Source organism: Psittacula echo, assembly GCF_963264785.1.
Source record: "Psittacula echo genome assembly, chromosome: 14".
NCBI lineage: Eukaryota > Metazoa > Chordata > Aves > Psittaciformes > Psittacidae > Psittacula > Psittacula echo.
This window is the reverse complement of record NC_137750.1, coordinates 11,099,816-11,170,312: the sequence shown is the minus strand read 5'-3', so window position 1 is coordinate 11,170,312 and position 70,497 is coordinate 11,099,816. Positions and strand designations below refer to the sequence as shown.

Sequence of the window (70,497 nt, the reverse complement as noted above, 5' to 3'; positions counted from 1 at the left end):
GAGGCCATGGGTATGAAGGGTCCCTGATGTTCTCCAGGCTCGTACTGAGGAACTGGAGGAAGAAATTGAGGCAGAGCGAACCTCTCGAGCAAAAGCAGAGAAGCATCGGTCTGACCTCTCGAGGGAGCTGGAGGAGATCAGCGAGCGCCTGGAAGAAGCAGGAGGGGCTACCGCATCTCAGATCGATATAAACAAGAAGCGTGAGGCCGAGTTCCAGAAGATGCGTCGTGACCTCGAAGAGGCCACGCTGCAGCACGAAGCCACGGCTGCTGCCCTGCGCAAGAAGCACGCGGACAGCACCGCTGAGCTTGGGGAGCAGATCGACAACCTGCAGCGAGTGAAGCAGAAGCTGGAGAAGGAGAAGAGTGAGCTGAAGATGGAGATCGATGACTTGTCCAGTAACATGCAGTCTGTCTCTAAGGCCAAGGTACAGAGCATCTGTCAGGTTACTGCCCTAAGGTACATGTCCTGATAGATGATTTTGAAACTTCCGATTACATTTTTCTTTCACACACAGTTGTGTTGTTTTCATCATGAGAACAGATTTGGGAACTTATTGACAGTCCTCCTTCATTAAATGTATTTGACTTATAGGCAAACCTGGAGAAGACATGTCGCACTCTGGAAGACCAGCTAAGTGAGATTAAGTCAAAAGAAGAAGAGCATCAGCGCATGATCAATGACCTCAGTAGTCAAAGAGCTCGCCTTCAGACAGAAGCAGGTAACACCCCTCCCTCTCCCTGGAATGGGAGAACCTGTAATTGATGATGACAAGAAAAAGAGTGGTGTTTTATTCAAATTGGTGTATACTTTGTAAGCTGGTATACAGTATTTGAAGACACATATGTTTAGAATTGCTTTTTAAATTACAGTCTCTCTGTAAAATTTGTCAGGTGAATATTCACGCAAAATAGAAGAAAAAGATGGTTTGATATCTCAGCTATCCCGAAGCAAACAGGCATTTACTCAACAGATCGAGGAACTAAAGAGACATTTAGATGAAGAAGTAAAGGTAAGAAATATGTTCATATTTCCTGTAGGGGGACTGACTTTGGATTCAGATTCCATTTTCTTTCTGGATATTTCCTACACTCACATAAAATCAGAATATCTTAGCCATGTGGTTTTAATATGTGAGCTTTCAAACTAGACTAACAATATTGCCACTTTCGTCTCTCATGTGAGAAGAAAAGTTGAGGGTAGCATCACCTCTAACCTGGTTACTGAGACAGGAAAGGACAACATTACGTATTTATTCATATTGCAAATGGCATGTAAAAAAGGTTGAGACATATCTAAAAAACTTTGCTTCTTATTCTGCTTTTGTAATGGAAGCTGAACTTTAGGACATATCTAAAAGGATTCAGCAATTCCCAGCTTTAAAATTGCAATTTACGTTTTGCCCATAATCTCTCCTGAGGTAACATTCTAGATTCTGATGAATGAAGCAAAAAGAAGCTTCTTAGAATATGGAATAGTGTACTTCTCTTCCTCGGACTTTAACTGTCAGATCCAAAACGTTTTCAACGGTGTTCCCTAAGTTGCCGTTTTATTATCTCACAAGCAATTAGTTCTCCTAATCCCTCTGTCTCTCTACTCAGGCCAAGAACGCGCTGGCCCATGCCTTGCAGTCTGCTCGCCACGACTGTGACTTGCTCCGGGAACAATATGAGGAGGAGCAGGAAGCCAAGGGGGAGCTGCAGCGTGCCCTGTCCAAGGCCAACAGCGAAGTGGCTCAGTGGAGAACCAAATATGAGACGGACGCTATTCAGCGCACGGAGGAGCTGGAGGAGGCAAAGTATGTTGTGGTAGGATGTGAGGAAGCCAATGGGGGGCTGAAAATATAAAGAAAACATTGGAAAGAGGCACACCAAGATATTCCGAGGAATAAGTCACAGATTTGCTTTGGGGAAGGGTAACAGAGAGCAGGAATCTTTATCCTGTAGAAAGCCTAGTGTTTCAGTAAAGGCAAAGGGTAAGAACAGCATATATGAAGCCCTTCCTTCTGTTTGACAGCAGATTGCAAAATAATTAAGCAAGCTCTTTTGAAAAGCACACTGGTTTCTCTGTGCTAAGTAAGGAAATTTTCTCAGGAAGAAGCTGGCACAGCGCCTGCAGGATGCAGAGGAACATGTTGAAGTTGTCAATGCCAAATGTGCCTCCCTGGAAAAGACAAAGCAGAGGCTGCAGAATGAAGTGGAGGACCTGATGATTGATGTGGAGAGATCAAATGCTGCCTGTGCAGCTCTGGATAAGAAGCAGAAGAACTTTGACAAGGTTTTTTGGGCTCCAGACTGGGGAATCATGGACAGAGCATCCTGTCCTGATTGTCACATCCATACTGACACCCCGTTTCTCTTCAGATCCTGGCAGAATGGAAGCAGAAGTATGAGGAAACACAGGCTGAGCTGGAAGCCTCCCAGAAGGAGGCCCGCTCTCTCAGCACGGAGCTGTTTAAGATGAAGAATGCCTATGAGGAGTCCTTGGACCACCTGGAAACGCTGAAGCGCGAGAACAAGAACTTGCAGCGTAAGTCCCTGGCCCTCTGCTCCTGGCAGGGCTTTCTCAGTACCCACCAGTACCTGCTGCTTCACATGGGTCTGTGCCTGCAGGTGGGCAAAGATGCCTGTCACGTTGGTGTGTGAGGGCCCTTCCCATTCTGCTCTGTGGCCAACCATGCCATTGGTCCTTGTTCCTACAGAGGAGATTTCTGACCTCACGGAGCAGATTGCCGAGGGAGGAAAAGCAATTCATGAGCTGGAGAAAATCAAGAAGCAGATTGAGCAGGAGAAATGTGACCTCCAGACCTCACTGGAGGAAGCTGAGGTACACACAGAGCTAATAATCATGTCCAGATTAAACAAATGATAACAGTTATCTGCAGAGATGGCAGGAAAGCAAGCCTACAAGTGAGGCTTGCTCACTTCACTTTTTAAACTACTACATAAAAGATTACTTCGAAAAGAAGCAGTAGTTTAAGGCACTGTTCCTGCTTGTCCAGGCCTCCCTAGAACATGAAGAGGGAAAGATCTTGCGCCTCCAGCTTGAGCTCAACCAGGTCAAGTCTGAGATTGACAGGAAGATAGCAGAGAAAGATGAGGAAATTGACCAGATGAAGAGAAACCACCTCCGAATTGTGGAGTCCTTGCAGAGCAGCCTGGATGCTGAGATCAGGAGCAGGAATGAAGCCCTGCGTCTGAAGAAGAAGATGGAGGGAGACCTGAATGAAATGGAGATCCAGCTCAGCCATGCCAACCGTGTGGCTGCTGAGGCACAAAAGCACCTGAGAAACACACAGGCAGCACTCAAGGTTCGTTCATCAAAGCTACAGGAGGAGATACGACATCTCTGACATTTTTAACACCCAAGCTTGCACTTCCACCTTGTAATTTCTGTTGCCTCTTTTACAGGATACACAGATTCAATTGGACGATTCTCTGAGGACACAGGAGGACCTGAAGGAGCAGGTGGCCATGGTGGAGCGCAGAGCAAACCTGTTGCAGGCTGAAATTGAGGAGCTGCGGGCAGCCTTGGAGCAAACAGAACGATCCAGGAAAATAGCTGAGCAGGAGCTTCTGGATGCCACTGAACGTGTGCAGCTCCTCCATACCCAGGTCAGGGCGTGGTGCAAAACCAGTTGTGTTGACAGTTACCAAACACAGAGTGCTGCTATATACCAGAGGATAGGGAGAACTGGAATGAGCTATCTACTGTTGTCCACAAGGGCATGCTCAGTGCCCATCATTTAAGGCCACCACTGGCATTTTGTAAACAAACATTTTTACAAAGTTTCTGAATTGCAGGCTTGAAGACCAAAGAGTTGGTTGCTGCTGTGGGTTTGGAATTGCAGACCTCAGATTACAAGTCTTGCCATATTTCTTTGCACAGAACACCAGTTTGATCAACACCAAGAAGAAGCTGGAAACAGACATTGCCCAAATTCAGGGTGAGATGGAGGATACCATCCAGGAAGCCCGCAATGCTGAAGAGAAGGCCAAGAAGGCCATCACGGATGTGAGTTGGGGGTTCCTTTCATTGCTCAAAAATAAGTGCTACTCCCCAGAATGTCTCCAAACTCAAAATGCCATTGGCCCATTGCTCTCCTCAGGCGGCCATGATGGCAGAAGAGCTGAAGAAGGAGCAGGACACCAGTGCCCACCTGGAGAGGATGAAGAAGAACCTGGACCAGACGGTGAAGGACCTGCAGCTCCGTCTGGATGAGGCTGAGCAGTTGGCACTGAAGGGAGGCAAGAAGCAAATCCAGAAGCTGGAGGCCAGAGTGCGTAGGCCTGGTGTTTGTGCAAGTGTGAGCATGTCCCTTGGAGAGATAGCAGGGAAGCTCCAAAGATGGGCTTGTGATTGCAGGTGCGGGAGCTGGAAGGGGAGGTTGATGCTGAGCAGAAGCGCAGCGCTGAAGCCGTGAAGGGTGTGCGCAAGTATGAGAGGAGGGTGAAGGAGCTGACCTACCAGGTAAGGCAGGAGGTGTCCTTGGGCTCATGCACACTCTCTCTGACAAGGGTAATTGCTAACACGTGTGGGGAAACCAATTCACTCCCCTGTTTTCCAAACCTTTTAGTCTGAGGAAGACCGGAAGAATATTCTCAGGCTCCAGGATCTGGTGGACAAGCTTCAAACGAAGGTGAAATCCTACAAGAGACAAGCTGAAGAGGCTGTAAGTATTGTTTGTGGTGGTAACCGGCATCTCTTTGTGAGGAGAAACACAAATATAAGATATGAATATGTGTTTTTTTGGAAAGCATAGAATCTGGTGAACAATGATGAACTGCAAGTGCATGGAAAGAAATGTCAGTCATCACAGAATAGTTCAGTATATGCCTACAAGAAATTCCTCCTTGTAAAGCTTGTAAGGAGTGGTTACCCGTGAGAAATTTAATGATCCTAGGAACAGAATCCTGAGTATGGTTGACATTGCTTTCTTTTGGTCACTCTCCTGTCAGGGATGAGCTAAAGGGGTGTCTTGCAATCTTTTGTACAAGAGAACAGATTGGGAGATGCAGCTCACAATCAGCCTCTCAACTGATAAATTTTTGCAGGTTCTTTCCTGCATTGCCCAGTATAGACAGGTTCTGCTATTTAATGATAAGTGAATGATTTGTGAGAGGGACATGGCTGGGTTCTGACTCATCTCCTCTAAGTTCTTCACCTTATTTCAGAGAGTGCAGACCTAGAACACTGAGCCAGAACATGAGACAGATATGTTTAGCTCATCTGATGAACTGGAAATAAGTTTCTATTTCTTTTGCAATGCAACTATCTTCATAAGAGAGAGCAATGATATCTGTGACTGGAGACAATGTCTAGAAGAGGAGAGTTGATTGTGCATAGTATTGTATCGGTTTGGAAGAAGAAAGAGGCAGTTACCTGACAGTGCTGTCATAGCAGGCATGGAGAAAGAATGAGAAGCTACACTTACCTAGTGGGGAGTAGCAGGAGGGAGCAGGTGCTTTCTCTCTGAGGACATGATATAAACTCCCCTCTGGGGAGAATGCATGTTGTTTTCTGGTGCTGCTGCTCTTTCTTAGCCCTCGTGTTTGAGTGCGAAGGGTAACAAACTGCAACCCAAACAGGTTTTCTTGGCAGCTAAAATCAGAAACTGCTGTGCTGTCCACCCCACTTTGCACATTCCAAAAGACAGAACTGGCACAATTCAAAAGCTGTTTTGGTTGGTTTGGATGGAATAATTTAAGCAAGGGAGGATGAGGAAGTCTGTGTGAGGCTTACGTGTAAGCAGTGTGGGTGGGGAATGGAGATTTGTGCCTTCCCTCAGCAAAGACCCGCAGTCCCGCAAGGCTGAGGGGTAGAAGGAGTAAAACCCCTGCCCTGGGCTCCTGACCACCAACTCCCTCTCCCTGCACAGGAGGAGCTGTCCAATGTCAACCTTTCCAAGTTCCGCAAGATCCAGCATGAGCTGGAGGAAGCTGAGGAGCGGGCTGACATTGCAGAGTCCCAGGTCAACAAGCTCCGAGTGAAGACCCGGGAGGTATTTCACATCAAGAAGATAGGAGAGGAAGAGTGAGGCTGTCATGAGGCAGCAAAGTGACCTGAGGGCTGCACAAAATGTGAACCTCTCGGTTGCTTTCTTCTGCAATGAGTCTTTGTACCCCCCCTAATGTCTAGAGAATAAAGACCGTAGATTCCTCTGCATGCACACTATAAATGGTGCCGCCTTTGTTTTCATTTCTGTTTTTCTGATCAAGCTTGGGATACTGCATTGCAGAACAAGTTTTCTCACTTTTCCTGGATTGGGGAAGGGAGAAGGTAATGCAAACTCTGCGTTAAGAACCCACAAACTTAGAGGCTGTCCATTCCTGTGAAGGCTGCTGGTAGTCCAGCCTGTTCCATCTCCACCAGCTCCTTGCCCTGCTCCTGCCCTCACGTACCTGTAATGCTTCTCCCATTGTCCTTTCATCACAGCTTACTTCCTATGTGAGAGGCAAGAGAGGCTGGGCCCTTTCCTTTTTCCTTTCCCTGCTATTGTCTGTGATCCTGGCAGTCCCAAACCCTAAACATCAGTTATCAGGAGTTAAGTGCAGTGCACCATGAACAACCGACATTTCCTTGGCAGACAGGATTTTTGGCACACAGAGCACTGTCAGGAAACACTGCTAGTGCCACTCTCTTACCTGAAGATCCTGTCAGCTGCTTCCACCCCTGCTCCTGGTGGAAAGACTGTCCCTTCAGGCACTGCACGGCACCAGCATCCTCCTCAACACATCACGACTCTTCCTTTCTTACCTACCGTACCTTGCTTCTGGCCTACCTACTGGCTAAAGAGACAATATATTCTGGAGAAGAAAGGGAGGAGGGAATTGTTAAACACTTTTTCCTTCATTCAGACCATGGTCTGACCAGCAGAGGCACAGTGGGCACGTGCAGCTGTTGTGGTGTCTCATGCGCTCTATCAGCCATCTCAACTGGATTATTCTGATGCATTAAGCCTCGCCTCTAGTTTGGGTGAAGGACACACGCACAATGTCAAGTTATGTTGTAGACAAGCCCACCAAATGTCTGCCTAAGACGATGTGTTCATAGAACTCACAGCTCTTGGCTTCCAAACAACTTCTGTCCCTTCTTTTCAGGGAGACCACACTGCCTTGGAGGATTTTCTCAGGAGCCTCACAGCCTTCACAGCTGTGTCTACAGTGCATCAACCACAGGTTAGCCGCAACTGAGGGCTGTTTAGTTAATTTGGAAATCCTTTTGGCCATATCAACTTACAGATTTGCATCCACTGCTGCAGGTCTGCTTGTCTGATGTGTTCACTGCCAGGCATCCCGGCTGACTCCAGGCTGCAGGAGCTCTTGATGCAGATCAGTGTGGAGGGAATGAGCAACACTTTAACAGCAACTGAGGAGCAGAGTGCAGCTGGCACTAAAAGGAAAGAAGAAGCAGCCTCAGGAGCAAAGGCCAAGGTACGTATTGATGTTGAAAGCTTGTGACAGTCCACAGCTTTGCACCTCTTCTACAACCATACAAAGTACTAGTGTTCAGAGCAGAGGTGGATCCTTCATGAGGCATTATATCCTAGCAGGGCCACAAGGATGGGAGTGGGGCTGATGGTGCGTGCTGAAGGAACGCAGGTCATGCAGAAAATGATTGTGCCCAAGCCTGAGGCAGGTAGCCGCTGAATGCCTTCCACCTTAATTCACCTACAGTGTTTTCAAGGTAGAGCTTGCCAGTGGATCCTTGGGGTTATCCTTAGGGCTGGCACTGTCTGCTTAGCCTAAGTGCCAAAGGCCTGGTCTTCAAATAGGTGCTTACAGTGCTGGGAAGTTGTAACTGACAGCTTCATGGCTGTACATCTATGACACAATATGCAAAGAGCTCTCACCTTCCTGTCTCCCAAGTGCAGCTACATCAGCACACCAGCTGTCGAAAGGAAGTCCAGTCTGCTTCCGTTATCACTGTTGAGCATTGGAGAGCAGATCCTGTGTCAGTGCTGTCACTGACATAGAGAGCAATAGGAAATGGTTCTTTAGGAGCAGACCTCAGTTTTTAAACAGAAGGACCTTAAGAAAGCAACCCAGGACCTTGCAGAGACTCCAGACTAGTTGTCCCTTCTCATGACACTGCACAACATTTCTCCATGGGTCCCTAGCAGATGCCCAACCTTGTTCTCCACTCCTCAACCCCTGCAGCCTTTCTTTGCCTGTCAGAGTGCTTTGGTCTGTGTCCACAGCCAGGGTCTCTCGTGGGAGCCTTGCCTGCTAAGCCCACCTATGAGCTAACTGCTCCTCTTGGACGTCTCGAGAATCTCTAGCCCCACCTGCAGGCACCTCCAAAATGTGATGCCCGGATATAGCTTCTCTGATGGCTTGTAAAAAAGCACTGTCACAAAGAACGTTGATGGGAAAGGACAGGCAAGTCACTGAAGAAGCAGCTCTTGCATGACGGGTATGACTGTCTCTTTTGACCTACCATAGCATTTCTCAGACTCTGTTTTGAAAAGTCAACTGTTTCTTCACTTGCATGTAGTTACACAGCCACTGGTTTTGTGTAGCTTTCATGGATGTGGTTGAAAATGAAGCAGGCAGCCACGTGCCCTAAGCTCAGGGACAGGTACACATCTTCAAACAGGACTTGCCATAAACATGGCTGGGCAGTGCTGACGGGCTAAAGCTTGGCCTGGTATCCCCAGCAACTTCCCAGCTTCCCCCTGGACCCCTCCTCCTGGGCTCTCAAGTCCCACAAATCCACCCGTCAGCCTTCCCAAGAGTCATTCCCAGGGGAGGAGGCAGGGCTGCAGAGAGCTCCGGAGGTGGCCCATGCCAGGAGGACCAGCCTGTCCTGTGTCTCCCTTCATCCTCAGTGTCAGGAGCTCAGAATAGCTCTGCTCTTGCAAGACTCCTGCACGGGGTCATGCCTGTTTGTGGAGATGATCCGTTTCCACTAATAGCGCTCGAAGACATTCCTTGGCGGGTAGGTTGCCTTCTATATCTCAGCACAACGTGCTGCCATGCAGGAGCTGGACAACTGTGTTGTGTCCTAAGATGGCAGATGCTATTCTTACCCCAGAGAGTCTTGCTCTGGCACGGCTCCTTCCTCAGCTGAAAGGTTAAAAACATGCTGTCCCATGGGGAACACAGCAGCTGCCCAGGTACTTCCAGCAGTCAGCTCACTTTGGGGTGGATGGGGCCATCCTTCTCTTGCAAACAAAAAATTGAATAGGTGGGCTGAGCTGTAGCTCTCAACATACAGAATTTTACAGCTGCCTCCCCTTGAGCCCCTGTCTGGGTGAGGATGAAGGTGTTCCTGCTGTACACCAGAGATCCCTCAAGGGCCACTGGAGTACCAGGGCTGCAGAAGAAGCCCTGGCCAGACCGGTGTCTGTCACAGGGTGGTTATGGAGACCCAGCTCTGCCTGCAGCCTGACTCCACAAGTCCTTGGGAGAGCTCGGTAAAGCCGGAGTCACTGCCTGGTGCGGTCGCCACAAGCAATCAGGCTGAGGAAATGGAGGCCCAGAGACACCAGCTGGGCCGAAGGCTGTGCCTTTCGCCTCAGCACTTGGACTGTGTTTCAGAGGACGCGGGCCCCTCCAGCTTTATTCTCAGCTTGGTCTTGTCAGCTGACACTGAAGGGACAGACAAGTTCTTCTAGGGATCCTTGGCAGAAACACGGTGGCTTCATTCCCAGAGGGCACCGGTGGCAGGACTGCAGCAGCTCCTGTCAGTCGCACGGAGCTCAGCCGGGCCCGCGGCCGCGTTGCCGGGGGGTGGCACCATGGAGCCGCCGAGGTGGAGCCTCCTCTGGGCGCCTGGTCGCTGCAGACCAGCAGTCACAGCAGCCGGGTTAAACCCCAGCCTGCTGGGTCAGCCGGTCTCATGTGTTCTCCACTGGGACAGGACCAAAACAGGTGGAATGGGCCCAGGAAGGCCTGGAGATGCTAGACATAGTGCTGAGCAAAAAGACCTGAACTGACAGAAGCAGCCACAGGTCAGTGTGAAGGGGCTCATTTGCACTGGGCACTCTCCTGAGTACCTCTTAGGTGCTTGGAAGCGTGTGGCTATGGAAAGGACAACATGAGGAATGGCCCTGTCAACTCCACTACGCACGTGTAGGGCAGCCTAAGGACAGCGACTGCAGCAGCTGCTTTGACAGCCATGACCTGCCTGTCCGAGCTTCACAGTGCAGGTACAAGGAGAGGCCCAGAGCTCTGGATCACCTTTGCTCGTCTTAGGATGACCATGAGATCCAGCCTCCACAGATGAGGACCTCCTAGGCAATGAGGTCAGCAAGGGTGACAGAGAAAGCTTTTTGCAGCCTAAAGTGTAGACAAGCCATTCCCGTAGTCTACCTTTGTGCTATCTCAAAACACACAAGTAATCACAACTTTCTTTCTTGTGAAGCGTATGCGAAAATGGCACTGTGACCCAAGGTAAGCTCTCCTAGACCTTCACTGCTTAAACAGGAAAGCAGAGTAGGACTACAGTGGGAAGAAGAAATCCTGCCTCTCACCTGTCTCTCCTATCCTGAGGTTTCCTCTTGTAGAGGAAGCCTGGGGCTGGGGTGAGAGCAATCCTCTTTCCCCCAGAAGGACCATCTCCCTGGGAGAGAGGGCTCCTGTGACAGGCACGATAAGTCACTAACACACAGTTGAAATACAGGCTGTCTCCCTTAGCGAGTAGAGTGGCAGGATAGGTGATCAGTGGGGCAGAACAGCAAGTGCTGAGGATTTGGCATCTAGACTAAATGGCCTTTGGGGGGAAAGAGTGGCAGTGACAAGAACTGAATGCCAGTTGGAGATGGATGCCCACCAGATGTGCTCTTGGAGGCAGATTGGAAAGAGATTTGCTTCAATAGCATTTTCCTGTTTGAAACTAAGCACTAATGACTCCCCATGCAATTAATGGTGATTGCACCACGGCATGCATGTATGGTCCCCAGGTGAGGCAGGGGCTGGGTGACACCTACCCCAAGACCCTGCCCCAAAGGAAATGGTCCAGTCTGGGAGTCTCTGTGCAGCTGAGGCTGCAATTACAGAAATGCCCTCCAGCTGCACTGCCTTAAAACCTTCTCCTGCCTCTTGTTGACAGGGGTGAAGTCTTTCCTCTACTTCTACCCTGCTATGTGTCAGGGAGTTAGCAATGACTGCAGGAGGAGAAGGCTTTGGAAGGCCAAGTACTCGTCTTATTTAGGTAAGCTGCGCTTCATGCCCCCAGCTCTGTGGATCGCCTCTCAAGGAGGAGCTTGTGGCAAGAATGTGACATTTCCTTCATGATGCAAGTACTGAGACGGTAACAGGGTGTTCCAGCATGAGCCTGCCTGAGACCTGGACCTTTAGGGCCAAGAGTCTTTGGGATAAAATACACAATGTCTGGTAAAGAACACTTGGGCATCCTGTCCTGGGATTTCTGTTGGCTTTTAAAGCAGGGGTATTCAGTGCTACACTTGAGAACCACAACATATAGCTTCAAACTTCAGCAGCCATTTTAACACCACCATGGTTACCATGACTGCCTGATGCAGTTACCTCATGTTGTTATGTGAAAGTTTGTGAAGGGCCTGAGAGTCTATAGGAGAGGGGCATCTAGGCACTTCTTCAGGGAGAAATGGCACCAGAATTAAAAGTAGCTATGGGAAATTGGAGAAATTTTCTCAGATTTTCAGAAGGAAATATAATGAAGAGAAACAATGTACTTTGGGGAAGATGCAGACAATGCATGGTTTATGGCTGTTGAACTAAGAAGGAAAGGAAGTGGGGATTGTAACATAACAGAAGTTAACACTGGGGGAAAAGAGGACATTTTGATAGTTTTGAAAGCTTCTAGGCAAGTTTTTGGTCTGTACTGGTGTTTGGATGTATTGTTGAAGATCTAGAAAGTGTCTATAGTGGGAAACAATTCACATTTGAATGGGTTTGATTGGTAATTATGTGACTAGGAAAAACACTACCTTTTCTGTGGAAAATATAGTTTGAACAAATAAGGTAATGAAAACATTTAGTGTAAATTAGAAATACCTTAAATATATTATTTGCCTTACTTGAAAAGTATCATATTCTTTAGGATTTTAAACTCATATCACTTTTATAAGGTGTTTTATTGTGCAGGGATTTTTTTGGATCCCTGCAACTTGCTGCATTTTTCAGTCTGAATTGATGACCTCAGTCAAGTTGTGCTCTTCCTAAAGCCATCTTTAGGTGGATTATTCTAGCCCTACATATTGTTCTGTGCTTGAATTACAGTGCAGTTTTATTGAGGATGTGATATATTATGTTATTAGAAGGCATGTAGAACACCAGTGAGAAATGGAAGTTTTCTTTTTGTTGACTTGCGATTATCTTCTATATGTGGACCTCTCAGAGAAAAGTTTAAAATAAATGCAGATGATGGGCTCAAATTGAGCTTGTGGCCCATATGGTCAGTAGGGGACTGACAGGGAATATCTGGAGCACAAAAGCAGTGGTCTAGTAACAGTAGCACAAATGGCTGAAGATATTTCCCATCTAACACTGTTTGTCAATAAAGTAAAATTCAATAGTTCACACTGTGAGCTCCCCATCACACTCCAGGCAAAGAGGAGGATATCACCTAGCACCTCAGCTTTGCTACTCAGGGCTTATGACAGTGCTCTTGCACCTTCCACACAATAGGTATCTCCCCAGCCCCACCATGCCAGCAGCACAGCCCCAGCACCAGCACTACTGGGAGAAATACCGTTCAACACACATGAAGGCTTTGGAAGCCTAAGGAGGTAAATTTCACATTTAGCTAACATGTGAATCAGACAGCAGTGTGGGATCATGGGATGGCTCTGTTTTGAGAACTTACAAGGCACCCTGCTTCAGGAATATATGGCCAACTGAAGGGATTTGTCAAGGAGCTGAAGAGACTAATCTGTGCTGCCAAAAATGGCAGTGACCAAAAGAAGTGGTTGTTGCACATTTGGCTATTAGTCTAATATTAGAAATGGGTAATTTTGTGTGAATACCAGTGTGTATCCTGTCCTCCAGTGAGAGGTGTTATCCTACTATTCTCCAAACTGAAAGCAAGTTTTGAGAATCCTTTTTTTTCAGTGTAAATAATGAATATGGGAATTACCAGTAGAAGACATCTCACATGGTATCAATACTGCAAACTCTTCCTTCAGTTGAGAATGCCTTGTGTAATCTAAATAGTTTTAATGTTCAAAAGACTTTCTTGTTTTATGACAAGTGGGCAAAAAGTTTGGATGTAATTGTAACATCTGCTTACAGCAACAAAAAGGTAGTTGTGAAAATGTAGGCAAATCTGTCTCCATAGTGTAGCCTCTCCCTGCTTCTCTCACTGGTGCATTGTCAACAGAGAAATAAGCCAATTCATTAAGTGTCTGGTAATTTTAGTTTGTATTGCTGTCGTTGTTTCTTCTCCTTTCATGCCATTCTCCAACTCATTTTACCTTTTCCTTCCCCTTCCATGCCCTACTCACCTGTTCTGTAACTGAAGCTGTTCAGCTGCTTTGTCATGTGATGGAAAGGGCATCCTAAATGTCACCTCCTCGGCCAGGACCTACTGCTCACGTATCTTCTCTGACATTTGCTGTGGAGATAGGAGGAATTTGAGTAACCACAAAAATCTCATGCACGCTCAAGAGCTGCTCCTCTTAAGATCTCCAAGAGCTGTATATTAACTGTCTTCAGCTGATTTTGCCCTCTCTCTTCATTCTTCTTTGCATGACTGTTGCTTTTATTCAGTGGGCAGCTACTTAAGTTTCATCAGAACAAAGTAAAGATATTCCTGGGTTTAAAAACTATTGTTGAAACTTCTGAAGTAGTAGTCACTTCTTTTTTCCCTGCTGTGAGGTCAAATAACTTTATCAAGCATTGCAGAAATTAGTCTCCAAACAAAGTAACAGGATCAGAAGACAGCAAAGGCCATATCAGTCCATTCATAATTAGCCTGAGGTATAAGGATGTTCTGAACAGCAACAGACACAAAAGTTAACTCACTTGCACTTTGTCTTTGCAGTAGCCAAATCAATAACTGTCCCAACATTCCTTATCTATCACCAGGTTAGTTAGTCTTCTGTTTCTTAGGCTTATCACTGGCTTTTCCCTAGAAATAATTCCAAACTTATTTTCTACTCCATCTTTTCTAACACTGCTCATCTGGAATAATAGCTCAAATCCATAAAAGACATGTCTTACCATAAACAATTTCCCAGACTATGTATGACATGGCAGGAACAGAGAAAAGACTCACCATATTCCCTTTAATTCAAGCTCTAGTTCAAGATGTCCCTACTCATTGCAGGGGGGTTGGACTAGATGGCCTTTGAAAGGTCCCTTCAAACCCAAACTATTCTATGTTTCCATGATTCCAATTCAGCATAATAACTACCTTTCAGTAGAATAAAAAGAACTTTTCATGTGAAAATTGTCCTTACCATCTCCAGGATCCAGAGCCTAGCCACATCTTAGCAGAAGTGTCAGAATGAAAAGCTTTGAGCCACAGAATTAGTGTTCTGGCATTTCTCCTTGTCTCAAGCCAGCATTCCTGAGAGGTCTTATTTTACCCAGGGATCTTCAGTATGAGGCAACACATTCCTTATCAGTCTGTTCATTAAGGATCCACAGGCACAAAGGTTCCTCTTGGCATGTTTTATAAATATTAACAGCATAGCTGAGATCAGTGCTTGCAAGCTGCAAATACCATCGGGAATCTTCTTCAAGATTAGTTTAAAAACTAACACTAAACAATAAAAATTTTTGAACATCTTTCATTTTCAACAAGAAACATGGGTGCCTGCAGTTTGTCAGCAATTCAGATTATGAGACAACTTACTTCGTTTCATGTTGATCATTTGACTCCTTTAGCTAAAAGCTTGTCATGTCCTACCACTCTCATTCCCAAGATTAAGTATTCTTGTAAACTTGTGGGTGTTAAGTCCATTTCCTAAATCCATGTGAAACGTGCATGTGTTCCAGCCGTAGCATTTGAATTAGTTGTTTGTTTTGGCTTCCTGGGTTCAGTCTACTGAAACTGAGCTGTTTCAATAACCAGTATGAAGAGAGTTATTTAAAACATTCAAATCTTGAGAGTTTTTGCTTTACAGGCTTTAGATCTGAAAATGCTTTGGGACACAAAGGGCTTGTATTGAAAGTTTTAAGAAGGGGTATTTTGTGCTATGAAGTGTGGATTTCTCAAGGAAACACCTCATACATCTCACCTTGATCTATTTACACATCACCTGGAAATCACTTTCTGAACAGGTGGCCAGTAGCTTGTCAAGAACCAGTGACTGAACCCTGTGGTTTACCCACTTTGCACAAGAGAATGAAGCATTGGTTGATATGTGGAGAATTCCTGGGCTATCCACCCTTAGAGAAAGTTTGATCCAAAGTAAAGTGATATGGATGTGTAAAATTTAATTCCAGGATCTCTGTTCAAAATAGAAGCAGATCATCCCTCTGTGTAGAACAAAACAGTACTGTATGCTTTTGTCTTGCTATTTATTAAAAACATTTTGTGGTTAATGTCCTAATCTGGATTCTAGGCCTCTATTTTCCTTCGATAGAAATCAAACAACCTTGTCAAGTGGTAAGTTTTTGCCTAACAGGGCCACAGTGCAGGATGGCCATTTTGAGGTCTGAAAATAACCATCGGATAAGACGAAGAATGAACAGATGATGTTTCAGTTAGAAGTCTATGAAAGTTCTCACAGAGAGTGAATAGCCTTAAGATTTTAGTTATAAAGTCTGATTGTAATGCCCATGGTTTTGTTTGATTTCTGGAGGCTACAGACTGTATGTAACTGAAACGCATTGCCAAAAACTTGGAAATGAAGAAATATCAGAATGCCCATTAAAAGAAACGCGGGCGCAGAGGGCACAAGGTGGAGAACGGACTGTGTGTGTACATCAAATGAAACTACCTCAAGGCAAGGTATTCAAACTCACAAACACACATAGGTTCTTCCCCTTTTCCCTGCTGCAAGGTCAGGAAAGATCTGCAGAAACTGGTCCCTGAGCAGAGAAGCAGCATGAGGAGATGGCTAAAGGCCATCCTGGTCTCTTCATGGCTATCCTGAGATGGGATGCATCTCAACCAGAAAACCCACACCTAAGTGGAGTAGGCATAGTACACTAGGTGTGGAGAAAGCACTCCTCATGTTTAATTCCATGAATCAATGCCTATCAGCAGAAAAGACTGGCTTTTTAATGAAGCAAGTGTGTGTGTACCATATGTAGGCTCCAGCACTTGGCTGTGTCTTAGCAGAGGATCAGGGAAGAGGAGTTTCTCTCCAAAGGATCAGGGTGCTGGCATTTCTGTTCAGCCAGGGCTAGCATTCCTGGGAGGAGTTCTTTTACACAGAGGACTGCTGTCTGAAGAAACACTGCTGGAGTGGAGGCTGGGCATTCCTTGTCAGACTGCCTGTTGGGTCTGGTGACATTTCCCTCAGCATGCTTAACAAATAACTGCAACGTAAGCGACAACATGATTTGAAAGCTGCACTTCTTACAGTGTATGTTTTCTAACATGCTTTGTCTCTGACCATGTGCGAAATGCTTTTGCTTTACCCCTAAAAGCCTTGGGTTCAGCACTGAACTTGGGAGCTCGCTAGCTCAGCTACCTTTCCGTACTGGAATTCACTGCTGCCAAGGTTATAATTTACACCACATGTACTGAGCCCCAGGAAGATGCCTTTCTGAACTTTGCTGTTTGATTCCCACATGGTTCAGCTGGGTTTGCTCTAGTTGATTCTCTCTGAGCAGAAAAGAACAATGAGCTTGAAAATGGAGGCTAGAGGCTTGCAATCATGCTTCTTTTCCTGATATTGCAACTGCCAGGAGGTCCTGGTCACCTAGGTCCAGGGTGGAAGGAGGGGAGGACCTAAGCAGGAGGCCTGAAGGTGGTTTTCTGACAATGACATGGAGCCACTTGACACTGCAATGTTCTTCTAACTAGATAGGTTACAAGGCTGCTCCAAGAATAATTATCATTAATTTTCAACAGGACATGTTACAGCTTATGGTTATGAATAGTGGGCATGCTAAATGGGTAGCATGACACAGAATGGGAATTCTCCAGTGTTCTTTTTACTTTGTTTCTTTTTACTTTGTATTACAGTTGAATGTTTAAAGCTGAGCCTGGAACAGTGTAATACTCAACCCTATCACCACCAACACTGGGCCTGACCTACTGAGCTTGTGCCATTTTTGCACTACAAGACAACTGACAGAAGGATAAAAAGACACACCTGATGCCACTTGCAGAAGTCACACAATGGTGATGATATCACTGTTTGATGGAGAGATCTGGTGTTTTTTTAGCTGAACTTACTAGCAGAAGTATTCTCAGTGTAACGGCTGAACCTGTGTATGTAGCAGTTAGGAGAATTTTTCCTTCATTCAACAATCCTCCTGACTCTTTCTTGATTAATAGCAATCACCTTTCAAGTTTTGCTCCATCATACCAAAGACAGCCTTCACAGCGGTGTGCCTCAAGGGTTTGTACTGGAATCAATATAATTTAGTATCTCCATTAATAACATACTAAACTCGATTTAGTGAAGGAAAGGGATGGAGTTCTAAGCACCTGAGAAGAGCCAGGGGCTGCTGAGGCTTTAGGAAAGAACAGGGAAATGCATGTGAATTTATGTAAGGGAATTAGGGCAAACTCCTCTACAAAGTGGACATGGCCAATAGCCCAGCTAAAGTGCCTCTATTTCAGTGCATGCACCATAGGAAATAAACAGGAGGACCTGATATCTGCTGCCCAGATGGAAAACTATGACTTGATTGCTATCGCAGGCTCTGATCCTGACAGGAAACTTTAATCACCCAAACATATGCTGGAAAAGAAGCACAAGAAGCTGCACAGAGTCCAGGAAAGTACCAGAGTACATTGAGGACAGATTCCTAGCACAGGTGATGGAGAGCCCAATTTTGAAAGTCCTTTTTAAGGCTCCTTCCAACCCAAATAATTCTATGACTCTGTCCTCTAACTTCTGCATGCCCATAGGAGTCAGTGGTTGCTCAGAGACTTCAGGTGTACCCCTGTGCTCACTGTTTCCCATTGGTTGTTTCTGGGCTTCACCTGGGCAGGGCAAAGGGTGCTTCCATCAGCTTCCCCATGCCCTCTGCAGGGAGCCCATGGATGAGCTCTTTGAGTTTGAACTACAGAAAAGTGGGTGCTGCAGTGCTAGAGCCCTCTTTGGAACAAGCTCTTCATGCACAGGCTGGTGCTTGATGCTGGATACTACCTTGGATCACAGGCATCATTTTTCTGACCTTGGTGCTCTTCCCCAAGCCTTATCCACTGAGCTCTTTTAGTAACCAAAATGCCAATGACCAGGAGAAGGGTGTGTTTTGAACTGACAGTGTTTAAAGCAGCTCAAGTGACAGTGCCTTTTTCCTACAACTAGGTCAGTCATCCTATAAAGAATACTGGCAATTCCCCCCTTTTTCAGTGTATCAGCATTGTTACAGGACTGCTTGCCACCTCTAATGCCTTGATATAGGCAGCAATGTGTTGATAGCTTTTGTTGCTAGAACTGTGTGATTGTGTGTGTGATGGGATGGGAGTGCTGGACTGAGAGTGTCGGAGTGCAGAAGATCTTGGAGTGTATGCTGGGTGCATGATTGTGTGTAGAGTTGTGTCTAGGTAGATGGGTGTTTTGTGGGGGAGTTGTAGGTAGTGAAAGGGAAGAGGGACCTCCTGCTTTCTGAGTCTGTCCTCAAGGACATTGCTTGATATATGTTAATAACGGGTACATAGATGAGGCTTAAGCTGTTTAGCACATTACTTTGCACTTTTCACTCTATCATGTTCATAAAAAACTGTAGTAAATGTGGAAGTACGGTATAAACTTTGTTACTTTAGTGCTAGTCACCAAAAATTACACATTTCTTCTTACTCAGCTGTGTATATAATGCATTATTGCATTTAATCTATCTTTAAGAGAAATGTTTAGAAAAAGAATGTAATTGTTTCTTTGTCATGGCCTGCATTTCTGTTCCAAATAATGTTTTATGCAGGAATTTGGACTGTAATACATTTTGTTTCTCTCATTTCAAATATTAGACAAACATAAGCGTTAAATTTATATAACAAGTACATCTTAGCGCTTTTTTTTTTCCACATAGTTTGTCTACTGTCCTTAATTCATTTCCTCATTAGTCTCATTATGTAGAAAACAATGTTATCTGCACAGTGCTACTGAGAGAGTTGCAGCACAGACATGCAATGAAAACCTGCCTGGAGTCCAGGAGGAAATCACTGGAAATGCAGCAATAGAATCCTTAAGTCATACATCCAAGTTCTCTAAGTGCCTTGACTAATTCAGATTCTCTCCTTAAGTCTCTTGTTAAATTATTTATAGTCAATACATTCACTTCATAGGTAAGATACAAAATATTTCTAAATATATCTGGTCAAATCAAATGACAATTATGCCCTTGGTTAAGTTTGCCAGACAATGCTTTGCCAAAGAATGTTTGCCAAAAAATATTTTGACCGAAGAAAGAGGAGGAATCCAAAGCATCTGCCAAACAGACTCTATAAAAGAGTCTTTGCAACTCTCTGCACTGTCTCCAAGAAAAGTGTCACGGTAAGTGTGCTGGGTCTAGAGATTTTTTGAAATTAGGTATCCACCTTTATTGCATATTATGAAGCATATTTTTTTGCTCGGAAACTGGTTTCCAAATAAGTTTTTCCGTTTTCTTTTAAGGCATTTCTATATTTTTTATCTGTACTTTTTTTTTTTTTTTTGATTTTGCATAAGAGTAAGAAGGTTCCTTTCACATAACTCATATTCTCAAATGTGACACTCTACACTGTGTAAAGTCAAAGTACAATGTGTACAGTGTCACAAGATACAAATAACAACTCTTGAAAGGTTAGTCTGTATTCAAGCACAGAAACAAGATTTTTCTCTCCTGTGTTTAAATCATTAAATAGGAGGAAGGCTAGTTTTGCTAGTTTTAGCAGTTCTAGTACATGCTTAATTTTAAGACATTGGAAAAGGTCTCTTCACAAGCGGGGTACATTAATGATCTACTGATGTTACATTTCTTTCGTCCCACAGGGTTCTCTTCTGGCGTATCCTCAATAAGGTGCAGCCATGACGTCTCCGGACTCCGAGATGGCCGCCTTTGGGGAGGCGGCTCCTTACCTCCGAAAATCAGAAAAAGAGAGAATCGAGGCCCAGAACAGGCCTTTTGATGCCAAAACATCGGTCTTTGTGGTGCATCCTAAGGAATCCTTTGTGAAAGGGACAGTCCAGAGCAAAGAATCAGGGAAGGTCACTGTCAAGTCTGAAGCTGGAGAGGTGAGGAAAGATCTAAGCTTAAAAACTGTATGTAATTCCCACTGTCAGCTCTTAGCTGACATACATGCATCTCTTTCTCCATCTGACAGACCCTGACCGTGAAGGATGACCAAATCTTTCCCATGAACCCTCCCAAGTATGATAAAATTGAGGACATGGCCATGATGACCCACCTCCATGAACCCGCTGTGCTGTACAACCTCAAAGAGCGTTATGCAGCCTGGATGATCTACGTAAGTACCAGCAGCAGTCTTCCTCTGGGTAGCTGGGAGGAACTGCTCTGCCAGGCTAAGTGGAAGCCAACGTGCTGTCTCCCTTCCCCATAGACCTACTCGGGTCTCTTCTGTGTCACCGTCAACCCCTACAAGTGGCTGCCGGTGTACAACCCGGAGGTGGTGTTGGCTTACCGAGGCAAGAAGCGCCAGGAGGCCCCTCCACACATCTTCTCCATCTCTGATAATGCCTATCAGTTCATGCTGACTGGTGAGTGCTTTGTTTTCTTTAAAATTCTTTGTCTCTGAAGACTCACAGAAGCGAAAAAAGTATTTTCACTGCAAATTATTTTAGTTTAATGGTGTTGAGAGGGTGGATGTCCTCTTTATCATTGGAAATACTTTCTTTACTGGCCACCATCAGTGAGATCACGTTTCTAACAATTAACTTTAGAATTTACTGTCCAAGATATTTCTGAGGATATGTTTTAACGCTGAATACACATCAGTTTTTCCTTCAAAGGAACTTTTCATATTCTGTTTTTTTCTTTGTTGGGAGGTTTGTTTTTTGAATGATTTGCTTTGCAGGACTGAAAAGCACTAGGGTGGAGTTTTGTAAATAAGATTAGGTCTAGAGGGAAAGGAGACTCAACACTGAAGCCAATGCTAAATACGGTGGCTTTACGAAAACCCAGGAAGCAGACTTAATCAGACATCACAGTGAAACCTGCTCGGAAAATTTGTACTTCCTCCCTCCATCTCAGAAACAATTTCTTCTTTTCCATTCATTACTATTAAGGGAAGCAACAAGAAAGAAGGGTAGTGAAAACTTTTCTAGCACAGTCTGAATCTCCAGACTTTCAAGAAAGATCAGATAAGTCAGAAAAATATTAAACGAAGAGCTATATGATTTAATTTGTTAAAATAAATCTTGTTCCCCCCTTCATCCCCATTTACTATGCACTTCAGTCTTTAGCATTCAGAGTGGTAAGAAGGTTAACTGGAAGAGGATACCATGAAAATGGAACACAATAAGTTGATGTTTGGTTAGTGTCTCATGATGGCAGTATTTATGTAAGTCATCATGCATGTACTCTTGATGGATCTTCAAGAGATATGCAGGAACTTGATGAATGCAAACCTGGACTTTTCCACAAGGAATTAGTTACCTATTGCCTTAGTCTCTTCTGGCTGCATGTAGATTATTGGAAAACATCATCCTAGAGGCATAAAATAAACATAAATTACCCGGCAAAAAGTATTTTCTTTGAAAGCCAGTCCAGTTACACAGCCTATTAGAGCAGGTTATTAAACACACATAAACTTTCTGCAAAATATAACTCTGGCTGGTTAGCTGTGAGAACACAAGAAGGCATGCAGAATTAAAGGTTTGAGAACAACTTGCAGCACACATGAAAACTTATACCTCTTTCTTTATTAAACATATAAGAAGCAGAAAGGTTTAAAAGAAGTCTGTAGGGTCTGTACTGTCACAGTCAAAATTTAAAAAGAAAACTTGAAAAATGTAAGGTCATATCAGAACAACTAAGTGAGATTTTTTTTTTTGGAAGTACCCATTTCTGAAATTTCTCCTTACAGTGAGATTCATCAGAGGAACTTCTTCAGATTGAAGTGTCCTCAAAATACCCAACAATAAAAAATCCACTAGCACATTTACAAGGCAGAATTCAACCAGGCATTCCAGTGGAACTCTACAGATCAAAACTGAAAATTGCCTGGAAAATGACGACTGTTACACTAACTTTTAAAAAGAGTTGTGAGGGTGTTGTAAGGAGCTGCCAGTAAGCTTGATGTCAGCAATTTCTAAATAAGGCAGTTACTAGGCATGTGGATGTATGAGACTTATCAATAGAAAAAGATCCATTTTTGTTAATGTGAAGTTTTCCTTAGGAAGCAACTATTTTTATTTATTTATATTTTAAACAAAGGAGAGCTGGTCAAGGTAATCTGTCTGAATTCAACAAAGATCTTCAGTATGGATGATAGAGAAGCTATTCTTAGCATAATTTATCATGCTTACATTCACTGCTAATTGAAAAGGTTCAAAAAGAGCTGGTTAAGAAAAAGGACGTGGTAGAAATGCATTTTCTTTTTTCAGTTATCTTGGAAGATTTTATCAATGAAGACGCACTGGAATCTATTCTGTCACTTCTGCTGTTTAATTTTTTTTTTTAATTATCTGGAAATGCTGACAAGCTTTCTGATTTGACTAAGTCCTTCAGGCCAATAGAGATAAAGTCTAACACTAAAGGATCTAAAAGGGACGTGATGATATTAAATGATTGAATTATTCAGTGATGTGCAACAAAGTTTGGTTGAAAAGATCGCAAGCCAGTGGACATAATCAGAAAAAACAAACCCAAAAGATGAGCTCATTGCTAAAAACTACTAGTTCTATTATAGGTATTTCTAAATTCAGCTTCAAAAATTTTGGCTCAGTGATAAGAAATCTATAAAATAACAAGTTGAAAGCAAGAAATAGAAGCCAAACCAGAAGAAGTCATTATATCAGTGTGGTTACCCAAGGAATGTTTGCACTTTGTGTACTGTATGCATTTTCTTTTTCAAAAAAGAATATAGTAGAAATGGAACAGGTAAAGACAGAGATGAAAGTGTTTCATAATGATATCTGCTCGGTAGCTCTAGTCAAATGATTTGTGCTACTTTATAAAATCATGCCTACCTTGGAGAAGATGAATAGGCAGAGTACATGAAAAACCAAGTTCAAAACCAAACACATTTTTTTTGTTCACACAGTAAGGGTTCAAAAATAGTGCAGACTGGATGATAAAAGTCAAAACAACACAAAAAGAACTGAGTATGGGTTAAAGAAGCAGTCAGACAAAATTCTGGAAAGCAAACTGTGCCCAGGTTATTACACACAGAAACATCAAATCTAACTCTGGAAAAAAAAGCAAAATTTCAATGTTGTAGAGTATTGGAGAGCATTCTGGTAAAATACTTATTATGTTTTTGTGATTTTTCTATAGGCAACAATCCATTTGCCATAGACAGAGAAAGACACTGAGGAGCCTGTGGAGTGATCAGGAGTGGTTGTTGTTATGACACTTATGAGAAGCACCTGCTAGAGTTCACTTTAGCTTACAGACAGTACAATTAATCATTAACTCCTTAGTTGGAATCCTTTCCATAAAAAAGATTAACAGCTCGACTCGAAAAGAATATCTAGAACAGAAGTGTGTATACTACACCTAACAACATCCACATCTGTGTTGACATGTCTGCTTACCAGCCACAGCTAGGAACTTTAAAATGGTCAAAAGATTTAGGGGTAAAGACACACAGGTTTATGAAAGGAGTTAGGTACTAGTGCATGTTTTAAAAGTCACAGGAATATTTTATCCAGGATATTCGTGATACGTATTAATAATGTATTTGTTTCTGCCTCCTTCACAGATCGCGAGAACCAGTCGATCCTGATCACGTATGTACATTCTCAGCCCTGGTCCCTCTGGGGCTGCCTGGTGCCAGGGACCTCCTGCCTGACCACACGCTCTCTGCTTCTCTCTTTGGCTGCACAGCGGAGAATCCGGAGCAGGGAAGACTGTGAACACAAAGCGTGTCATCCAGTACTTTGCAACAATTGCAGCGAGTGGGGAGAAGAAGAAAGAAGAGCAGACATCAGGCAAAATGCAGGTGAGTCAGGAAGAAGAGACCCAACACTTGGCATGTGACTGTGATGCCAACTAGATACTGTAACTGAATGATTGTCATCCTGTAGGGATTGCTTGAGAATGAAATTATTAATTAATATATACCAGCTTGAATCAACACTTTCCTTTGTTCCTGACATGATTTTTGGAAGGATAACCAGAAACAATTATCATTCTTCAGGGAACGCTTGAGGATCAAATCATCAGTGCCAACCCGCTGCTGGAGGCCTTTGGAAATGCCAAGACCGTGAGGAACGACAACTCCTCACGCTTTGTAAGTTGTTGCTTTAGACAAAATCTCTCCCTCTTAGTACATGACATGTGATGGCCCTACCAGTATTCTCCATAAAGGATACATGAAAAAAACCCTTCCATGCTGAAACGCTGCTGCTTCTCCTTACAGGGCAAGTTCATCAGAATCCACTTTGGGGCCACAGGCAAACTGGCTTCTGCTGACATTGAAACTTGTAAGACACTATCCTGGCCTTATCCCTAGCCTTCCTGAATTCCTACCTCTGTGTGCCTTCCTGTGCCTGAATCTTTCTCCCTTCCTTGCAGATCTGCTGGAGAAGTCCAGAGTCACTTTTCAGCTCAAGGCAGAAAGAAGCTACCACATATTCTACCAGGTCACGTCCAACAAGAAGCCAGAGCTAATTGGTAGGAAGGATCATTATGACTTTGTAAGGATGATTGCTGAGAAACAGTTCCCTCTCTTACGTGGTTGACAAAACTAAGCCTGTGTCTTGCTTCTTCCTGTTTTCAGACATGCTCCTCATTACCACCAACCCTTATGATTTCCACTTCGTGAGTCAAGGTGAGGTCACTGTTCCCAGTATTGATGACCAGGAGGAGCTTATGGCTACAGATGTAAGTACTATGAAGAAAACATTTTTATTGAGATTGCTAAAGAGATTATGTAATGTTTTTACTGCATTTTTTCAACTGCAGAGTGCCATTGACATCCTGGGCTTCACTGCTGATGAGAAGACAGCCATCTACAAACTGACAGGGGCTGTCATGCACTATGGGAACCTGAAATTCAAGCAGAAACAACGAGAGGAGCAGGCAGAGCCTGATGGCACTGAAGGTAACAGTAGATTCAGCAACTGATTTGTTCAAAGAAATTCTCTGTTTACAGAAAGGACATGTTAGCCTCCAAAGACAAGCCTTTCTTGGCCAGAGTCAACACATAAAAAACTGAGGAAAAGCATTTTTGTTCATTGTTTATATAATGCTGATATTCTTCCCTGATCATGGGGAATATGAGACAGACCATTACTTTTCCATTACTAGAACATGAACAGCAGAGTTGTTCCCACTGTGAAATTCTGGCTATTTTCCAAAGATAAATGCTTATCTCTCTCTCACCCTCTGCAGTGGCTGACAAGGCTGCCTACTTAATGGGCCTTAACTCAGCTGATCTGCTTAAAGCCCTGTGTTACCCCAGAGTCAAGGTTGGGAACGAATATGTGACCAAAGGTCAAACTGTTGAGCAGGTAAATAGAGGATAGTTTGAAAATGGCTTCAAAAGTACTTAAGTACTCTTCCTTGATCGTAGGGGGTAATTCCTGTTCTTTCTTTTCTGCTGTAGGTGAACAATGCTGTTGGTGCCCTGGCAAAAGCCGTCTATGAGAAGATGTTCTTGTGGATGGTTATTCGTATCAACCAACAGCTGGATACCAAGCAGCCCAGACAGTACTTCATTGGTGTCCTGGACATTGCTGGCTTTGAAATCTTTGATGTAAGAAACAAGGATTTGGCATCATAGTCAAGGGAGGAGCCATGAGGACTCAGAAACACACTTCTTTTTAAAAGGAATCAGAAGGTTATTCTCCTCATCTGCAGTTTTCTAGAAACCCTTCCCACTTCATTGTCACAGTAGTACCCTCAAATGGATTTACCCACCAACACTTGGATTCTAATGTTGCCATCAGATAGAAGAAAGCTCTGCTTTCTGACCTCAGATCTGAGCTTTCTGATTTCAGAGGCCCTTGAGCTTGCAAAGGTTTTTGGCTCTGCAAACAGAGACAGCTCTAGGACTCAGGCTCACACAGATGTGGGCCAAAAGTGTGGAAAAGCTAAGGAAAGGGTAGTGCTCTGGGAAAGTTCACAGCATGTTTCCTCTGCTGTGAAAGCAGTGATGGTGTTAGGATGTCTGTGCCACAGCAGAGAAATCTCCAATTTGATGATGCAGCTAAGGTTACTGAAGGAAACACATGCTGTAACAGTTAGGAGTGGTGTTTCAGCTGGGGAACTTCAGACATCACTAGGATTGTGCTAGCAAATATTTTTGGTGTTTGCCACATGTTGAGAACCTGTGTTCCTCTCCTTGCTTTGGGCAGTTCAACAGCTTTGAGCAGCTGTGCATCAACTTCACCAATGAGAAACTGCAACAGTTCTTCAACCACCACATGTTTGTGCTGGAGCAAGAGGAGTACAAGAAAGAAGGAATTGAATGGGAGTTCATTGACTTTGGGATGGACCTGGCTGCCTGCATTGAGCTCATTGAGAAGGTACCTTTTCCATACAAGTGTGCAATGTGTATTGGAATTCTGTGGTTTCTCTGAGCCAGATGCAGCTCAGAAAGACCTCACAGTCAGACATGCAGTGTCAGGTAAACAGAATAGTTTGCACTGAAATGTATTTTCATCTGGGGAATAGAAATTAGGAAACGCAAACCTTTGCCATGAATTTGCCTGGTTTTCAGGCATGGAAAGGGTAGCCTCGATTCCCACTAACAGACTTTCTTAAAACAAACTGGGATTGCTCCGCTTTCCTTTCTCCTCTGAAGACTCAAATCAGAACTCCTCCACAAACAAATTAGGCACCTCTTGTAGCTATTGCCCCGATAGTTTTTCTGTATACCAGTTCTCCCTCCATTTCTACTCAGAGTTCTAACCTGAACTGAACAGATGTTCTTACCAGTTCCATGAAGATAGGCTGCAGGAAGGCAAGGGAAGGCAGAAATAAGCTTCCTGGATGAGAACAACTCCTAATAATCATAGGCCCTTATCCAGGCTGAGATGCTACCAGCAACATGCTCCTACCTTTGATGTTCATAGAATATGCTTCACATCATTACGATTTTCCTCTGTCACTGCTTGTGGTACTTTCCAGCCCATGGGCATCTTCTCCATCCTGGAAGAGGAGTGCATGTTCCCCAAGGCAACTGACACCTCTTTCAAGAACAAGCTCTATGACCAGCACCTGGGCAAGTCCAGCAACTTCCAGAAGCCAAAGCCTACCAAAGGCAAGGCTGAGGCTCACTTTTCCCTGGTGCACTATGCTGGCACAGTGGACTACAACATCACTGGCTGGCTTGAGAAGAACAAAGACCCTCTGAATGAAACTGTCATTGGGTTGTACCAGAAATCATCTGTGAAGACACTGGCCTTACTCTTTGCCAACTATGGTGGAGCAGATGCAGGTCAGCTTTGTGAAAATTGTACTTTCAGTATGAGACAATGTTGTCATGGAATTAAGGCAGTGAACACTGAACATTCAATGCTGTTTTGCATTCTGTAGTTTCCAATTTGCACCAATCATATTTTAATGTTGTTTTATTTTCTGTTCTTCCATTTGCAGATGCTGGTGGTAAGAAGGGTGGCAAGAAGAAGGGTTCTTCTTTTCAGACTGTCTCAGCTCTTTTCCGGGTATGTACTGATTTCATCCATTTTTGTCTTTTTACTTGAATAAAGCAAAATTAAAATGTGCATGGTGGCATTAGAAGTCCTATTGCAATAGGATGAAGATCATGTACTATAGGTAATTTTCTATTTTAATGATGGAGTAGGTTCTTATTTTTGTCTGCATGGAATGATGTTCTTTCAGTAATACAGCTAAACAGAAACTCCTAAATGTTTAAGGATCTTGTCATTCACATCTTTTTTCATGCATCTCTATTTTTTAAGCTAAGTGCAACATTGAAATAGTTTAGTTTCTTTCAGATGTAACACAGGGTTCAGAAAGTTTAACCAAATAGTGACTGTGGGCTTCTGGATGCTTTCAAGCCTACTGCCATGCGTGATTCATAAGTAATGCAGCATTTTTAAAAAAACAGTCTTTCTTTAAGATAATCACCTAGAAAAGTCTAATTTTACGGATTGAGGAGAGAAGCATATGAAATTTCTCATGACTTTCAAAGCCATGAGTGTCAGGGTATCAAAAAATTTCTATCCCAGTTTTTGTAACTTACAAATTAAAATGGCACAGAAATCACTACATTTCCATGGATGACTGCATAAGCTTTTGTACAGTACTTCGGAAATTTTGCTATCACATTTAAATCTGACAAGTTATAAACTCCTTTCTGGGTTTAAACACATGCAGGTGCAGGGAAGCAAATCTCTCACTTGTTGATCTAAACTTTACATTATAATCTCACAGGAGAATTTAAACAAGCTGATGACAAATCTACGGAGCACTCACCCTCATTTTGTGCGATGCATCATCCCAAATGAAACAAAAACACCTGGTAAGGGGATTCAATAGAAAGAAAACACAAGCCACAGAAACATTCCTCCTGAGTGTCAAGCAGCATAGTAGTCACTAATTGTGGTCTTTATTAGGTGCCATGGAACATGAGCTGGTGCTGCATCAACTGCGCTGTAATGGTGTGCTGGAAGGCATCAGAATTTGCAGGAAAGGATTTCCCAGCAGAGTCCTATATGCTGACTTCAAACAGAGGTAAGAGTGCTCCACCTTTCTGCCCATTCAGACCACGATGAAGATTCTGAGTATCATGATATACTTGAAAGTATATATTCTTTATATATTCGAAGTATATTATACTTCTAACATACGTAGAAAAGAAGATGTTTTATTGTGAGTTTATGATTTTATCTTGAAGGCGAGCATTCTCCTGACTTAACCAAGTTAACATTATGAAAAGTTCAGTTACACTGTCTTCAAAGAATGCACCCTCAGACATGGCTTTATTGAGACAGACGTTGCTGAGAAGACTGTGGGGTTCAGACGCAGTGTTGATGTCATCATGTTCTGCTTTCCCCTACAGATATAGAGTGCTTAATGCAAGTGCTATTCCAGATGGTCAGTTCATGGACAGCAAGAAGGCTTCAGAGAAGCTTCTTGGTTCCATTGATGTGGACCACACCCAGTACAGATTTGGTCACACCAAGGTAGGAACAAGGCTTGCATTCAAATGGATTGTGCCTGTGTTATGCACCACCTAAGCCTAACGTACTACAATATTCCCTTTCTTAAGGTGTTCTTCAAAGCTGGGCTAATAGGTCTGCTTGAGGAAATGAGAGATGAGAAACTAGCAGAAATTATGACCATGACACAGGCCAGGTGCAGGGGCTTCCTCATGAGGGTGGAGTACCGGAAAATGGTGGAGAGGAGGTAGACATTTCTCAGCCACTTGTCATGTTTTCATAGTACATGGCTAATTGAGACTAAATTCACTATCCACAGAGTATGTAATAGCCGTGTGAATTTTATTTCAGGGACTCAATCTTCTGTATCCAGTACAATGTTCGTGCATTCATGAATGTGAAGCACTGGCCCTGGATGAAGCTGTTCTTTAAGATCAAGCCCTTGCTGAAGAGTGCAGAATCTGAGAAAGAGATGGCCAACATGAAACAAGAGTTTGAGAAAACCAAGGAAGAACTTGCAAAGTCTGAGGCAAAGAGGAAGGAGCTGGAAGAGAAAATGGTGACCCTGCTGCAGGAGAAAAATGACCTGCAGCTCCAAGTACAGGCGGTGAGTATCACTGTTCACTTGTCCCAAGGAAAATAATGACATATGCTGAGAATGCTGCTGACCCTAAGCAGAGGCTTGCAGAGAGCTGACTAATGTGTAGTTGGAAACAGTCTGAATCACACACTGTAAGGCACTCTGATGCGGAGTAAACTGGAGCTGACAGGGGCATGTTGAGACTCATGGCAGCCTGTCTGAAGACAAGGTCATATAACTCTTTCCAGCATGTAATCCAGAGCAGAAATCTCTCAATTGGAAGAGAAGTATCTTCTCCATCTACTAAATGTTCAAGACAGTGTATCTGTCTAATAGTGTCAAAACAAGCCTGAGAAGGACCCAATTTTCCTACTTAGAGCTACACCACAAAGCCATGATTGCTTTCAGAAACATCAATACTATCATGCAGACTCAGGAAATGAGAGGTCCTTGGCAATAAACAAAACACCACTTTCTGCACTAAATTATTCTCACAAAGCCTATACTCACCAAATGTTAAAACATTCTTGATTACTTTGTCAGCTCCACTTTATGTGAGGCATTTTTCAGAGACACAAAAGATTTGGAATCAATGTTGTTACCAGATGACAAGGTTTCCCAGTGGACTCCAGGAAAGATCTTCCACTTGCTGAAATTGAAGGCCAGGTCCAGCCCCCATTTTAACACATGCTTACTTAGCAATAGAAAAGACAAAAGGGTGAAACATTACAACCCACAAAAACCTGTGTCTCCCCACCAGGAAGCAGATAGCTTAGCTGATGCTGAGGAGAGATGTGACCAGCTCATCAAAACCAAAATCCAGCTGGAAGCCAAAATTAAGGAGGTGACTGAAAGGGCTGAGGATGAGGAGGAACTGAATGCTGAGTTGACAGCCAAGAAGAGGAAACTGGAGGATGAATGTTCAGAGCTGAAGAAAGATATTGATGACCTTGAGTTAACGTTGGCCAAAGTGGAGAAGGAAAAGCATGCCACTGAAAACAAGGTACACTCATAGGGAGACACGAAAAGGCTGAAGGGGCAGGTGCTTCCCACATCTGCCTGGTAGCCTCAGAACAAAGCTAGGTATGGAACATACCAGCAGCACCCCAGCGGGACAGCCCAAATGAAAAACACACTTGTGGCTGAACACTGCAAAGTGAAAAGGTCCCTGCGCTAGCAGTCAAGTCTTCTACACAGACTGTTTTCTCCTAATCACTAGGTGAAAAACCTCACAGAGGAGATGGCAGCCCTAGATGAGACCATTGCAAAGCTGACAAAAGAGAAGAAAGCTCTCCAAGAGGCCCATCAGCAGACACTGGATGACTTGCAAGTAGAGGAAGACAAAGTCAATACTCTGACCAAGGCTAAGACCAAGCTGGAGCAACAAGTGGATGATGTAAGCACCTGTGTAGTTAAATGGAAACGGAAAGAACAGCCAGCAGGGTGCTAATGGTCCCGTTTGTTTTAGCTGGAAGGGTCCCTGGAGCAAGAGAAGAAACTGCGCATGGACCTTGAGAGAGCCAAGAGGAAACTTGAAGGAGACCTGAAGCTGGCCCAAGACAGCATCATGGATTTGGAAAATGATAAACAGCAGCTAGATGAGAAACTGAAGAAGTAAGTGTGGTGCGGAGCATGTGAGTGCTGGGCTGCTGTGCTTGTCTTTTTCCTCTCAGCTCTAACATGGTTTTCTTTTCCCAAAGGAAAGACTTTGAAATCAGCCAGATCCAGAGCAAAATTGAGGATGAACAAGCCCTGGGCATGCAATTGCAGAAGAAGATCAAGGAGCTGCAGGCAAGTCTCTGTTCCCTGCCCCTCTCAAAAAACCTCAGGTCAGGTAAGAGGAGGGCACGGATGCGAATGGTCTGTGATGTTCCCCAGGCTCGTATTGAGGAACTGGAGGAGGAAATTGAGGCAGAGCGAACCTCTCGTGCAAAAGCAGAGAAGCATCGGTCTGACCTCTCGAGGGAGCTGGAGGAGATCAGTGAGCGCCTGGAAGAAGCAGGAGGGGCTACAGCAGCTCAGATCGAGATGAACAAGAAGCGTGAGGCCGAGTTCCAGAAGATGCGTCGTGACCTCGAAGAGGCCACGCTGCAGCACGAAGCCACGGCTGCTGCCCTGCGCAAGAAGCACGCGGACAGCACTGCTGAGCTTGGGGAGCAGATCGACAACCTGCAGCGAGTGAAGCAGAAGCTGGAGAAGGAGAAGAGTGAGCTGAAGATGGAGATCGATGACCTGGCCAGTAACATGGAGTCCGTCTCCAAAGCCAAGGTACGCAATTGCGGTAGAACACGCTCACAGTGACAAGGTATAGGCTGCTTCTGCCATGACATTCTCATGACAAAATGTTACCTTCTGTGAGAATAAGGAGGAGTCCAGCTGTTCAACATGGTCCCTCTTTGTATTTCCTCTCTAGGCAAATCTGGAGAAGATGTGCCGCACCCTGGAAGACCAGCTGAGTGAGCTTAAAACTAAGGAGGAGCAGAACCAGCGCATGATCAATGACCTCAATACTCAAAGAGCTCGTCTGCAGACAGAATCAGGTAAGGGACATCTTCATTCCTGAGGTACAATGGGAGGACACCAAAGGGCGAAAAGTGAGAACTGGTGTTAGCTCTCAGGCCGCTCTTGGTCACATGGGTTCACAGCTGGAAACTGTGCTGTTGCGAACACTCCAGTTACCTTCTTTCAATTCACCCTTCCAAGGTGAATATTCACGCCAAGTGGAGGAAAAAGATGCTCTGATTTCTCAGCTGTCCAGGGGCAAACAAGGATTTACCCAACAGATTGAGGAACTCAAGAGGCATCTAGAGGAAGAAATTAAGGTATGGAAGTACCCTTGTGTCCACAAGCTGCATCACCCTTAGAAGCATCTGGAGAACCCTGTCTGATCCAAGACTGGTTCAGTATTCTTTCCCCAAACACATGGAATACTGGAGAAAACACCAGTAATGAATATACCTCAACCCCTGAGTTAGAGAGGGATTGAAGCACAATGATTTTGATGCTGGAGGAAGTCATCCACAAGGCTCTCATGAGGTTCTGACGATAGTCTCTAAGACAGGAGTCATCCTGTCTTAGGTCTAAACATGTACAGAAACAGCAGGTTGCTGTCCCCAGAGTACCTCTCACTGACACGTCCTGATCCTCCAGAGCATATCACTGTAGGCTTCATCAGCTGGCAGCTTTGCATTGCCTGATTAGAATTGTTTTCCAATTTCACTATCAATTTCACTGTCAAGAGACATTCCAGTTTTACAAAGCCCAATTCCCCACAGGCCAAGAACGCGCTGGCCCACGCCTTGCAGTCTGCTCGCCACGACTGTGACTTGCTCCGGGAACAATATGAGGAGGAGCAGGAAGCCAAGGGGGAGCTGCAGCGTGCCCTGTCCAAGGCCAACAGCGAAGTGGCGCAGTGGAGAACCAAATATGAGACGGACGCTATTCAGCGCACGGAGGAGCTGGAGGAGGCCAAGTACGTGGCAAGTGGAATATAGAGAGAGAAGCGGAGAACACTGAGACTCTGCAGGGAGATGAGAGTCTCTGAAACCGGATTATGACAAGGGAGGAAAAAAAGGCTGGGATGTAGTGTCTTTGTGGTAGAGGGCAGAGAGAGAAAGAGAGAGAGAGAGAGAAAGTGTCCTGTGGAAAAGTTGTAGACTAGAAGGAGAAATGTCGTCTTTATGGCTAGAATGGTTAAGACAGGCCTAATAATCAGTAGGTGCTGGGACACAGCTGTGGCAAACCTTTTACCCCTAACCTGCAGCTGTACTTACCACATTGCAGGAAGAAGCTGGCACAGCGCCTGCAGGATGCAGAAGAACATGTTGAAGCTGTCAATGCCAAATGTGCCTCCCTGGAAAAGACAAAGCAGAGGCTGCAGAATGAAGTGGAGGACCTGATGATTGATGTGGAGAGATCAAATGCTGCCTGTGCAGCTCTGGATAAGAAGCAGAAGAACTTTGACAAGGTCTTTCAGGCTGCAGACTGGGGAATCATGGATGGAGCATCCTGTCCTGATTGTCACGTGCATACTGACACCCCATTTCTCTTCAGATCCTGGCAGAATGGAAGCAGAAGTATGAGGAAACACAGGCTGAGCTGGAAGCCTCCCAGAAGGAGGCCCGCTCTCTCAGCACGGAGCTGTTTAAGATGAAGAATGCCTATGAGGAGTCCTTGGACCACCTGGAAACGCTGAAGCGCGAGAACAAGAACTTGCAGCGTAAGTCCCTGGCCCTCTGCTCCTGGCAGGGCTTTCTCAGCACCCACCAGTACCTGCTGCTTCACATGGGTCTGTGCCTGCAGGTGGGCAAAGATGCCTGTCACGTTGGTGTGTGAGGGCCCTTCCCATTCTGCTCTGTGGCCAACCATGCCATTGGTCCTTGTTCCTACAGAGGAGATTTCTGACCTCACGGAGCAGATTGCCGAGGGAGGAAAAGCGATTCATGAGCTGGAGAAAATCAAGAAGCAGATTGAGCAGGAGAAATCTGAGCTCCAAGCCTCACTGGAGGAAGCTGAGGTACACACAGGGTTAATAATCGTTTCCAGTTTGAGCGTATGGTAACAGTTATCCACAGAAGTGACAGGAAAGCAAGCTTTGATTTGTGAGGTGCTGCAAAAAAGATTACTTTGAAAAGAAGCAGTAGTTTAAGGCACTGTTCCTGCTTGTCCAGGCCTCCCTAGAACATGAAGAGGGAAAGATCCTGCGCCTCCAGCTTGAGCTCAACCAGGTCAAGTCTGAGATTGACAGGAAGATAGCAGAGAAAGATGAGGAAATTGATCAGCTGAAGAGAAACCACCTCCGAATTGTGGAGTCCATGCAGAGCACCCTGGATGCTGAGATCAGGAGCAGGAATGAAGCCCTGCGTCTGAAGAAGAAGATGGAGGGAGACCTGAATGAAATGGAGATCCAGCTCAGCCATGCCAACCGTGTGGCTGCTGAGGCACAGAAGAACCTGAGAAACACACAGGGAGTGCTCAAGGTCTGTTCAGCAAAGCTACAAAGAGAGATACGACATCCCTGACATTTTTGACACCCAAGCTTGCACTTGCACCTTGTGATTTCTGTTGCCTCTTTTACAGGATACTCAAATACACTTGGACGATGCTGTGAGGACACAGGAGGACCTGAAGGAGCAGGTGGCCATGGTGGAGCGCAGAGCAAACCTGTTGCAGGCTGAAGTTGAGGAGCTACGGGCAGCCCTGGAGCAGACAGAGCGGTCCAGGAAATTGGCTGAGCAGGAGCTTCTGGATGCCACTGAACGTGTGCAGCTCCTCCATACCCAGGTCAGGCACTCTGCTGAGTGGACAATCAGCAAGGGACAGCACAGAATGTGATTGCTAGACATTGAAAGTGATTACTATGCAATCTCTCTAAAGCAACATGCTCTGTTAAAGCTTTTGCAGCCAGCCACCTATGTCTAGTTTGCTGCTATGGCTCCAAAGATGACTCTTGCATTAAACACTTTCCTAAATGATAGTTGCACTTTAAGGAAGTGATTAAGGAAGTGATATGGAGGCATTAGTCTAAAAGTACAACTCGTGTCTTTTGTGTGGTGCAGAACACCAGCTTGATCAACACCAAGAAGAAGCTGGAAACAGACATTGTGCAAATTCAGGGTGAGATGGAGGATACTATCCAGGAAGCCCGCAATGCTGAAGAGAAGGCCAAGAAGGCCATCACAGATGTGAGTTGAGACCTCCTTTCATTGCCGATGGTGGATGTGTTCTTCCCCAGAATGTCTCCAGCCCGAAAATGGCTTTGACCCTTTGCTCTCCTCAGGCGGCCATGATGGCAGAAGAGCTGAAGAAGGAGCAAGACACCAGTGCCCACCTGGAGAGGATGAAGAAGAACCTGGACCAGACGGTGAAGGACCTGCAGCACCGTCTGGATGAGGCTGAGCAGTTGGCACTGAAAGGAGGCAAGAAGCAAATCCAGAAGCTGGAGGCCAGAGTGCGTAGGCCTGGTGTTTGTGCAAGTGTGAGCATGTCCCTTGGAGAGATAGCAGGGAAGCTCCAAAGATGGGCTTGTGATTGCAGGTGCGGGAGCTGGAAGGGGAGGTTGATGCTGAGCAGAAGCGCAGCGCTGAAGCTGTGAAGGGTGTGCGCAAGTATGAGAGGAGGGTGAAGGAGCTGACCTACCAGGTAAGGCAGGAGGTGTCCTTGCTCTCACAGCAAGTCCCATTTTGCACACACCATCCCCAAAGGGAATTCTTAACCTCACATGATGAAGAACCAATAATTCATTCTCTTTCCTGCTCACCAACCACTCTAGACTGAGGAAGACCGGAAGAATATTCTCAGGCTCCAGGATCTGGTGGACAAGTTGCAAATGAAAGTGAAATCCTACAAGAGACAAGCGGAGGAAGCTGTAAGTATTGCATGAAGAACAGGCACCTTCCATCAGGACATCAGGATCATTGACATGATTGTGAATACCAGGATAGGGATATGAAAGAAGCTGCCAAGACACATCAGTCTTGGCCATGCCATTTGGTTTCCTGTCAGGAGGCCTTTCTGATTTCTGGGCACCCTAGAGTAGTCAGGGATGAAGTGAGTGAAGTTCTGCAGCCTGTGTTATACAGCAGGTCAGACTAAACAATCCCAGGTGCCACATCCACTGAATTCATGAATCTCTGCTAGTAATCAATACCAGAAGGCTTCAGTATCTTTGTCAATGTAATTAATCACACTGATATTTGGGAGTGAAGTAGTGGGAGAATAAGTGCACAGAAGACAAGTTCAAGTTATGATTTTTCTCAAGTGTGAGATGGTGCTGATGAAGTATGTTACAGTGGGGTACTGAATAAGGGAGGATGAGGAAGTCTGTGTAAGGCTTTTGTGTTGTGCATGAGAGATGGAAGTATGTGCCTTTCCGCAGAAGAGCCATAGCTCTACAAGGGCTGCTCACCACCAACTCCCTGTCCCCACACAGGAGGAGCTGTCCAATGTCAACCTCTCCAAGTTCCGCAAGATCCAGCATGAGCTGGAGGAAGCTGAGGAGCGGGCTGACATTGCAGAGTCCCAGGTCAACAAGCTCCGAGCCAAGAGCCGGGAGTTTCATGGCAAGAAGATAGAAGAGGAAGAGTGAGGCTGTCATGAAACAGCAAAGTGACTGAGGGCTGCACATAATGTGAACGTCTCAGTCACTTTCTCCCATACTTAGTCTTTGCAACCATGCCAATATGTCAATGTCTAGAGATTAAAGAACACAAATTCTATTACATATAGACCATGAGCAATTTTTATTTCAGCTGGAGAGGATATGAGATGCATTTTTGCCAAGTCTACCTGACTAGAGCTCATATAATGTCGCCATTACTTGTATTAAACTTTCACCTGGACAAACGCAAGCCTCATGAAGAGAAACGTGTCCCTAGTAGCCTTTAGTGATGTGAGCAGAAAATCTCCTCAGGAGAAGGGCATGCAAGTGTTTTTAGAACATCCTGACACGATGGCTGCTGGCTATCTGGTGGCACATTACCATCCTATCTTCATTTCTGTCTGATTTCCTTCTCTGTTATTACTAAAGAGGCTTGATCATCTCCTCACCTGCCATGTAGCAGGAGCCCTCGAGTTTCTTTAGTGAGTGATGGAAAGGGCATTCAGAAGATCACCTTCTCAGCCAGGACCCACTGCCCAGCAGCAATTGCTTCCAGATATCTTAGCTTAGAAGTAAGAGGTATCTCAATAACTGTGCAAATTGGGCACTCATTCAAGTACAGCCCAACTTCAAATGGCAGGTATGTCCTACCAGCTACTCTACTTACCTTTCCGATCAGACAATCTGGTCCTTCTCCACTGAGAGAGTCTTTTTCAGGCTACAAGAAGCCAAGTAAGAATGTTCTCACTAGAAAGAGAAAACCAATAAAAAAAGTTGTGAATAAACTCCCTAAAGGAAAGATGCATTCCTTCCCCATTTCCCTGCAGTGAGGTCAGGAAAGATCTACAGAAATTAGTCCCTGAGCAGAGAAGCAGAGTGAAGAGATGGCTAAAGGCCATCCTGGTCTCTTCATGGCTATCCTGAGATGGGATGCATCTCAACCAGAAAACCCACACCTAAGTGGAGTAGGCATAGTACACTAGGTGTGGAGAAAGCACTCCTCATGTTTAATTCCATGAATCAATGCCTATCAGCAGAAAAGACTGGCTTTTTAATGAAGCAAGTGTGTGTGTACCATATGTAGGCTCCAGCACTTGGCTGTGTCTTAGCAGAGGATCAGGGAAGAGGAGTTTCTCTCCAAAGGATCAGGGTGCTGGCATTTCTGTTCAGCCAGGGCTAGCATTCCTGGGAGGAGTTCTTTTACACAGAGGACTGCTGTCTGAAGAAACACTGCTGGAGTGGAGGCTGGGCATTCCTTGTCAGACTGCCTGTTGGGTCTGGTGACATTTCTCTCAGCATGCTTAACAAATAACTGCAACGTAAGCGACAACATGATTTGAAAGCTGCACTTCTTACAGTGTATGTTTTCTAACATGCTTTGTCTCAGTCATGCATGAAATGCTTTTGCTTCACCTTATAGCACCCTGGGTTCAGTGATAATCAAATGCAATCCTTACCCCTTATCTAATAGTAGTTTACCATATCTTAATTTTTTCACCTAAGAAGTGCCATATCACCCATGGGAGACATCATCCCATTAGGCCTGTGGATAGTAAATCTGCTCTGTGAAACATAAAAAAATCTGGGAAGACGGAAGAAAAGAAGGAAAGAACGTTGGATGCTTTGATGACATACTGATATCTTACCTCTGCTATAGCTGCCTGTTCAGCAACCAGTGTTCTCTATCAAGCTTGCCTTGCTATGCACTAGCTTCAAGCTAGATCTTCCACGTCACATAACTCAGGGCACACTGATCCCTACAGGCATGCTCTGTTAATCCAAACAGCATGGCTGTTAACAACACCAACACGCTGCAAATCCCACAGGGACTGATTTTTCAAGGTCATCTACCAGAACTACAAGCTCTATCCCATCCTGGGCTTAGCAGAAGAGTTGTAAGTTCAGCTCTTATCTCACAGAAGCATTTGAAAACAGCTGAGGAGAGGGTTTGACTCCATCCTGGCCTTTGATGTTTCTGGGATGGCTTGTTACTTTACCAGGGATGTGTTAATTATTGAACTGAACAGCATGTGTACCATGTGAAACAATGGTTTCAGCAGCAACTGGGGGAAAGGCCTGCCTTGGCTGGGAACAAAAACTGTGTGGGCCAGATCAAGGAATAGTCTGCTGTCAGTCCTCAGAGGACTAGCTGAGATCTGAGGTCTGTCAGCCATGACCACTGGCTGGTTCAAATCAATATCCCTCCTGCAGTGTGCAGGACCAACAGGCAGTTTCCTGCTGGCGGATGATCACAGGCATCACTGCCACCAGTAAGCAAAGTGTGACAGAAAGAACCAGTGGGCAGACCTAAAGCATGTTTGACCTGTGCTTTGTAGCTGATTGTATTTAGGTGCATCTCCATCTAAATGACAGGTGTGTCAGAATGGGAAGAAACCATTACTGTTGTCCAAAGGCACATCAGTTTCTTTGGGTCAGGCTCATTCGGCCGCACAGACTTTGTGCCCTCTGGTTGCCCCACAGGGAAACACCTGTGAATTGTTTTAAGGGAATTTGGGTGAACGCCTTTAAGGGAATGTGGCCAATAGTCCAGCTGAAGTGCCTTTGTAACAGCGCATGCAGCATGGGAAATAAACAGGAGGACTTTGTAGCTGCTGCCCAGATGTAAAACTATGACCTGATTGCTATCACTGAAACTTGGTTGGATGAATTGCACAACTGGAGTGCTGTGGTTGACGGCTATAAACCATACAGAAGGGTAAGGCAAGAAAGGAGAGGTTGGCAGGTTGCAGTCTATGTGAAAAATGTATTGCTTGCATAGAGCTATCTTTGAAGAACAGTTATGAGCCAGGTTAAGAACTTATAAGTAAAAATTAGAGGCCAAGACAACAAAAGAAAGTGTGGCTGGTATTTCCTCCAGGCCACTTGATCGAGGGTTGAAGGTTCTTTCTCTGAGTGCAGGAAGCATCACTCTCACAGACCCTGAACCTATTGGGACACTTTAACCACCCAGATGTAGAATCAGAATCATAAAATGGTTTGGATTGGAAAGGACCTTAAGATCATCCAGTTCCAACCCCCCTGCCATGCGCAGGGACACCACACACTAAATCATGTCATCCAAGACTCCATCCAACCTGGCCTTGAACACTGCCAGGGATGGAGCATTCACAGCTTCCTTGGGCAACCTGTTTTAGTGCCTCATCACCCTCACAGTAGAGAATTTCTTCCTTATATCTAACCTAAACTCTCCCTGTTTAAGTTTGAACCTGTTTGTCCTATCAGTACGGTCCCTAATGAAGAGTCCCTCCCCAGCATTCTCGTAGGCCCCCTTTAGATACTGGAAGGCTGCTATGAGGTCTCCATGAAGCCTTCTCTTCTCCAGGCTGAACAGCCCCAACTTTCTCAGCCTGTCTCCATATGGGAGGTGCTCGAGCCCCCTGATCATCTTCGTGACCCTCATCTGAACTTGCTCCAACAGCCCCATGTCCTTCTTATGTTGAGGACATCTGCCAGAAAAGCAGTGCAGGAAGCTGCAAGCAATCCAGGAAACTACTGGAGGACATTGAGGAGAGCTTCCTAGCAGAGGTGATGGAGAGCCCAACCTGAAAAGAGGTACTGCTGGACCTGCTGCTCACTAGTGCTAGTGCACAGGATGCTCTCATGAGACTCCAGCTGGAGTACTGTATCCAGATCTGGGAGTCCAGCACAAGAAAGACAAAGACCCACTCAAGCAGGTGCAGAGGAGGGCATCAAAAATGATCCAAGGACTTGAACACCTCTCCTCTGGAGAAAGGCTGAGAGAGTTGGGCCTCTGAGGAGGCCATATTGTGGCCATTTAGTACAGAAAGGAGGCATTTTTATGAGGACTTGTAGCAACAGAACAAGGGGCAAAGGATTTAAACTAAAGAGAGTAGATTCTGTTTGGACAAGGGAGACATTTTATTAAGGTGAGGCTGGTGAGACACGGGAACAAGTTGGCCTCAGAATTTGGGAATACCCCATAGTTGGAAGTATTCCAGGTCAAGTTGGATGGGGCTTTTGAGCAACCTGATCTAATCAAAGATATCCCTGTTCACAGCAGGGGTGTTACACTAGATGATCTTTTCAAGGCCCCTTCCAATGCAAACCGTTCTATGATTCTATTATCTAACTTCTCCATGACCATGGGAGTCAGAGAGTGTTCAGAGACATCAGGGGTACAGGGTGCTTCCATCAGCCTCCCCATGCCCTCTGCAGGGAGCCCATGGATGAGCTCGAGTTTGAACTCCAGAAAAGTGGGTGCTGCAGCGCCAGAGCCCTCTTTGGAACAAGCTCTTCATGCACAGGCTGGTGCTTGATGCTGGATACTACCTTGGATCACAGGCATCATTTTTCTGACCTTGGTGCTCTTCCCCAAGCTTTATCCACTGAGCTCTTTTAGTAACCAAAATGCCAATGACCAGGAGAAGGGTGTGTTTTGAACTGACAGTGTTTAAAGCAGCTCAAGTGACAGTGCCTTTTTCCTACAACTAGGTCAGTCATCCTATAAAGAATACTGGCAATTCCCCCCTTTTTCAGTGTATCAGCATTGTTACAGGACTGCTTGCCACCTCTAATGCCTTGATATAGGCAGCAATGTGTTGATAGCTTTTGTTGCTAGAACTGTGTGATTGTGTGTGTGATGGAATGGGAGTGCTGGACTGAGAGTGTCGGAGTGCAGAAGATCTTGGAGTGTATGCTGGGTGCACGATTGTGTGTAGAGTTGTGTCTAGGTAGATGGGTGTTTTGTGGGGGAGTTGTAGGTAGTGAAGGGCCAGAGGGACCTCCTGCTTTCTGAGCTGGTTGAGGACATTGCTTGATATATGCTGACAGTGGACACACACATGTTGGAAACACAGGCTTAAGCTCTTTAAGGCATGTTAACACTTAACATTGTTTAAGTGAGAGGAAATGAGAAATATCACGGTATTTATTGAGTATGCATATATTTGGGGTTGAAGGTATTTCCTGGTCTAGGTTACTTTTGCAGATTTGTGTCTCTTTACCCTTAGAGTACCTTTACTAAAGTTTGGAAAACAGAAATAGCTATGGCTGTGAATAACTTCCCCATTAATAAAAGTGCTAGTCATTAAATGCTACATATTTCTTCTAGATCTGCTCTGTAACAAAAGCATTGAATCTTTTAAAACCAGAAATTTTTTTGAAGAAAAAAAGCAGTATAATTTATTTTGGTGCTGAGTATGACGTAGCATGAGCGATTCGTTTGTTTAAGACTAGGTAAGGCTTTTCCCTAACATCAGTTAGCACTGACTACAGCAACAGTGAACAATTCTTCCAATATGCACATTTTGAATTTTTCAATTTCTGACACCACCCCCCCCCCAAAAAAAAAAAGCAAGCCAAAACCAAGTGCAGATTTGCTCACACAGATATTTATTTCTTTTTATAGCAAAGGAGTCACCTTTCACACTCTGATCATGACTTACATGTCCAAACTTGAACTTGTATTCTGACTTTCTGTCTCTTGGATTCCTCAGTATCTAATGCTACTGCAGTCGAAGTCCTGGACCACAATGTGTGTTTGGTTTTCTCTTTTTCAATATAGCATATAGTGAATTACAAAATAACATTTGGTCATTATTTGTCTTTTGTGAAATTGTCCTCTCTAATGCTGTAAAGACAACCCCTAAATTCACAGGACCATGTGCACAAGATACGTTGTATTATTCTCATTTTACATCTGGAATAATTGCAGTACAAAAATGCTGAATGTCTGGGTTGAAGATTATGTTATCAGTAAAGGCAGTAGGGGTACCTATAAATTCTACATCCAAGTTCTTTAGGTGCCTTGACTAGTCAAGATTCCCTTATTAATAATCCTGTCAGACTATTTATAGGAAATGTATCCACAGGAATGGTAAGATGTAAAACATTTCTAAATATATCTAGTCAAATCAAATGACAATTATGCCATTAGTTAAGTTTGCCAGACAATGTTTTGCCAAAGGTGGTTTGCCAAAATACATTTCGCTTGAAGGAAAAGGAAACATCCTGAGCATCTGCATACCAGACTCTATAAAAGTCTCTTTGGAGTGCTGTGCCCAGTCTTGCAGAAAATTTCAAGGTAAGTGTATGGCTTCTGTGAACTTCTAGGCAAAACATAGACCTTTTTATTCTATTTAACTTCCTTTAAGCCTTGACTATCCATTCCTATCAGGGACTGTCTCTATCACCACTGATTTTTTTTGTAGATTTGAAGGCATTATTTTTACCTTCAGCTTATATATTAGCTCTGTATATCTGTGTAACACAATCCAAAAGATTAAGATTTCTAAAAAGCAGAAAAAGCAATAATGACTTTTATATCTATCATAATGCAAGACAATACATCCATATCAAGTAAATTTTCCAGTGAAAACCTACTAGTTGCTATCAGATAAGGAAGTCACTTAGAGACTTTCAAGTAATGTTAAAAAAAAAATTAAAAATCAGACTTATTTAATATGACATCTCTTTAATGGCAGTGTCCAAATTCACTAGAGTTCACAAAATTGAAATAGTACTGCTAAACTGTACTACAGTAGTGCAACACTAAAGTGTTCTATTCTTTGATACATACCAAGATATCTAAGGATTAATTTCAGAAAATTATCCAAGTATTTTTAAGAATGGGAAGTTTAAATCCAACTTTTGACTTGTTTATACCGATTTAAATATTTGAATAGATCAAAGTGAAAGAGATATCCTCTTGACACAAAGCTGTTCACTCACTGATTCAACATACCCTCTTTCTTACAGAACACTCTGCTGACTGTGACTCCTGCATAAAGTGCAGCCATGACGTCTCCGGACGCTGAGATGGCCGCCTTTGGGGAGGCAGCTCCTTACCTCCGAAAATCAGAAAAAGAGAGAATTGAGGCCCAGAACAGGCCTTTTGATGCCAAAACATCGGTCTTTGTGGTGCATCCTAAGGAATCCTTTGTGAAAGGGACAGTCCAAAGCAAAGAATCAGGGAAGGTCACTGTCAAGACTGAAGGTGGAGAGGTGAGGAAAGATCTAAGCTTAAAAACTGTATGTAATTCCCACTGTCAGCTTTAAGCTGACATACATGCATCTCCTTCTTCCTCTGACAGACCCTGACCGTGAAGGATGATCAGGTCTTTCCCATGAACCCTCCCAAGTATGATAAAATTGAGGACATGGCCATGATGACCCACCTCCATGAACCCGCTGTGCTGTACAACCTCAAAGAGCGTTATGCAGCCTGGATGATCTACGTAAGTACCAGCAGCAGTCTTCCTCTGGGTAGCTGGGAGGAACTGCTCTGCCAGGCTAAGTGGAAGCCAACGTGCTGTCTGCCTTCCCCACAGACCTACTCGGGTCTCTTCTGTGTCACCGTCAACCCCTACAAGTGGCTGCCGGTGTACAACCCGGAGGTGGTGTTGGCCTACCGAGGCAAGAAGCGCCAGGAGGCCCCTCCACACATCTTCTCCATCTCTGACAACGCCTATCAGTTCATGCTGACTGGTGAGAAAATGGCAGCATCTTCATCATGATATAACATTTGAGTTTTTTTAAAAAAGAAAAAATATTTTATTGTAAACCTCAGCTTGAGCCTTTAATTAATTTATTTTAGCAGTTGCTGGTATTATGCATGAAAACCAGTTCTGTCCAAATAATTTTTAAAACTCTAATTGATAGCATGCAGCCAAGAGCACTGAAAAAGTTAAATAATAATTGGTAAAATTAGTTGGCTTAGGTGAAACAAAATTTTGCCCTTATCTGTTATGAGATTTGATTTGCTTCAGATGTGACAGAAAATATTAACAAACCTCTGAACAAATTATTTAATCTCTCCCAAAACTGTATTGTTTTGGCTTCACGGAGACTTTTTTGAAAAAGCAAATGGTCTGATTTCAAGTGTTATTCTGATATTTTCAACTTCTTGGGAAATAATAACAGCCAAAATCCCAGAGAAGTTGCACCATCTGGAAACAATGAGAAATGCTTTCATTTCAAATTAGCTGTTAGTTGCTACTCTTATATTACAGATTTGCTTCTTAGACATGAAAGTTACTTGACCAGAAAGGTCTAGAATTCTGTGCACCAAAACTGCAATATACAGAAGGGAATCAGTGATTTTATGGTCACATATCTACAGTTGTTTTATGATTCCACAAGGATATAACTGAACATCAGAGAATAATCATGTTGACTGTTAAAAAAAGTACTGAATATTGGATAAAAATAGAACAGTAATTTGAATGGGGTTTGTTTTTCTCCTTTTCTACCTCTGGATCAGGTTCATGTATAACAAGTAGTTTGGCATTTTTATTTACATTTGTTATTTTTCTTTCCTCTCTTCAGGCACTAACTAGTGCCTTAAAGAACAGACTTGTAAATAAACAAATAAACAAATAATGAGCAGGAACATACAGGAACAAAAAATACTGAAAACAAGAAAAGCCCACATTCTTTCCCACCTCAGAAATCCATTTGTTTGAATTCACTGGTGAAAGGGAAAAGTAAGAAAAGGAAAAAAGGAAGAAAAAGACCTTGTTTAAAGATTACCAACATTGATTAAATCTCTACATTTCTACAAATAACTTAATCAAGGGATAGATCAGAACTCTTTAGACACATACTGTTAGTGGCTACAACCCCTCACTACCTAGAGATAATAATTAATCAGACATCCCAAAAGGCATTTTGATAAAAGAAAAAAAGTATAAACTGATCTTGGATTCCTAAATTGTTTGAGGACTCACTGATCTATAGTTACGCTTGTTGGAACCTCAAAAAGACACAAAAGAAATATGATATTAATCTCTGTGGATTTTACAGGGAGTACTTTCATGCCAAAATCTTCCAATATTTATAACAAGCTTCACGGAGGAAGATAAGCCTCCACTTCTTGCAATAACAGGCATTCCTGCATCAGTATTCATTCAGCGATTACTATGAGAATTAGGTAAATCAAGAAAAGGTGTCCTATTTCAATGGCCAAAAAGGGAGTTTAAATGAACACCCCATAGGTGAAAAAAACATTGAAGAAATACAAACTTGGTAACTCCAGCTGTCTCTATATAGCACATAGGCTCTCAAAAAGCACTGATGTTTTCATCACACACATTGTGTTCTGTATTACTCAAGGATGCCACTGACAGTATGTTTGTTTCTGCCTCCTTCACAGATCGCGAGAACCAGTCGATCCTGATCACGTATGTACATTCTCAGCCCTGGTCCCTCTGGGGCTGCCTGGTGCCAGGGACCTCCTGCCTGACCACACGCTCTCTGCTTCTCTCTTTGGCTGCACAGCGGAGAATCCGGAGCAGGGAAGACTGTGAACACAAAGCGTGTCATCCAGTACTTTGCAACAATTGCAGCGAGTGGGGAGAAGAAGAAAGAAGAGCAGACATCAGGCAAAATGCAGGTGAGTCAGGAAGAAGAGACCCAACACTTGGCATGTGACTGTGATGCCAACTAGATACTGTAACTGAATGATTGTCATCCTGTAGGGATTGCTTGAGAATGAAATTATTAATTAATATATACCAGCTTGAATCAACACTTTCCTTTGTTCCTGACATGATTTTTGGAAGGATAACCAGAAACAATTATCATTCTTCAGGGAACGCTTGAGGATCAAATCATTAGTGCCAACCCGCTGCTGGAGGCCTTTGGAAATGCCAAGACCGTGAGGAACGACAACTCCTCACGCTTTGTAAGTTGTTGCTTTAGACAAAATCTCTCCCTCTTAGTACATGACATGTGATGGCCCTACCAGTATTCTCCATAAAGGATACATGAAAAAAACCCTTCCATGCTGAAACGCTGCTGCTTCTCCTTACAGGGCAAGTTCATCAGAATCCACTTTGGGGCCACAGGCAAACTGGCTTCTGCTGACATTGAAACTTGTAAGACACTATCCTGGCCTTATCCCTAGCCTTCCTGAATTCCTACCTCTGTGTGCCTTCCTGTGCCTGAATCTTTCTCCCTTCCTTGCAGATCTGCTGGAGAAGTCCAGAGTCACTTTTCAGCTCAAGGCAGAAAGAAGCTACCACATATTCTACCAGATCATGTCCAACAAGAAGCCAGAGCTAATTGGTAGGAAGGATCATTGACTTTGTAAGGATGATTGCTGAGAAACAGTTCCCTCTCTTACGTGGTTGACAAAACTAAGCCTGTGTCTTGCTTCTTCCTGTTTTCAGACATGCTCCTCATTACCACCAACCCTTATGATTTCCACTATGTGAGTCAAGGTGAGGTCACTGTTCCCAGTATTGATGACCAGGAGGAGCTTATGGCTACAGATGTAAGTACTATGAAGAAAACATTTTTACTGAGATTGTTAATCTCAGTTTGGTAATCTTATGTATTACTACCTATACCTATATTACCTAAGCCTTTGTTACCTATATAATATATAATAATATATTACCTATATATAAATGTACACTAACTATATATATTACCTATATATAATACATATTACATAATATATTACTTATTACCGATATAGATAATATAACCTAATATAATAATTAAGTTAGTTAATATATATATATTAATATATATATTAGGTTATGTAATGTTTTTGCTGCATTTTTTCAACTGCAGAGTGCCATTGACATCCTGGGCTTCACTGCTGATGAGAAGACAGCCATCTACAAACTGACAGGGGCTGTCATGCACTATGGGAACCTGAAATTCAAGCAGAAACAACGAGAGGAGCAGGCAGAGCCTGATGGCACTGAAGGTAACAGTAGATTCAGCAACTGATTTGTTCAAAGAAATTCTCTGTTTGCAGAAAAGACATGTTGGCCTCCAAAGACAGGCCTTTCTTGGCCAGAGTCACCACATAAAACACTGAGGAAAAGGTTCCCTGATCATGGGAAATACCTTTATTTTATGCAATGGTACATCCCAAACATACACAGCCTTAAGGCAGGAACACAGAATCTCTCTAAATCATTCAACCACTAGGTCACGATGATGTGCAATCACAGGTTTTGTGAAATAAATCCTGCATTCTTTGCTATGCAGAAATCCACTTTCCACAGAAATGTGCTCCCCACATGCCTCACGTATTCCCAGAGGCTTTGGGGTTCCTTCTGGGAACTTTCAGATTCAAACTATTCCTATCCAAGCCATATTTGACCTTCCTTTCAAAGAAGGACATCTTCTAGAATTAATATTCCTTCCCAGAACATCTGTATGAGCCAGACCATTCCTTCTCCATTTCTAGAACATGGACAACAGAGCTGTTCACATTGACCAAATTCTAGCCATTGCCCAAAGATAAATGCTTATCTCTCTCCTCCTGTAGTGGCTGACAAGGCTGCCTACCTGATGGGCCTTAATTCAGCTGAGTTACTCAAAGCCCTGTGTTACCCCAGAGTCAAGGTTGGGAACGAATATGTGACCAAAGGTCAAACTGTTGAGCAGGTAAATAGAGGATAGTTTGAAAATGGCTTCAAAAGTACTTAAGTACTCTTCATTGATCGTAGGGGGTAATTCCTGTTCTTTCTTTTCTGCTGTAGGTGAACAATGCTGTTGGTGCCCTGGCAAAAGCCGTCTTTGAGAAGATGTTCTTGTGGATGGTTATTCGTATCAACCAACAGCTGGATACCAAGCAGCCCAGACAGTACTTCATTGGTGTCCTGGACATTGCTGGCTTTGAAATCTTTGATGTAAGAAACAAGGATTTGGCATCATAGTCAAGGGAGGAGCCATGAGGACTCAGAAACACACTTCTTTTTAAAAGGAATCAGAAGTTTATTCTCCTCATCTGCAGTTTTCTAGAAACCCTTCCCACTTCACTGTCACAGTAGTACCCTCAAATGGATTTACCCACCAACACTTGGATTCTAATGTTGCCATCAGATAGAAGAAAGCTCTGCTTTCTGACCTCAGATCTGAGCTTTCTGATTTCAGAGGCCCTTGAGCTTGCAAAGGTTTTTGGCTCTGCAAACAGAGACAGCTCTAGGACTCAGGCTCACACAGATGTGGGCCAAAAGTGTGGAAAAGCTAAGGAAAGGGTAGTGCTCTGGGAAAGTTCACAGCATGTTTCCTCTGCTGTGAAAGCAGTGATGGTGCTAGGATGTCTGTGCCACAGCAGAGAAATCTCCAATTTGTTGATCTAAGGGCAGAGAAATGCTTGGCTGGGATACTGAGGAGGCTTCCACCCTCTGGGAGGCCAGAAAGCTGAGACACCTACACAATGATGCAGCTAAGGTTACTGAAGGAAACACATGCTGTAACAGTTAGGAGTGGTGTTTCAGCTGGGGAACTTCAGACATCACTAGGATTGTGCTAGCAAATATTTTTGGTGTTTGCCACATGTTGAGAACCTGTGTTCCTCTCCTTGCTTTGGGCAGTTCAACAGCTTTGAGCAGCTGTGCATCAACTTCACCAATGAGAAACTGCAACAGTTCTTCAACCACCACATGTTTGTGCTGGAGCAAGAGGAGTACAAGAAAGAAGGAATTGAATGGGAGTTCATTGACTTTGGGATGGACCTGGCTGCCTGCATTGAGCTCATTGAGAAGGTACCTTTTCCATACAAGTGTGCAATGTATATTGGAATTCTGTGGTTTCTCTGAGCCAGATGCAGCTCAGAAAGACCTCACAGTCAGACATGCAGTGTCAGGTAAACAGAATAGTTTGCACTGAAATGTATTTTCATCTGGGGAATAGAAATTAGGAAACGCAAACCTTTGCCATGAATTTGCCTGGTTTTCAGGCATGGAAAGGGTAGCCTCGATTCCCACTAACAGACTTTCTTAAAACAAACTGGGATTGCTCCGCTTTCCTTTCTCCTCTGAAGACTCAAATCAGAACTCCTCCACAAACAAATTAGGCACCTCTTGTAGCTATTGCCCCGATAGTTTTTCTGTATACCAGTTCTCCCTCCATTTCTACTCAGAGTTCTAACCTGAACTGAACAGATGTTCTTACCAGTTCCATGAAGATAGGCTGCAGGAAGGCAAGGGAAGGCAGAAATAAGCTTCCTGGATGAGAACAACTCCTAATAATCATAGGCCCTTATCCAGGCTGAGATGCTACCAGCAACATGCTCCTACCTTTGATGTTCATAGAATATGCTTCACATCATTACGATTTTCCTCTGTCACTGCTTGTGGTACTTTCCAGCCCATGGGCATCTTCTCCATCCTGGAAGAGGAGTGCATGTTCCCCAAGGCAACTGACACCTCTTTCAAGAACAAGCTCTATGACCAGCACCTGGGCAAGTCCAACAACTTCCAGAAGCCAAAGCCTGCCAAAGGCAAGGCTGAGGCTCACTTCTCCCTGGTGCACTATGCTGGCACAGTGGACTACAACATCACTGGCTGGCTTGAGAAGAACAAAGACCCTCTGAATGAAACTGTCATTGGGTTGTACCAGAAATCATCTGTGAAGACACTGGCCTTACTCTTTGCCAACTATGGTGGAGCAGATGCAGGTCAGCTTTGTGAAAATTGTACTTTCAGTATGAGACAATGTTGTCATGGAATTAAGGCAGTGAACACTGAACATTCAATGCTGTTTTGCATTCTGTAGTTTCCAGTATGCGCCAATCATATTTTAATGTTGTTTTATTTTCTGTTCTTCCATTTGCAGATGCTGGTGGTAAGAAGGGTGGCAAGAAGAAGGGTTCTTCTTTCCAGACTGTCTCAGCTCTTTTCCGGGTATGTACAGAATTCGTGTCTTTGAAGATGGAAATCTTTTACTCTGAATCTGAAAAGTCTATTTTAGTTTTAGAAACCAGAGAATTAGGCTGTTAGGATACCACAAAAATTCTACCCCAATATGTGTATGAACTTTCTTTTATTTCAGGAGACGGAATTACATTGTCAGCCTCCTGGAATTCGCTTGGCAATGGTGTTAGGCACTTTTTTTCCATCTAGTTATTGATATCGATTTTTGTATTTTCCCGACTTCTTCCACCTGTCTTTCTCTTGCTATTACTTTCTCTGAATATTGAATGGAAACCTCCAGGGGGTGAAGTTCACCTACTCATACTGGGAGTGAATACCACAACAGCTCAACTTCCTTAAAACCTTCCCTGGAGAATTCAGAGATATTTTCTATACATGTTTTATGTATCTATGAAGATTTTCAGTATGCACACATTGTAGAGTTTAAAAATACTAGATTAGATATCATAAGCAAAGAAAATTTCCTTGAGAATGGAAGATTTTAAGGCAGTGTTTCAATTTCAGTGGGGAAAGAGAGTGGCTGTTAAATTACAACAGATCAATGATTTTTGACATGATTTTTCAGTTAGGTTTTCAAGGTTACCATTTAACTGAGGTGGAGATATTTAGTGAGACTGAATTACTACTAAAATTTTCAGATTATATGGGCTTTAAAAATAGTCTATTCATTTAAAAAAACTTATTTAACTGCCAGATAAGACGCTAGTCACATGTAACGAAGAGTACATATCAACCACTTAAAATGTCCAACTAAATATCACAAGAAATGCGAGCTGGAATGAAAGCTGGGAAATGTCAGCTGTATATTTGTATAAGCAGATTAAGCTAAAGTAATACTAACCATTACTCTACAGAAGAATTTCAAAGCCAAAAATTTAAAGTATCCTTTTCGGAGTGTTGCAAGATGCTTTAGAGAAGACAGGTCTGCATCCTGAAACACTCAGTTTGATATATCCACTATCAAGCTTCCAGTGCTATACTCTTAATAATACAAACTTCATGATCTCACAGGAGAACTTAAACAAGCTGATGGCTAACCTGAGAAGCACTCACCCCCATTTTGTACGATGCATCATCCCAAATGAAACAAAAACACCTGGTAAGGGGATCCAATAGGAAAGAAACATGAGCAGCAGAAGCTCTTCTGAGTGTGAGACAGTTGGGTAGTCACTAACGGTGGTCATTGTTAGGTGCCATGGAGCATGAGCTGGTTCTGCATCAGCTGCGCTGTAACGGTGTGCTGGAAGGCATCAGGATTTGCAGGAAAGGATTTCCCAGCAGAGTCCTGTATGCTGACTTCAAACAGAGGTAAGAGTGCTCCACATTTTTGCCCATTCGGACCTACTGAAGAGCCCTGAGTATCATGATATACTCAAAACATTATGCTTTAAATTAGTACTGAGCAGTAATATGGAATTTTTTCACTGCCAGTTGATGTAGATATGACATTGATGAGATCACGATTCTCTGGAACTTAATGTTAATAGTGAAAACACTCCCCCTATGCTGTTGTGAAATGGTGAACTGTCTGCAGGAATGAGACTGGTTCCGTGAGAAGGCTGTGAGGTTTAATCAGACTAGCAGTTTTGGTGACGGGTGTTTCTCTGTGTTCTGTTTTCTTTTGCAGATACAGAGTGCTCAATGCCAGTGCTATTCCAGATGGTCAGTTCATGGACAGCAAGAAGGCTTCAGAGAAGCTCCTTGGTTCCATTGATGTGGACCACACCCAGTACAGATTTGGTCACACCAAGGTAGAAACCAGACTTTTGTTTAAAGTTTGTCAGGGAGCTCTGCCAGGGGGAGGGAGCACAGGAAAAGCACTCATCTGGCAGTGTAGGGGCCCAAACCCTCAGTACTCAAGCAAAGCAAGTTGGGAAGATCCTGTAATGGTAGTCACATTCAACCAAGATTCCAGATCACCAGGAAGATTTGTGACAATAAAGGTCTGAGGTGAAGCCATAAAGCCTGATTTTCTAGGTTGGCAAGGGTCAGATATAGATAGCCTAACAAGGCCCAGGCTCTATTCATTAATTCTGGACATACAGCAATTGGAATAATCTAACATCAAGCCAGGAAGAGAGTTCGCACATCATGGTAGATCTTACTGGAGTCCATGACCAGGCATAGGTGTGGTTGTGGCTATGGCTGATCTGGAAACCAGAACTCATACCACATAGCTCAGATGGGGACTAAATGCTTATTGTTTGGGAGGGTGCCCAAGCTGAGACTGCCCATGCCCTAATATTAAGATCTACCAGGAACCTGAAAGCCTCTGTGCCTCTATTCTGTACTATTATACAATGACATGCTGTAACATTTCCTTTCTCAAGGTGTTCTTCAAAGCTGGGTTGCTAGGACTCCTGGAGGAGATGAGAGATGACAAGCTGGCAGAAATTATGACCATGACGCAAGCCAGGTGCAGGGGCTTCCTCATGAGGGTGGAGTACCGGAAAATGGTGGAGAGGAGGTAGACATTTCTCATATTGAGTTTGTTCTCATGGGATGTGCCTAATTTATCACAACAAAGCTACGCAAAAGCCATGTGAATGTCATTTCAGGGAATCCATCTTCTGTATCCAGTACAATGTTCGTGCATTCATGAATGTGAAGCACTGGCCCTGGATGAAGCTGTTCTTCAAGATCAAGCCCTTGCTGAAGAGTGCAGAATCTGAGAAGGAGATGGCCAACATGAAACAAGAGTTTGAGAAAACCAAGGAAGAGCTTGCAAAGTCTGAGGCAAAGAGGAAGGAGCTGGAAGAGAAAATGGTGGCCCTGCTGCAGGAGAAAAATGACCTGCAGCTCCAAGTACAGGCGGTGAGTATCACCGTTCACTTGTCCCAAGAAAAAGAATGACATACACTGAGAATGCTGCTGACCCTAAGCAAAGACTTGCAGGAATCTGACTAACGTGCAATAGGAAACAGTCTGAATCACACACTGTAAGGCACTCTGATGTGGAGTAAACTGAAGCTGACAGGGGCATGTTGAGACTCATGGCAGCTCCACATGAAACTCGGCATTCCTGCTGTCTGAGGAAAGATCCAGGTAACACTTTCCAGCATGTAATCCAGAGCAGAAATATCTCAACTGGAAGAGAAGTATCTCCATGTAACTCAACTTTCAAAACAGTGTATCTGTCTAAAGGCAAACATGAGTTTTCCTACTTACAGCTATGCCAGAAAGCCTTGATTGCTTTCAGAAACATGGCTATTTCTCATTCAGACTCAATTAGGAAAAGGCAAGTCCTTAACAACAAATGATGTGATCAAACTGAAAGCACTGGAAATGCTAGGCGTGGAGTAAAAGTAAGGCACAAGACAAGCTGATAGAAAAGGCAAGAACTCTATTGGTCTTGCAGTGGTTTTAATGCATGTAGAAAACTGATAAATGTATTTCTCAACTAAATGTAGTTATTTTCAATTTAGTAGAGTTATTCTCAAAATTGGAAAAGCCACTGCATCTGAAATATTGCAAGGTTCCTGATGAGACAATTGAAAAGAGAAAATTACAAAATACATTTCTGTCAGGAAAAAACACACTAAGACATTGCTCCTGCTGAAAATATTATTTGAAGTGACAACTATGTACTTCCACCTTTAAGTGCAGTAGCTGTGACGTATTCTCATAGCTACCGTTTATGTGAGGCATCACAAAAGATTTGGAATCAATGTTGTTACCAGATGACAAGGTTTCCCAGTGGACTCCAGGAAAGATCTTCCACTTGCTGAAATGGAAGGCCAGGTCCAGCCCTCATTTTAACACATGCTTACTTAGCAATAGAAAAGACAAAGGGGTGAAACATTACAACCCACAAAAACCTGTGTCTCCCCACCAGGAAGCAGATAGCTTAGCTGATGCTGAGGAGAGATGTGACCAGCTCATCAAAACCAAAATCCAGCTGGAAGCCAAAATTAAGGAGGTGACTGAAAGGGCTGAGGATGAGGAGGAACTGAATGCGGAGCTGACAGCCAAGAAGAGAAAACTGGAGGATGAGTGTTCAGAGCTGAAGAAAGATATTGATGACCTTGAGTTAACGTTGGCCAAAGTGGAGAAGGAAAAGCATGCCACTGAAAACAAGGTACACTCATAGGGAGACACGAAAAGGCTGAAGGGGCAGGTGCTTCCCACATCTGCCTGGTAGCCTCAGAACAAAGCTAGGTATGGAACATACCAGCAGCACCCCAGCGGGACAGCCCAAATGAAAAACACACTTGTGGCTGAACACTGCAAAGTGAAAAGGTCCCTGCGCTAGCAGTCAAGTCTTCTACACAGACTGTTTTCTCCTAATCACTAGGTGAAAAACCTCACAGAGGAGATGGCAGCCCTAGATGAGACCATTGCAAAGCTGACAAAAGAGAAGAAAGCTCTCCAAGAGGCCCATCAGCAGACACTGGATGACTTGCAAGTAGAGGAAGACAAAGTCAATACTCTGACCAAGGCTAAGACCAAGCTGGAGCAACAAGTGGATGATGTAAGCACCTGTGTAGTTAAATGGAAACGGAAAGAACAGCCAGCAGGGTGCTAATGGTCCCGTTTGTTTTAGCTGGAAGGGTCCCTGGAGCAAGAGAAGAAACTGCGCATGGACCTTGAGAGAGCCAAGAGGAAACTTGAAGGAGACCTGAAGCTGGCCCAAGACAGCATCATGGATTTGGAAAATGATAAACAGCAGCTGGATGAGAAACTGAAGAAGTAAGTGTGTTGTGGAGCATGTGAGTGCTGGGCTGCTGTGCTTGTCTTTTTCCTCTCAGCTCTAACATGGGTTTTTTTGCTCAAAGGAAAGACTTTGAAATCAGCCAGATCCAGAGCAAAATTGAGGATGAACAAGCCCTGGGCATGCAATTGCAGAAGAAGATCAAGGAGCTGCAGGCAAGTCTCTGTTCCCTGCCCCTCTCAAAAAACCTCAGGTCAGGTAAGAGGAGGGCACGGATGCAAATGGTCTGTGATGTTCCCCAGGCTCGTATTGAGGAACTGGAGGAGGAAATTGAGGCAGAGCGAACCTCTCGTGCAAAAGCAGAGAAGCATCGGTCTGACCTCTCGAGGGAGCTGGAGGAGATCAGTGAGCGCCTGGAAGAAGCAGGAGGGGCTACAGCAGCTCAGATCGAGATGAACAAGAAGCGTGAGGCCGAGTTCCAGAAGATGCGTCGTGACCTCGAAGAGGCCACGCTGCAGCACGAAGCCACGGCTGCTGCCCTGCGCAAGAAGCACGCGGACAGCACTGCTGAGCTTGGGGAGCAGATCGACAACCTGCAGCGAGTGAAGCAGAAGCTGGAGAAGGAGAAGAGTGAGCTGAAGATGGAGATCGATGACCTGGCCAGTAACATGGAGTCCGTCTCCAAAGCCAAGGTACGCAATTGCGGTAGAACACGCTCACAGTGACAAGGTATAGGCTGCTTCTGCCATGACATTCTCATGACAAAATGTTACCTTCTGTGAGAATAAGGAGGAGTCCAGCTGTTCAACATGGTCCCTCTTTGTATTTCCTCTCTAGGCAAATCTGGAGAAGATGTGCCGCACCCTGGAAGACCAGCTGAGTGAGCTTAAAACTAAGGAGGAGCAGAACCAGCGCATGATCAATGACCTCAATACTCAAAGAGCTCGTCTGCAGACAGAATCAGGTAAGGGACATCTTCATTCCTGAGGTACAATGGGAGGACACCAAAGGGCGAAAAGTGAGAACTGGTGTTAGCTCTCAGGCCGCTCTTGGTCACATGGGTTCACAGCTGGAAACTGTGCTGTTGCGAACACTCCAGTTACCTTCTTTCAATTCACCCTTCCAAGGTGAATATTCACGCCAAGTGGAGGAAAAAGATGCTCTGATTTCTCAGCTGTCCAGGGGCAAACAAGGATTTACCCAACAGATTGAGGAACTCAAGAGGCATCTAGAGGAAGAAATTAAGGTATGGAAGTACCCTTGTGTCCACAAGCTGCATCACCCTTAGAAGCATCTGGAGAACCCTGTCTGATCCAAGACTGGTTCAGTATTCTTTCCCCAAACACATGGAATACTGGAGAAAACACCAGTAATGAATATACCTCAACCCCTGAGTTAGAGAGGGATTGAAGCACAATGATTTTGATGCTGGAGGAAGTCATCCACAAGGCTCTCATGAGGTTCTGACGATAGTCTCTAAGACAGGAGTCATCCTGTCTTAGGTCTAAACATGTACAGAAACAGCAGGTTGCTGTCCCCAGAGTACCTCTCACTGACACGTCCTGATCCTCCAGAGCATATCACTGTAGGCTTCATCAGCTGGCAGCTTTGCATTGCCTGATTAGAATTGTTTTCCAATTTCACTATCAATTTCACTGTCAAGAGACATTCCAGTTTTACAAAGCCCAATTCCCCACAGGCCAAGAACGCGCTGGCCCACGCCTTGCAGTCTGCTCGCCACGACTGTGACTTGCTCCGGGAACAATATGAGGAGGAGCAGGAAGCCAAGGGGGAGCTGCAGCGTGCCCTGTCCAAGGCCAACAGCGAAGTGGCGCAGTGGAGAACCAAATATGAGACGGACGCTATTCAGCGCACGGAGGAGCTGGAGGAGGCCAAGTACGTGGCAAGTGGAATATAGAGAGAGAAGCGGAGAACACTGAGACTCTGCAGGGAGATGAGAGTCTCTGAAACCGGATTATGACAAGGGAGGAAAAAAAGGCTGGGATGTAGTGTCTTTGTGGTAGAGGGCAGAGAGAGAAAGAGAGAGAGAGAGAGAAAGTGTCCTGTGGAAAAGTTGTAGACTAGAAGGAGAAATGTCGTCTTTATGGCTAGAATGGTTAAGACAGGCCTAATAATCAGTAGGTGCTGGGACACAGCTGTGGCAAACCTTTTACCCCTAACCTGCAGCTGTACTTACCACATTGCAGGAAGAAGCTGGCACAGCGCCTGCAGGATGCAGAAGAACATGTTGAAGCTGTCAATGCCAAATGTGCCTCCCTGGAAAAGACAAAGCAGAGGCTGCAGAATGAAGTGGAGGACCTGATGATTGATGTGGAGAGATCAAATGCTGCCTGTGCAGCTCTGGATAAGAAGCAGAAGAACTTTGACAAGGTCTTTCAGGCTGCAGACTGGGGAATCATGGATGGAGCATCCTGTCCTGATTGTCACGTGCATACTGACACCCCATTTCTCTTCAGATCCTGGCAGAATGGAAGCAGAAGTATGAGGAAACACAGGCTGAGCTGGAAGCCTCCCAGAAGGAGGCCCGCTCTCTCAGCACGGAGCTGTTTAAGATGAAGAATGCCTATGAGGAGTCCTTGGACCACCTGGAAACGCTGAAGCGCGAGAACAAGAACTTGCAGCGTAAGTCCCTGGCCCTCTGCTCCTGGCAGGGCTTTCTCAGCACCCACCAGTACCTGCTGCTTCACATGGGTCTGTGCCTGCAGGTGGGCAAAGATGCCTGTCACGTTGGTGTGTGAGGGCCCTTCCCATTCTGCTCTGTGGCCAACCATGCCATTGGTCCTTGTTCCTACAGAGGAGATTTCTGACCTCACGGAGCAGATTGCCGAGGGAGGAAAAGCGATTCATGAGCTGGAGAAAATCAAGAAGCAGATTGAGCAGGAGAAATCTGAGCTCCAAGCCTCACTGGAGGAAGCTGAGGTACACACAGGGTTAATAATCGTTTCCAGTTTGAGCGTATGGTAACAGTTATCCACAGAGGTGACAGGAAAGCAAGCTTTGATTTGTGAGGTGCTGCAAAAAAGATTACTTTGAAAAGAAGCAGTAGTTTAAGGCACTGTTCCTGCTTGTCCAGGCCTCCCTAGAACATGAAGAGGGAAAGATCCTGCGCCTCCAGCTTGAGCTCAACCAGGTCAAGTCTGAGATTGACAGGAAGATAGCAGAGAAAGATGAGGAAATTGACCAGCTGAAGAGAAACCACCTCCGAATTGTGGAGTCCATGCAGAGCACCCTGGATGCTGAGATCAGGAGCAGGAATGAAGCCCTGCGTCTGAAGAAGAAGATGGAGGGAGACCTGAATGAAATGGAGATCCAGCTCAGCCATGCCAACCGTGTGGCTGCTGAGGCACAGAAGAACCTGAGAAACACACAGGGAGTGCTCAAGGTCTGTTCAGCAAAGCTACAAAGAGAGATACGACATCCCTGACATTTTTGACACCCAAGCTTGCACTTGCACCTTGTGATTTCTGTTGCCTCTTTTACAGGATACTCAAATACACTTGGACGATGCTGTGAGGACACAGGAGGACCTGAAGGAGCAGGTGGCCATGGTGGAGCGCAGAGCAAACCTGTTGCAGGCTGAAGTTGAGGAGCTACGGGCAGCCCTGGAGCAGACAGAGCGGTCCAGGAAATTGGCTGAGCAGGAGCTTCTGGATGCCACTGAACGTGTGCAGCTCCTCCATACCCAGGTCAGGCACTCTGCTGGAAATTAATCCCATCAGCAAGGGACAGCACAGAATGTGATTGCTAGACATTGAAAGTGATTACTATGCAATCTCTCTAAAGCAACATGCTCTGTTAAAGCTTTTGCAGCCAGCCACCTATGTCTAGTTTGCTGCTATGGCTCCAAAGATGACTCTTGCATTAAACACTTTCCTAAACGATAGTTGCACTTTAAGGAAGTGATATGGCGGCATTAGTCTAAAAGTACAACTCGTGTCTTTTGTGTGGTGCAGAACACCAGCTTGATCAACACCAAGAAGAAGCTGGAAACAGACATTGTGCAAATTCAGGGTGAGATGGAGGATACCATCCAGGAAGCCCGCAATGCTGAAGAGAAGGCCAAGAAGGCCATCACAGATGTGAGTTGAGACCTCCTTTCATTGCCGATGGTGGATGTGTTCTTCCCCAGAATGTCTCCAGCCCGAAAATGGCTTTGACCCTTTGCTCTCCTCAGGCGGCCATGATGGCAGAAGAGCTGAAGAAGGAGCAGGACACCAGTGCCCACCTGGAGAGGATGAAGAAGAACCTGGACCAGACGGTGAAGGACCTGCAGCTCCGTCTGGATGAGGCTGAGCAGTTGGCACTGAAAGGAGGCAAGAAGCAAATCCAGAAGCTGGAGGCCAGAGTGCGTAGGCCTGGTATTTGTGCAAGAGTGAGCATGTCCCTTGGAGAGATAGCAGAGAAGCTCCAAAGATGGGCTTGTGATTGCAGGTGCGGGAGCTGGAAGGGGAGGTTGATGCTGAGCAGAAGCGCAGCGCTGAAGCCGTGAAGGGTGTGCGCAAGTATGAGAGGAGGGTGAAGGAGCTGACCTACCAGGTAAGGCAGGAGGTGTCCTTGCTCTCACAGCAAGTCCCATTTTGCACACACCATCCCCAAAGGGAATTCTTAACCTCACATGATGAAGAACCAATAATTCATTCTCTTTCCTGCTTACCAACCACTCTAGACTGAGGAAGACCGGAAGAATATTCTCAGGCTCCAGGATCTGGTGGACAAGTTGCAAATGAAAGTGAAATCCTACAAGAGACAAGCGGAGGAGGCTGTAAGTATTACACGAAGAACAGGCACCTTCCATCGGGGCACCAGGCTCTTTGATATGATTGTGACTACCAGGAAAGGGTCATGAAGGAAACTACCAAGACACATCAGTCTTGGCCATGCCATTTGGTTTCCTGTCAGGAGGCCTTTCTGGTTTCTGGGCACCCTAGAGTAGTCAGGGATGAAGTGAGTGAAGTTCTGCAGCCTGTGTTATACAGCAGGTCAGACTAAACAATCCCAGGGGCCACAACAACTGACTGAGAATTTCATGACTCTGCTACTAATCAACAGCAGAAGGCTTCAGGTTCTTCTTCATCCTGAAATGTCACACTTTGTGCACGAAGTATTGAGAGTATTAGTACATAAATGAAAAACTCAAGTGATGAGATTTCTCCTCGATTGTGACACTGTGCTGGTGAAACTTGTCACACTAGGGTCCTGCATAAGGGAATGAATGCAAAGGGAGGATGAGGAGATCTGTGCAAGGCTGTTGTGTGGTGGGTGAAGTGTGAAAGTTTGTGCCTTCCCCAGGGAAGAGCTGTAGCCTTTCAAGGGTGAGGTGCAGGAAACCCCTGCCCTGGGCTCCTCACCACCAACTCCCTGTCCCCACACAGGAGGAGCTGTCCAATGTCAACCTCTCCAAGTTCCGCAAGATCCAGCACGAGCTGGAGGAAGCTGAGGAGCGGGCTGACATTGCAGAGTCCCAGGTCAACAAGCTCCGAGCCAAGAGCCGGGAGTTTCATGGCAAGAAGATAGAAGAGGAAGAGTAAGGCTGTCATGAGGCAGCCAAGTGACCTGGGGGCTGCACAAAATGTGAACCTCTCGGTCTCTTTCTTCTTTACTTTAGATTTGCAACCACTTCAATATGTAGGGAATAAAAAGTAGATTACTTCTATTCACACCATGACTAGTAGTTTTCATTTGTTTCTCTTTTTACTGGTGTAGGGCTGTGTCATCATTAGCCTTTGGGCAGCATTTTGTCTTATAACCTTTGTGTAGCTATGTTAGGATACAGCTTTTTGTCATCTAGTTCCTAACTACTTATTCCTTCTCTATTACTTTAGTGAGCAATAGAAAGAAAGTTGCCAGACTAAAACATTTTTAGTTGGTGTTATTACAAAGCCATTTGTTTTCTGTGTATTTTCCATTTGTCCACTGACCAGAAAAATTTTCTTGGTACAATCCAATAAAAAGACCTCATAACATTCATACACAGAGCCACATTATTATTTTGCAATGATATTTTGCAAAGACTTTACATGTTTGATCTGATAATTTCTCTGAATAGGAGATGAGTACTCTATAATAGGAGTTCGAGGTTTTTTTAAAGTCAAATATTAAACTACATTCATGATTAATGTGCTGAACATTTATGGTGGTGATTGAGTTTAATAGCAACACCTCAACCTGCATATGTCATTAGGCTGCATCTGTTCAGAAAACTTCAAATAATAACTATTATGTCCTAATTCTTTGTTTAGATTTTACGAATCTGGAAATGTCACTTATTTGTATTGGGGAAATATCTCTCATTCATTCGCATAAATGAGATCATATTTAATTTCTCATGTATTTATATTTTGATGCCATATCTTGAAGATTAGAATCAGCCTGCATAAATGCCCCATGCAGTCAGACTGCCTACTAGTTGGTAAGCAATGCAAAGGTTACTGACCTTGAAAAAAACAGTGGTTCATAATTACTATAAATATGAATATAGAATAGATGCAGCTGGTGTACTCCAGTAGAGCTGCATGGATTACAAAGACTCTTAGAGTTATAATAATCTAGACAGCAGTTATGTGCCTCCAAAGTAAATAAGCGCTATTTCATTGACAGAATAACATTAACTGAAAATCATAGAATCACAGAATGGTTAGGGTTGGAAAGGACCTTAAGATCATCTAGTTCCAACATTCCTGTTCTGCAGAAAGAAACTTCTATTCAGTGAATTTTGAAACATCAGATTTATCAGTTCAGCTCTGCATGACTATTCAAAGCCCAGAAGAAATTTCTAGCTGAAAAAGATCCCATCCTTCTCATGAAAGAGAGGAAAGAAGTTTGTTGTCTTATTCTACTTACCTGGGCAGCTCTTTGCAAGACAAGACAATACCGCTGGGAACACATGATTCAAGATACATAAAGGTCTCAGACTGGGGCACTAATAAGCAAACTTGCAAGGCAGTGTGGGGCAGAGCACTGATATGCTCATTCCATGCTGGCTCTGCCCAGAGGCCCCTAGAGGTCACTCTGCCCCAGGAGGACTCAGGCTAGCCGGAGAAATCCTTGAGGGAGCATCAGAGAGTTCAGAACATGGATGCAGAAGGCAAAGGTTATGCCTGCATGCTTGGTAAAGCAGTGATTTAAGTGAATCTGTCTTTACAGCTGAAGATGATTGGGAAATATTCACACGAAGTTCAGGCAACATGTATTTTAGTTGTACGTTCCATTTATAGTGTCTGAGTGTTGCGCATCAGTGTTATGATAATCTGCTGGCATCATGACACCTCTCCAACTCTGTGACAGACAGAACATGCCACCTAACCTCTTTTTCTGAGTCATTGGCATCCTTATAGTAACATCATGCTAGCAACTCCAACTTCCCTTCCATCCCTCTCTGTCCTCCTCTGACTCTTTTTTCCACCTGTTGTCCCTCTGCTTTCTGCACTTTACTCAGGGGCTTCTAAACCCTTTTTACTTCACTCACCTGCTCTGTAACTGGAGTCACTCAGCTGCTTAAACACACATGTGCGAACGAAATAGAACTCTGAGTGTCACCTAAGAGTTACTTAATATTTGCTATGAAATAGGAGGTGTGTGCATTATTTACCTTGGCTGCACATTCAGTACTGACAATTTTCAACCGAAGGGTTTACATTTACTCACCTTTCTCCTTTCAGTTGGCTGTTTCAGGAACATTTCAGGGACTAAATTGCTTTAGTCTGTGTGTGGAACAGGGAGTTAGTGGTGGAAAAAGACTTCATGTGTATAAGAGCACATTTTCCAAATTCCCTATGTGGAGACATGGAATGTTAACTTCCTTTTTTGTGTATTAAGGCTGAATTACAAACACACAGTGCATGGCACATATTAGTCCTTGAGAGCAAGAGCAGGATTAAGAAAGGATGGACATCTATGCCACTGTCTTGTATGAACTGTAGAACAAGCCAGTTTTCACAAATAATATTCTCTGGAGATTTACGTTTAGGCCCAGACATTGCCTTTTGCATTATTGGTCCCAACTGCCTTTCTTCCCACAGAATTATTCCACAACCCACATTAGTAATTGTAATTATTGGGTTATCTCAAGAAATCAGTTCAAAATTCCATTGCCCCCCCACCTCAGGGCACAGAGTCTCTGTGAGGAACATTCAAACAGATTCTTAAAGAACATCTTAAGAAGGTAACATGGCATGTTAAACTCCATATTTAACAGGCAAGTTCCATGGGGGATATAGAATGTATTCCCTGGAATTTATTTAATCTGATCCAATACTTATCAAATCTAATAAAGAGAGTGTGTCCTTACCATCTCCATGTCCAGTTCACAGCGACATGTAAGTTGAAGTGAAGCAATGAGAAGATTTGGTCTGAAGGATTAGTGTTCTGACATTTCTGCTTATCATCTTCCAACATTCATGGGAGATCTCCTTTTACTCAGGGAACAGCAGAATGAGTCTATGCTTCCTATATCATACCATATACACTGTTGATTTACTCCCATATTGATATTTCTAAGCATTCTCTTCTAATTCTGATGGCACAGCTGACAACAATATCACACAAAGTTTTTTGGGACTTTTTGTTGTAATTTTTTTTGTGTGTTTTTGTTGTAATTTTTTGTGTGTGTTTTTGTTGTTGTTGTTGTTTGTTTGTTTTCTTTGGTTGGTTTGTTTGGGGTTTTTTTGTTTTTCTTTCTTGTTTTTTTTTGTTTTAATGAGTGCACCAATCAGCTGAAGGAAATTCAGATTTTGTTCCAGATCTCTTTATGAAAGAAACTGTGGGCTGAGTTCTGTGGATGAACTACCACCTGGTAGGTAGAGTTTAACTCAATTCTTTCTGGGTAAAAAAAGAGAATTACATCTCAGAGATCAGTCAGGTGAACGTTTGTAGGATACTTGCTCTTGCTATACACCTACTCTCTCTTTCTTTCCTTTTTCACTATTCTCATTCCCAAATGCTTCCCTTTTATACTCTCTAACACCCCCGATTTTGTCACAAACAAACTGGCTTAAGTTAACTGTCAAGCTGATAAAGAATCAGAGGTCTGCTAACTGTATTCTCTTGTCTGCTGTTCTTCTAGTCCACAAATCTTGAATGTTAAATTCTGTTCTACATGAAGTGGCCTATATCATAATCATCACAGAATTGTCATAGTATATTATTTGATGGTCACTCAGGCTATTGAGAGCCCACCCCACAGCATAGCTGTTTTGCTATCTCAGCATGTGCTGTAATCACTAGGTATTCCAGCACCGTACATTTGATTACACATCCTGGAAACTGAAAGAGATTTTTAGATTACACTTTGTGTAACCTAAAAGATCCCAAAAGATTTAGGGATTCAAAAGCTGCCTGTCTCCCCAGGCTGAGGCTGCTTCTGAGTGACCGTAACAGCTAACACTAAACATTTAAGAACAATTGTATCTGGCACTTATTTAGGCAATAAGAAGTTTAACTAATGCTTCAGAGCATTAGTGTTGCATTTAATAGAATGTAGGCAGTTGCCGTTTTCCTCTATTTCTAATGTGGAAGCTTATAATAAAGGAGGGTGAGACTCACTGCCTGTTCATTGTTCCTATGCCACTCTTCCCCTAGGCTTGTTTTCTTACGATAAAGCTAACCTTTTAGCTGACCTTGGCTGGAGTGGGAGAAATTCAATAACCACTGCTAAAGATATTTTGGCAGTGTCTTAGGTAACTAGTGAATGACAAGCACGTTTGGAAAGCTCCACAGCCTGTCTTGTAAGACACAAATCTTAGCATTTCTCATCTATTTTAAATGCAATAATTAACCAGTCAGTGTTGACAGATAGGAAGCTTTTTAGAAAGTAAGTCAGCCAAAGAAGAAGGGAGAAGAACCCTTCAAAAGCAACAGGATTCAAGCAGGCAAATTGTCCTTCTTCTGAATCTTCTGTCTTCTTGCTGAACAGAGTCTGATTTTTTAAGCCAAATTCAGACATAATGTAGAAACCATTCCCTCAGGTATCAGTGGAGATGGAGAAGACATCTAAAGAGCACTTGGCTTATAAAAGATACATATATAGTCAAGAAGAACTCTTTTCTATTCAAAAGTTACTTTGAGTTACAGAAACAACTCAAGCATAAACTTCACTGAATTATCCAGCATTTTGTCTTCCGAGTAACATAAATACCTAGATGCCAATACAATGCAATGTCTGGCTGATCATGAATGAACTCAATTTCTTTGTACTCTGTACATCACGTAGAGGTTTCTTCCCAGGAAGACTTCAGGCTCCTCATAGCAGCAGCAAGACCAACCCTGAAGGAAAATGTCAGAGCATCATAAGTGCTGTGTGAGTACATGAAAGTGTAAGGGAGTACATGCATGTGCATGTGTGCAGGGAGAATAATTTCTTAAAGTGAATTTGCAATGCCTGAAACAAATGTATAAATCCCTCAGTTCTTACATTTGGATCAGATCACATTCTCTGTGCAGCTGGTCAAGCCAAATGTTTCACTCACTCCTCAGAGAGCTCAAAGCTCTCCTTCATATCTTAAGATGTCAGCGAAACACTAGCTTCTTTCTGATGAAACCCAACTCCAAGGAGCAGTGACACAAGCATCCATAAAAATAACTGTCTGGGCTGGGGTCCTTAGAGAAGTGTTTGCTATTGGATTCTTCAGCCCAGTATAGAACAGGCATTTTCATAGCAAGTCAGACCCTGAGAGACCCCTATTTCAGCTTGGTCCATTTTAAGAAGTCATTGCACAATTCATATATGGCAGGAAAAAGAAGTTTACCACGTGTCCCTGTATGTTCCCAACTGAAAATTAATGATATTTCTGAAAAATTGTATTTTCTTTGAAAATTACTGTTGTCATTATTACTACCGATAGATGGCTATGGGTCCAACCCAGGATCAGCCAAATCTCTCTACAGAGAGCTTGGAACCCATTGTGCTGCTTCTCTGGTGCCAGGACAGGCTTTGCTCCATGGGAGGGATGACATCTCTCTGTTTGCACATGTAGGCAGGCTGAGTACAGGCAGATTCAGATGCTGCCACTGCACGTAGTACTCCATGCATTCATCCCATGGCTGCCAAGCCATGACTTTGGATGCTCACTGGGTTCAGATGCTGAGGTGTGACTTGCAAGCATGCATCCATGGGCCACAGTCCTATAAGAGTATGCCTGCTCCAGCATGAGGACAATATTTCCCACAGGTCCAGGAAAAGGAGGTTGGCCACTGTAAGGGCTGTTGCTGTGCCTAAAGGACCCACTGGGTCAGGGGTGCAAACAACTGGGTGATGCCAGCTGCTGGGGAGGTGCCACCGCCAACACAGAGCTGGAGGAGTACAAACCAACTACCAGTTAGGCACATGACAGGCTCTAGCCTTCAGCCTGCATGGGGAAGGGGTTTTGGGGCAGAAGCCTGCCACAGCCTCAGCCCAGAGGGTGGTTTGTGGTGGTAGCTTTGTACAGGGGTCCCACCTGGGCTGGGGGTTAGATGGGAACCTTGTCCTTCAAGCAATATCCCAGAAGGAACAGCAAGGCATGCTGAATAAGAGCTGCTTTCCTTGTTTCCCTACCCAGAGCTGACAAAGAGGGCTGCAGGGAACCTGGGCAACTGTGTCTGGGACATGGACAAGGGAAAATGCTTCACATAGAGATGGAGCTGTTGAGAGGAAAAACAGTACTGAGGTTTGCTGCTCCCTGTCCTCTGGATCTGCAACGGACCGTTCCATGACCTACACATCCATTACATCCCCAGATGTCAGTGGTAAGGCACACCTGAATCCAAGAAAATTCGTTATTAGTCTAATCACTATTTTGACAGTCTAGTTAAAAAAACATATTATTTGTTCAGTCACCATTGCCTAAAATTTAAACTGCCCAATTTCTCCCAGTGGTGCTTCATGATACAGTCAAAATGAATAAATAATGAATTTAATAGTATCTGCTTCTTCTTTAAAAATGCTAAGTTCTCATTTTTCTAGCCTTCTGAGGTCAAGGGTCCTTCCTGACAGAGTGAGTCTTCAGCATCTTGAGTTCTTTGCCACTTAGAGTATGATGTTGCTGGGATTTCATCGTCCTCTGTCTTGGGGTCCTCTTGGCATTATTTTTATACACTATTGAACAGTCTGTTGCTAATCTTTATTTATTTATTTATTCAGTCCATAAATCCAGTTACCTAGTGCTCACTTGGGCTTTTTTTTTAGATCTTTAACTTATAGGGTATAATTTCTTCTCACAAACGAGGCTAAAGGTAAAATCAAGTTACACATTTGCCTCCAGACTGTTAGGAAACTTGCTGCTTCAGCTAAACAAAACTAATCAAGCCTAAGGCTCTACAAGTCCAGGCAAGCTCTGATGAGTTCTTGTATTGCTAAGCTAGTTCACGACTTCTGGCCTTGTGATAGTAATGGCAACAGGAAATATAATATGCTGTGGGATTACGCTAGGAAACTGCTTTAGACACCTTCTGGACTGGCTGGACATTTGGTCTGGCCTGGAATGGTCATTGTCATGGTTCAAGCTATTAACTTGGAGTTTCAATCTGTAGCACATGGGAAGAAGTAAGTTGCTCTGAAAGGCACTTCCTTCTATGACCATTTTGATGAAAAGACTATCGCCTACAGAGGTACCTATTTCTTTCCAAAGAAGATGAGTTTAGAAGACCAAGAACCAGAAGTCACATTTTTAGACAGTGAAACCTACTATACTGAAAATGTCTGAGTCTATATCGGCAAGATGGTCTTTTCCAATTGAAGCTAAGCAGATAGTGGCATTTATATTTCATGTCAAATGGAAATTTTCTCTGTATGTTATATTATATACATACTGAAATCCAGACAATTAAACATCTTATGAAACTCTCTGTCACTGATAACTTAAGCAGAACAGCACTGTCATGTTTGGCAGTGCTGACACTGCGGAGGAGTATGAGAATGGATGTTTCTGCATCCACCAACTGGTGTCAGGGCACAATCTATCAGTGCCACTAAAGAGCAGTTTTCACTCCACCAGCCAGACCGTGCTAGTTTTAAAATAATGATCTTGGTTAGAATAGCTTTTGGCTGGCCTTTTCTGCCTTCTCAGAGTCAGATGTAAGAAGTTTGATGCTAAATAGCAGTTGGCTAGAGCAGTGTTTCCTGTGTGGATCTGAAGTTGCCTCCTATGAAAATACTGGAGTATTCTCTATTTATATATATATATGGGGTATTTATTTATTTTTATTTTCTATAAAAAGAGTTTAATATTGCTCATAGAATGAGAGCCCAAGGGTTGAGGACTTTCATTTTCAGATATCAAGTGAAACAGTGAAAGAAGTAGAGTAATATAACAATTCATCCATCATTCCTTCTTAAATCTATTCCCTGATTAGATAATTCCTATTAGCCTGGGAGATGAAAATAAATATAAGATGTTAAACCAAGGTGATGATATATCGCATATGCAATTTTTGATCCAATATGCTAGAATCTGAGCTTTCTCCCTTATTTGCCTTGTGAGTTGGTTTGAATGATCTATGAAAAAGGTTTAACTGTAAAGGATACGTTCCACTAATATCTGATTTATCAGTGCTGTAATGACTTTTTAACTGGCTGTTGACAATTTATTAAGAGAATGAGCTATACAATGTGGCAGTTCATTTGGTCTTAGTTACTTGCCTCAAGTTTTCTCTCCTTTGAGCAAGGAGACAGACTCGGAAATCAGAATGTTATACTGGATGCTCAAAGAGAATCTAGTCCCAAACTCCTTCCACATGAGTCTGAAGAGGAGGTTTTGGAACCTGATAACTTGCCAAGACCTGAGTGTATTAAGTTTGAAAGGTGGTTTCCCAGGACAGCTAACAGCAGCAAAACTACTCTGTCTTCCGTGTAACTTTTCACTCTGCCCAGTCCACTAAGTATGTAAAAAGAGACACCAAAGTTTCAAAAAGGTTTCAAGACCAATTTTATGGAACCCAAATCTGAAGAAACTGTAGCCAGGAATATAATTACTGAACACAGAGTAAAATGTCCATCAGAAGCCTCTGGGGGCACCAGGAAGGATAGCATATCTTTATTCTTACTGTAGAATTGCTATTCAGTCTCAGAGAAATTGTTTGTAAACCAGTGTCTTACTCTGCTGAGTAAGAATCTGGTGATGGCTGAGAATTATCTTTCCTTGATAATTATGTCATCTGTTGCCCAACATGTTCTTGTACCCTGAAGTGTCTTGACTGGATGTGTCCCTCTGTCTCACAAGAACACATTAAATTTATGCCTCACTTTTGTGTTCAAGACTGAAATGAAGAAGAGATGTCAGATTAGGATGGCTTTGGTGCTTTGCCGTTTGCTTTGTCTCAGCTGGCTACATTCATGATCCCAGTCTGAAAATACTGGTATGCCTAGTTGTGTCACTATAGAGGTAATATTTGTTAAAAGAAACATGTTAAAGGAGAAGTAAGCTACTGGCCAATCTGAAAAATTCTTATCTTTCTTTCGCTTGTTGTGAAATGAAATTAAACACTCCTGAAGATTTGCCAAAGTCCAGAAACATTAGTGTGATGCACCTGTTCTACTGTCACTGTCAAATACGGTGTTGAATTTCTTCTGTGATTTACTAACATGTCATGTCAAACGGACTACTGCTGATCCAGCAAGAACTTTTGCTATGGAGCATGAACTGCGTTTATTAAGAACTAACATTTGTAGGAAGTCCTGCTCAGTGGACTCTTTTGCACACACTTTAAATGCAGCAAATTAACTCCTTCTCTCCAGTGTCTTCTTTTGTCCTGGCATTTCTTAACTATTTGATCTGGATTGATCATTTTAACATAGTATCTTGTGATTATACAAAGAACTGATAAAATGTTTAGGACAACATTGCTGCATAGTTTAATGTAACTGACATCCCACAAGCATTGGGTGTGCAAGGGAAAAGGCTGAGATCCTCAACTCTGGCAAAGAATCTCATAGCCAAAGGAAGATCTGTGTACAGGAAAACATGGCAGGGGCTTGATGTTTTCCTGTGGGCTGTTGCTCAGAGCTACAGTTTTCATTGTCACAGAAGAGAAAAAGGTTTGTCCTCAGAATACGCATCAATGTGGGACCTTGTGCAGGGGTAAGGGCTTCAGCTCGTTTATGTTTATTCTTTTGGTGTATTTATCATTACAGAATTATAACTGCTGTTTAACATCTTTGTCAGTGACAAGGACAGAGGGACTGAGCACCCTCAGCAGGTCTGCCGATGACATCAAGTTGTG

The 70,497-nt window shown here is 43.9% G+C and overlaps 3 protein-coding genes across 3 annotated transcripts in view; all 3 read left to right on the top strand.

Annotated features, from left to right (window-relative positions):
* LOC308227272 (myosin heavy chain, skeletal muscle, adult-like) overlaps positions 1-6,037 on the top strand; it is a gene marked incomplete at both ends in the record, with an annotated part of 17,419 nt that extends 11,382 nt beyond the window's left edge. The window contains 14 exons of the mRNA XM_080629736.1: positions 38-427; positions 595-721; positions 894-1,012; positions 1,602-1,798; positions 2,094-2,277; positions 2,364-2,529; positions 2,702-2,826; positions 3,002-3,310; positions 3,411-3,614; positions 3,889-4,014; positions 4,109-4,279; positions 4,366-4,470; positions 4,577-4,672; positions 5,879-6,037. Of these exons, the coding sequence (XP_080485862.1) occupies positions 38-427; positions 595-721; positions 894-1,012; positions 1,602-1,798; positions 2,094-2,277; positions 2,364-2,529; positions 2,702-2,826; positions 3,002-3,310; positions 3,411-3,614; positions 3,889-4,014; positions 4,109-4,279; positions 4,366-4,470; positions 4,577-4,672; positions 5,879-6,037 (2,478 nt within the window). The remainder of the gene's footprint in view (positions 1-37; positions 428-594; positions 722-893; positions 1,013-1,601; positions 1,799-2,093; positions 2,278-2,363; positions 2,530-2,701; positions 2,827-3,001; positions 3,311-3,410; positions 3,615-3,888; positions 4,015-4,108; positions 4,280-4,365; positions 4,471-4,576; positions 4,673-5,878) is intronic.
* Positions 6,038-19,418: 13,381 nt separating this feature from the next.
* Positions 19,419-36,960, top strand: LOC308227002 (myosin heavy chain, skeletal muscle, adult-like; the record flags this gene model as incomplete). The annotated part of the gene is made up of 37 exons (XM_080629256.1): positions 19,419-20,272; positions 20,362-20,505; positions 20,599-20,755; positions 23,923-23,950; positions 24,048-24,162; positions 24,361-24,453; positions 24,583-24,646; positions 24,738-24,836; positions 24,943-25,046; positions 25,128-25,266; positions 25,557-25,675; positions 25,771-25,920; positions 26,522-26,692; positions 27,297-27,606; positions 27,765-27,832; positions 28,566-28,653; positions 28,748-28,865; positions 29,194-29,317; positions 29,404-29,540; positions 29,645-29,900; positions 30,634-30,876; positions 31,093-31,269; positions 31,342-31,487; positions 31,574-32,141; positions 32,287-32,413; positions 32,577-32,695; positions 33,149-33,345; positions 33,657-33,840; positions 33,927-34,092; positions 34,265-34,389; positions 34,544-34,852; positions 34,953-35,156; positions 35,432-35,557; positions 35,653-35,823; positions 35,910-36,014; positions 36,145-36,240; positions 36,805-36,960. The coding sequence occupies exons 1-37, from the start codon at positions 20,066-20,068 to the stop codon at positions 36,958-36,960; spliced, it is 5,910 nt and encodes a 1,969-aa protein (XP_080485382.1). The 5' UTR covers positions 19,419-20,065.
* Positions 36,961-43,186: 6,226 nt separating this feature from the next.
* On the top strand, positions 43,187-60,833 carry LOC308227001 (myosin heavy chain, skeletal muscle, adult-like; the record flags this gene model as incomplete). Its single annotated transcript, XM_080629255.1, has 37 exons — positions 43,187-43,956; positions 44,046-44,189; positions 44,283-44,439; positions 46,106-46,133; positions 46,231-46,345; positions 46,544-46,636; positions 46,766-46,829; positions 46,921-47,019; positions 47,124-47,227; positions 47,533-47,671; positions 48,242-48,360; positions 48,456-48,605; positions 49,293-49,463; positions 50,068-50,377; positions 50,536-50,603; positions 51,645-51,732; positions 51,824-51,941; positions 52,261-52,384; positions 52,964-53,100; positions 53,192-53,447; positions 54,469-54,711; positions 54,928-55,104; positions 55,177-55,322; positions 55,409-55,976; positions 56,122-56,248; positions 56,412-56,530; positions 56,984-57,180; positions 57,492-57,675; positions 57,762-57,927; positions 58,100-58,224; positions 58,379-58,687; positions 58,788-58,991; positions 59,259-59,384; positions 59,480-59,650; positions 59,737-59,841; positions 59,972-60,067; positions 60,678-60,833. The coding sequence occupies exons 1-37, from the start codon at positions 43,750-43,752 to the stop codon at positions 60,831-60,833; spliced, it is 5,910 nt and encodes a 1,969-aa protein (XP_080485381.1). The 5' UTR covers positions 43,187-43,749.
* Positions 60,834-70,497: the final 9,664 nt, after the last annotated feature.